Here is a 72,089-nt window from a genome sequence, read left to right as displayed (position 1 = left end):
ACAGTTAAAGTCCAAAATGCATCATCTAAAAATACTAGCAGATGCAACCCTATTTTGCAGTCCTACACGCCAAACTACAAATATCGTATTGAGATTTTCAAGTATGTAATGACGCAAAATTAAGTGAGACGGAAATGACGAGGGATCTGGTAAAAGTAAAAGTAATAAAAGCATACACAACAAGAAAAGGATACATCAAATAGAAGCCATGAGCAAAGGCCCCAACCAACACAGTAGTAAACAAGCAATCTCTCAAGATGGGTTTATGCCGTAGCGATAGACGAACTGAAAAAAATAAAATTCAAATAACCCAACAATAATAAAAGAAGAAGAATAAATGGAGTATTTGAAAGACTCATACTTAGAGGGAGAACAGGGGCATGAGGAAGGAGGAACTTAATAGGGGATCCGTTGTTTCTCTTTCGTACTACAACTTCTTTGTGGCAATAGAATTAAGGAGAAGGGGACGAAGTTGAGAATAATAATTAATAGGTAAAGAAAGGGGAAGGGAGGAACTTACTGCTTGGAAGGATCACATGCATACCTAAATTGGGGCTCAGCCTCAGCTAAGGAACCCAGTAGGTGACCTTCAATCGCACTCAAACCAAGATGATAGCGGACCGGCACGGGAGACGGCGGAGTGGCCTGGGGTTCACAGAGGGCATGATGCGATGATGTCACGGGAGCGACAGCTAGCTAGGGCGAAGAATTTGTGTTGTCGGGTTAGCAGTGAAGGAATCACGCGATACTGAAATGAGTAAGCAAACAAAGACGGTTTTTCGGATAAAACTGTCTTTGTACCGTAGTACAAAATTACAACTTTGCCATCCCACACATGCTTATCTACTCATCAAAGGCGATTCTAGGAAAACGTCGTCGTTGTGTTTGACTTTATTACAAAAATGTCACCGCTAATCATTTTAAGACGATTAGAATCGTCTTAGAATCATGACATGAATAATGACTTTTTTAGTTGTGAATGTATGTAATATAAGTAATATGACATGATATGAAGACAGAAATAAAAAAAATGGATTCATGTTTGTTAGGTGTTTACGAAATATTGATCTTCATATATCATTCCTCACTTTAAAGTATATAGTTTTGTTCCTGAGTGGGAGTATTAATTAAGTCTTGGAAAAATCAAAACGATTTTGAAGAGTTCTTCACTTCTTCTGAGGTTTTTGGTCATTTTCACGTGGTTTGGCTTGACAGGTTTTGATTAGAGATTAATATTAACACTTAACAGTGATAGCGAGACGTACTTGAAAGCTTTTTGAATTTGATTTTTGTTTTAATTTGAATTTTTGTGTGAAGAGGATGAGACATAACGAAACGCGTAGGGTCGAGCATTCGCAGATGTGGTGGGCTAGTGGCATCTACAATAACGTGTACTGAATTAAATGCGCTAGGTATTTTGATTATTCAAATCTTGGAGGTGTTTTCTCATATGGACCAATAGCGTTTTTCTTTTTTCTGAATTGGACCACTAGCTCGTCTCTCTGGTCTAAATTAATGATGTTTATTTTTGTTATAGATTATCTACATATATTATTTCATGTATAAACTTATAAGTCATGCATGCACGCTCATTTCCTAGAACAAACTTTAGTTATTGTCACAGGTACGTATTATTCATTAGTCTTTGGTTGGACTTTTCTTTAGTATTAAGTGTAAAAGTTTAAGGCCAACGTAGATAGAAGCAATTCCACACGCTATACACCCAAAACTACAGCTCAACTTTGGACTCGTGGCCTAGGAAAAGTCAGTGCCGTGTGAAGCTTAACGCAGGTTTAAATTTCAAGGAATATGATAATGTTGTCTTTTTCTTTTTTTGAGTTGATAATAAGTTGTCTTGTAAACAAAAAAAAAGGTTGTCTTGTAAACAAAAAAAAAAGTTGTCTTGTATATATAAGTCCGAGTGTCACTCTCATTGTCATTATTGTGTGGGGGAGACAATGCTTGGAAACTTTATATGTGTACACCTTGACCTTTCACAGAGTTAAATAAAATTGCACAAATCATAGCTAATTCTAGTTATTATAAATTGAAATTGATAAATTATTTCGAGCTTATAATTTCAAATTTTCGGATTATAAATTTATAATTGCAGTAGAAGTTTATTTAAAATTCTGAAACTTTATTTTCATTTTTACTTAGATAGGGAGGGGAATAGATAAAAAAAACGAGTATAAGCCATAAGATTATTGCATCATTTTTATCACTTCTATAAATCCTTAAAAGACTTAAATATGCGAAAAGATCAAAAGTACACCTGATATCTGCACCAGATGCATGTCACGAACTTCTTTAGTTCAGCAATATTCTTTACATTTGAATTGCATGCTATAATTTAACGTTTTTTTAGATTTATAATTTAACATATTTACACACAATAAAATGAAGAACACTTCTCACAATTAGTTAATCATGTTAAGAAGTTGTTAACATGTTTAATAGTAGTTAACCACTTGCAAAAAAATATTTATATACACGATTAATCACGTGTTGAACTGATGCTAATCATGAAATTACGTATTGGGTGAGACGAATATTTTATAAATTAGGTTAAATTTTTTTTAATTCAATTTAGTCTAATAACTCTTTTTAGGTTCAATTTAATTTTCTAATTTCTTAAATAGATTTAATTTGATTCATCAAATTAAATTATAAGAAATCACTTCATGATAATTTAAAATCATCACTAAATGATCTTAAACTGTTACAAAATATATAAGTCAGTTTTAAAAATTAGAGGACCAAATTAAAAAAAAACTAAAAGATCAAATTAAATCTAAATAAAAAAATTAAAAATTAATTTAATCTATAAATTATCGCACAATTTTTCAAAGGAAAGAATGTGGTCACCAAGTGCCTGTTTGGTATGGTACGTCAGTCAATTTTACCTTGTGTCTAATAACCACGTCAAAGGTAAAGTTAAAAGGAATAGCTCTAACTTTCCATGTTATTTACATGCCTTCAGCCTTTTAGAACACAAAACCAAATTTTTTAGTCCAAATGTCCGTATTTCAAATTTCAACTTTGTTTTGTTTGTACTCCAAGTTCAATGTTCATTCACTTTGCATCCAGCCTCGGTCTTTGTGTTATAAAGTTCAAAAAAAAAAAAATCGATCAAAGTCTGCATGTTAAAATACACTTTTAATTCTTTGTTTTAGATTATGTTTAGTTGATTACTTATATTTTAAAAAGTTTAATTTAGCCTTTTATATTTTTTAAGTGAGTAAAAATATTCTTTTGAAAGAATGATAAATTTTTTTATATTTTGAGACATAATTTTGAACCATTTTTTTTAATAATTTGAGTTGAAAAATATGTTTTATTATATTCATTTAAAACTATGAAAACTAATATGTGTTCAAATTGAAAAGGAGCAAATATAAAAAGTTGCTTAAAAAAGAGTGCCACGAGCAACTATAAAAAAAAATTTGATTTTACAATTGGTTGTTGGTGGGTTATAGTTTTCTATGTTTATTGTTTTTTTTTTATTCAAACACCAATTGGATTCTACAATTTTTATATACATGAATTTAATTAAATAAGTTTCATTTTTCAAATCAAATCATGGTAGACTTTAAAATTGTATCCCAAAATCAAAAAAATATTGTTCTGAAAAAATTATTATGACACACCGTATTTAGAATTAAATTGAACCTTTTAAAACATAATAGACCAAACTAAACATAATCTAAAAGTCAAAGGACCAAAAATGTAATTTAATTCATTAGGAAAAAAGTATTTTTTACGATGATTTTGAGGGAGTTTTATGACGATTTTCAACCGTCGTTGTAGTCATTGTTGTGGAAGGTCTTGACTTTCCACAACGGTTTTCAAATTATTTTAGAAGTATATAATTTCTAATATGATTTTGTCCTGAAACTGTCTTAGAATATTTTTTTAAAAAAATTAAAAATTCTAAGACGGTTTTTCCAAAAATCATCATAGAAAGTAGATTTTTTAAGACAATTTTTTAAATAACTGTCTTAGAATGTTTTTAAAAAAAAAACAATAAAGGAAAATGCTCTAAAAAATAACTAGCATTACAAAATGAAAGTGAAAACAATAATTTACAAAATGACTAGCATCCCTTGATATGACATTTTCTTAGTGAAATTACATTTTGCACAAAATGCTCTTAAAAATTAAGGATTACAAAATGAAAGGAAAAACAATAATTTACTCCATATTTAAGCAATTACTGATATCAATTATTGAATAGTTCTTGCAAGATTCACTCAGGAACATACAGAAAACCTCAAAATAGTTGTTATTAACTCATTGTATCTAAACATTGTTTCTTTCTCACAAACCAACATTAAGATTTCCAGTTAACCGAACCTTTTTAGTTGAATTTGTCATCACCTATAGACATGAAAACTATGAAACATGAATAATGGTAAAAATTAGGAGATACTAATTCCAAGGCTTAGTTAAGTCATTGCTAACTATTGAAATTGTAACTCAAAGTTGGATAGTATACTAATAGAAGGAGCACATAAGTGGTCCTTCTTAATGTTGATAATTTTCCAAGTTTTGGTTGTTGCAACTAGAAGATTTGTCTGCCATTAGAAGTAAAATGAATGAAATAATTGAAGTTGGCACATCTATTAAAATTTTAACCAGCCAATTATAATGGATATTGAAATTGGGTGCAATAGATATTTACTTGGCGACACAATAATGCTGGAATCTAAACGATATCCACAACTCTGTCAATTGCTTCACACTGGCAAAAAATATAAACGTACCAAAGGTAGACCATGAGTTAGAATCTGAAATACCAATACCACACTCCAATGACAAGTATACACTGGAAGAACCAATTTAATTATTCAATATAGTATATTGCAAAATTATTGATAATAAAGGTGCTAACCATTCTGATTTTCAAAATTAGATGGGTGGGTACAACCAAGTGTTGAGGAAAATAGCAGTGATAATAAGAGAGCCAAGCTTGGACTTACAAGATATAATTTCTTACCAATGCATGATCCAAGCAAAATGTTTTTCAAGTTACCGTTTCAACATAAAATGATTGCATGAGGGGAAAGAACATATAAGAATTTAATCCAGGTATCAACTATTTCATGATGTTAACAACTTAACATTCCATTTATCAAAGCATCACTTAAAGAAAAGTCAGTGCTATTTTTTTCTTTCAACACTAACAAACAAGTAATGATTATCCCTTCAAAACAACATATAATTAAGACCAAACTAGTTTGATTGATATGCCAAATAATGTTAGTACTGTATGTGATCTTTGACCCATACAAGAAGGCCATGAAATATGAATTCCATACAACATATTCGAAAGGCACAATCACTTCCCACGGTTTGCTAGGCTATCCATAAAGGCAAAGATTTTGCATCTTTGTATCACAAAGCTTGATACAAACAGAAAGTATAATATGGAATGTTATAAAATAATAATAATAAAAATTAGGTACAAAATGTTTGAAGTTTGTTATCCATCACCATAGGTAATGTCAAAGACAAATACTTGGATCAGGCTGATGATAGAACTTTTGGACATCTGCATAAGGAAGGGGAACAAAAAAAAAAGCGTTACATTGAGTGAATAAAAGTGATAATTGAAAATGAGAATGAAATGATAGATATTAGATACCGATGGTGAGGGCCTTAATGATGCCATCTCTGTGGCCCTTGAAATCTCTGAAGACCAAGAGATTGAGCTCCTCCTCCTCCTGCCTCCATCTTCATTTTTCTGTGTGTGTTGAGTTAAAATGAAATTGAATGGAGGTAAGGAAACTATTTTATTTGACTCCTTTCTCTCTCATTCAAAACCCTAATCTTACATTCGGTGTCCACCCTGTTCTTCTCCATGACCTTCTCCACTTAGTCGCCAACTTCAGTGCCAACGATCTCGGTGGCAACATTGAGAACCTGATCGAAGACCTTGAGTAGCGCACCATACGCCATGGAGACCTCGGCGCTGACGAGGATGACGCGGTCAGGGGAGTCTGACGTAGTGTCCTAGATTCAGATCTTGGAATCGGTGGCCTCTTAAAGCGTCTTTATGAGCACGCCGAACTTGTCGATGATAGAGGAGACAAAAGGTCACGTGAGTCGTGTAGGGTCTAGAATAGTTCATGTCACCATTAGAATGGTTAGGGTTGGAGTTTGGTTTGGCCATCGAAGTGGAACACTCTCCTTTTTGCTTTCTGGTTTATACTTCAAAGGAAGTTGTTGTTTCTTCTTCCCATAACATTGTTGCTTCAGAGGATATATATTTAGGGTTTCACTCAAAATACAGAAAGCGAGAATAAGAGAGAGAAAAAGCCTATCCCATTCAAATATGGTTTTGTAAAACTGTCTTTGTACACGATTCAATTACAATGGTTTTTCGAATAATCGTCCTTAAATTCACAATTCTAAGACAGTTATTAAAAAATCGTCTTCATTATTAATTACAACAATGTCACTGCATTGTCTTCTAGGACGGTTTTTGCCAATCGTCTTTGTTGGCACATTATGATAAACAATTTTTGTAGTGATGAATTAGTTATTGTTAACCCGTTATAAACCAATTTTTTACTAGTTTATACTACTTTTCATAGTTTTTGACCAGTATGTTAACAAAAATGATGGATAGTACCAATTTTAAGAACTAAATTGATATTTTACTTTAATAAATACGATTCTTATGGCATCTCAGGTTAACATTGTAATAAAAACCGTTTCTTTGTCACACTATTTATTCACTCGAGTAAACTTTTCTTGCATATAGCGTTTATGGTGTCTGGATAGGTGAGTTTCCTCTACTTCTATATGCTATGAATAATATTAACATGCGGATTTTTTTTAATAGAATATTTTTTAATATATTGTCATTATTATTGACTTTTGATTATATGATGATGTCTATCACTTCCCTAATCTTATAACAACCTTCCAATATTAACAACTTTCTCCTATAGGTTGTTGCACATGCATTTTTTTAAGATTAGATATTTTTTTATTCTAAATATTTTGCAAATTTCATTTTTATTTCAAAACAATTTTTTTTAGTATTTTTGTCTCTAATATTTTTTTCTTTGTTAACAATTTTAGTTCCTACTATCACATAATAACCTTTTTTATGACATAACAATTACCTGTATTGTATTTTTAATTCCCATATATATATATATATATATATATATATATATATATATATATATATATATATATATATATATATATATATATATATATATATATATATATAAATTGATGGTGACAAACTAGTTGATGATGAATTAAAAATACAATTCAAAAAAGAAAAACATATTTAATTGGTCATCAAACTCCAATCTGTAATGATTTGACAAGTACTAGATTGCTAATATAATTGTTATGTCTTCAAAAAAAAGAAAAAAACTCTCCAATGTGATAACTAAGGATGAACCTACTGCAATAGTTGGGGCTCGGGGCTTGGTCCCCTGATTTTTTTCAATTTAAGTTTTTTAACATTAGATAATTATAATAGAAAAAAATAGTATTAGGTAATTATTTTGCTTAAAAATTTCAAGTATGTAAATAATATTCTTTAAGACTACAGTGTCTATGAGAGTAAAATTCTTATCTTTGGTGACAATAGAGCTGCTATAAGTCTTTCAAAAAATCCAGCATTACATTTTAGAGCAAAGCTTATAGAAATTAAACATCATTTTATAAGAGATCATGTTCAAAATGGGACAGTGGATTTATAGTTTGTGCCCACTGATGATCAACTAGCTGATATTTTTACAAAATCATTAACTGAAGAAAGGTTGATCATGCTAAAAGGTCAACTTCAAATGATCTCTATTAATGATTGACTTAATCTTTATATGTCAAAATGTTGCATCCAATGATATATTGTCCACTCGACCTTAAACACACACTCATAATGTTCAATATATGGACAACATATCATGCATTTTATTCTTATATATGAAATGCAACATTTTCTTAGCGAAACGATGTAACGCTTCATGCTGAGTTGGTTTTGGGAAGTGAACCTAATAATTGTTTTTGAAAAAACCAAAAAGCCCATAATAAAACCTTATTACATTGAAACTCTTGGCATTACACACTCTCTACAGACATTTTAACTTCCTATCTAAGTATTAAAACCACTCTAAAAACTTATTACGTTGAAACTCTTGGCATTACACACTCTCTACAAACACTTCAACTTCCTCTCTAAGTATTCAAATCTTAGCTCTCATATCTCTACAATATCCTCTGTAAACACCCCCGTTACTGAGACAATCCCTACCATGGAAATCACCACCATTCAAAGAAACAATTATTCATCCATCCATGTAGAACACTTTTTCAACATTCAAGAACTCAAAAAAACAGGTCTAAAGCTTAATGAAACCTTACTATTTTGTGGTGTCAGACAGTTCTTCAATGAGCCACCAACCATCTATCCTGAACTAATAAGAACTTTCTGGAGACATGCTAAGTTCATAAACAAGAAGACTATTGCCTCCATGGTTTTAGGAGTGAAGGCAGTATTGTCCTACAACACTATTACTTAGACAACAGGATGTTTGCATGAGAGCAGTACCAACCAGGAAGGCTGAGAGCAGAAGTATGACTCTCAAGTCACTAGAGCACTCTACAAAGACAATGTTGACAAGGATGGTGACTAGAAGACAATTGCATACAATATGATTTGTGAAAAGGCAAAAATATGGGCCAACATTCTGAACAAGAGTGTGCTCCATAAAGCAAGTTCCAAAACAACCCTTTCTGATCTTCAAAAGTTTGTGTTGTTTCACTTGATGGAGAACCTCCCGTTTGACCTTCCACACACAATACATAAACATGCTGAGGAACCTCAAGGGCTTAGGTGGTCTGGATGACATTTAATATACAACCCTCATCAACAAGCTCATGTGGGACCAAGGAGTATACCATATGTTCAAAAAGATAGACAAGGATTCTAAGCACACACTAATAGCCAAGGGTTTAGTGGTTGCTAAACAAAAAAGTTTACCAAGACTAACCTGATAGCTATGAAGGTGGCTATAGAACAAAGCTTAAAAGAGACTCTTGAAGTGGACATGGATGCCATCAACAAAAGAAAATAGAAAAGGTTGGCCAAGGCCATCATTGATGAAGACCTAGGTTCAAACAACTTTGGCATTTCAAGAAAAATTCAGAAGATCATGGTTGAGCAACATCAGCAAAAGAAGACCAGAAAACTTTCACAAAGAGATGAAGAAGAAGAAGAGCTTTTGGCCAATGAGCATAGAACTAAAAGAAGGCATAAGTCTACTACGCCTGCTTCTGCACGTCCACCAATAGTGACCTCAATCCCACATAGGTTGAAAGATCTAACTTAGACTGATGAAGATGAAGGCTTGATTCGAGTGGCCTTGCAAAAGAATAAAATTACTGCTCTAGATGCCCAGCTCCTAAAAAGGCAAAGCAAGCCCAACCAATCTCTGAACCCTAGGCATCTGTCATCCCCTCTGCCATTACACGACTAATCGAGGCCGTACCCGAATCAAATAAACATGAAAATGCAGTAACTAGGAAGTGATCCTAGGTCGTTTCCCAACGAGCAGTGACAAGCCAAATGTTCATAATATACTTGCAGTAACAGTAACGATGGGGGGGGGGTTTGGTTGTTTGGTAATTAAAGAGCAGAACAAATAAAATGGAATACGAAACTACTAATATTAAAAACGGGTTGTTTCCTCTGATTCAGAAGCCACTCTCTTATCCTGGGTTATGGAGAATTCGTCCCTAATAGTCAACCACTTAATCCAACCCTATTTCAATTTACTAAGCGAAAATCAACTTAGGGTTTTCAATACGTGATTAGGCACCACATACACCAGTTAGCCCTTCGTCCATTAAGCATGAACGCAAGTTAGGCTCAGAGGCAATTAATCGAACACGAAGCGTGCACTGATTAATATTCACGAAATTGGGATAACTGGTGAAGGGAAAACTGCCAGGAAACCACATTACAAACGAAACCTCAAAGAGAGTTGGGCTTCGTCCTCAAAAGGAAACAACACCAGAAAATCTAGCCTTCCATGGATTCAAACAGAAAACGCAAATGAAACATGAAGCAGAAACGTAAATGAATAGAAACGTAAATGAAAGTAGAAGAAGAAGCCTTTTGCACTCCTGGGCAAAATGAAACAAAGAACAAAATCCAAGGATATCAAAGGGAGACAAACAAAAACATTCACATATTTCTCAATGAACATCAAGGAATGAAAGGAATGGGTAACATCTAACATAAGGAGATCCAAAAAGTCAAGACATTCATGAAAATCATCCAAGCAACCCAATCATGGCAAAATAGTTAATCAGCTCAAGAATGAAAAGTGATAAAGCCTCACAAGATATACACTCTATCTCTCAAATGTCTAGGCTACTATTTACCCTCAAAGCACCCATGAAAGCAAACACCACATAAACTTGGCAAGATTCTAAAATTGACAATCAACCCATAAACACAAGCACATGAGGATCAAAAGGTCTTTTAAGGTTGTAATGGGGCCAAGGACAAGGTATGGAGAAATATGGAATAAGTGGCTAAATCCCAAAGGAATAGAGGAGCAAAGGGGAATAAGTGCATATTAAGAAAAAAAAAATAAGAAAATAAAAAGAAGTAAAGATAAAAATTAAACATGAAGAGTAGAACCAAGAGTTTCATCATTCTTGCGCCATTCATTTCTTTGTTTTTTATCCTTCTACTTTTTCTTTTCTTCTTTTCTTTTTTTCGAATTTTTTTTTTTTTTTTACTCTTTAGCCTTTGAGAAACAACATTTCATTCAGCATGTCCAACATTTAACCAATATACAATGTACATCAAGTATGGCCCAAAATACATCATGAAGCATAGCCAACAAAACAAGTTGTCCAATGAAACAAAAACCCCCCACACTTATTCCCAAAACAATTCCAAAGCTCCAAAATTCCTTAAGGATATGGTAATATCATGGTTTTTCACTTAAGGCTTGTAGTGAGCTTCAAAACAAGGAAAGGGAAACAAGGCTCAAAAGGGCTATCAAAGGAATTAATTCAAGGTAAGTCCATTTGGCTAGAAGCTTATAAGAACAAAATTGCCTTAATCATTTCCAAATATGCATGTGAATTAGGACGCATCAACAAGAATCAAGCCAAGGCTATTGTGCAAGCAATCAATGGGGCAAAACACACCAAATGATTATAATGATGGATGGCTCAAATTCTCACAAAGGTAAAATCATCACTTTCAAATTGAGCTTTCAAAACTATCATGACATGTAGAGAAGAATCAAGGATTTCAAGTCACAAAATGTCAAGAACTTTTATTTTCAAAACAATTACCCATTTCTTGAACATATCCTATAATTCAAAGAAAAACATGCAAAGTCGTACGTGCACACGAAATTGACCCAAAATATTAAACTGAAAATCCGACGAAACTAACAACATTAACAAATTAACACAACTAACAAATTAACAAAACCAACAAAACTAGCAAAACCAAAGAACACTCCCCCCCATACTTAAACAACACATTGTCCTCAATGTAGCACAATTAAAAGATTAAAAACAATTAAATCATCAAAGAGAATCGGACAAGTGTAATAAAAGCAAAGAAGGAGATAGGAAAAGAAAAACTCCCTAAGTTATGGTGGAGGAAGAGTAGGGTGGAGTAAGGAAGTCTCTTCCACCACTACGCCCACTAAAGAAGGGTTCGTGAGGAATGGCTTAAGTCGATGTCCGTTGACCTTGAAGCTCTTGTTTGTGGAGTCGCTTTTGATCTCAACTGTACCAAAAGGAAAAACATTAGTAACAACAAAAGGACCAATCCACTTAGACCTCAACTTACCACTCATGAGTCCAAGCCTAGAATTATACAATAACACTTTTTGCCCAACCACGAAGTCTTTTTTAACTATCATGCTATCATGGAACTTCTTGGTCTTTTCTTTGTAGAACTTGGCATTCTCGTAGGCTTCTAGGCGGATTTCATCTAACTCACTCAGTTGCAACTTCCTTTCCTCGCCAGCTTGATCCATAGAGAAGTTGCAAGTCTTCACTGCCCAGTATGCTTTGTGCTCAATTTCCACTGGAAGATGACATGCCTTTCCAAAGACAACCCGATAAGGAGACATTCCTATGGGTGCTTTGTAGGCAGTCCGATGTGCCCAGAGAGCATCATCAAGCCTGGTACTCCAATCTTTCCTGCTTGGCTGCACAATCTTTTCTAGAAATTTCTGCCTGTCCATTAGTCTGAGGGTGGTATGGTGTGGATACCCTGTGTACCACCCCGTACTTTTTAAGCAGGGCATGCATTGTCCTGTTGCAAAAATGGGTTCCTTGATCACTAACAATTGCTTTAGGTACTCCAAACCTGCAAAACAGATTAGACCTGACAAAGTCTGCGACAACTTTAGCATCATTAGTTCTAGTGGGCTTGGCTTCCACCCATTTTGAAACATAATCAACTGCAAGGAGAATATAAACATAACCAAAAGAGACAGGAAAAGGACCCATGAAATCTATACCCCAGACATCAAACACCTCACAGAATAGCATAGGTTGCTGAGGCATTTGTTGTCGCCATGTAAGTGTATTTCCTGCTCTCTGACACTGCTCACAAGTGCTGCAGATCTTTCACGCATCTTTAAAGATGGTGGGCCAATAAAAACCACAATCAAGCACTTTGCGAGCTATCCTTTGAACACCCAGATGACCTCCCGGTGCGGAAGAATGACAGAACTGCAGGACTGAGTCAGTCTCATGATCTGGAATGCACCGTCTAATGACCTGATCACTGCACAATTTCCACAAGTAGGGGACATCCCAAATAAAATGCTTAGCATCACTTTTAATCTTATCTTTTTGGGCCTTAGATGCTAAGGGAGGAAAAACAGAGGCAACTAAATAATTGACAATGTTAGCAAACCAGGGAGTAGAAAGAGAGTCAGAAATACTATACAATATATACAAATGATCATCCGGGAAATCATCCCGAATAGGTGAATCTGCATCAGAGACACGTTCGATCCGACTCAAATGATCAGCAACTAGATTTTGTGCTCCGCTCCTATCACGGATCTCCAAGTCAAACTCTTGGAGCCAGAGCATCCATCGGATCAACCTAGGCTTAGAATTAGCCTTCTTCAACAAGTACTTTAGAGCTGCATGGTCAGTATAAACAATAATGCGAGTACCAAGCAAATAAGATCGAAATTTTTCAAGAGCAAAAACTATGGCTAGAAGCTCTTTCTCAATAGTAGTATAATTTTCTTGGGCAGCATCTAAAGTCCTAGAAGCATAATATATCACCCTGGGCAATTTATCAATTTTCTGAGCAAGGACAGCCCCCAATGCATAATTTGATGCATCACACATAAGCTCAAAAGGGGCAGTCCAATCGGGTGCCTGGATGATGGGGGTGGTAGTCAACGCTCTTTTGAGGCAATCAAAAGCCTCTTTGCATCTGTCATTAAAGTCAAACTCCACCTCCTTTTGCAACAAGTTGGACAGTGGAAGGGCTACTTTGCTAAAATCCCTTATAAAGCGCCTGTAGAATCCTGCATGACCAAGAAAAGATCGCACCTCTCGCACACAAGAGGGGTAAGGCAATTGTGAAATAACAGAAATTTTTGCAGGATCTACTTCAATACCCTTATTGGAAATAATGTGGCCTAAAACTATACCTTTCTCAACCATAAAATGACATTTTTCAAAATTTAGAACAAGGTTAGTTTCAATGCATCTATTCAAAACTTTTTCCAAACTATTCAAACAACCATCAAAAGAGGATCCATATACAGTGAAATCATCCATAAACACCTCTATGCAATTTTCTAAAAAATCACTGAAAATACTGATCATGCACCGCTGGAAGGTACCAGGGGCATTGCACAGGCCGAAAGGCATCCTCCTATAAGCAAAAGTGCCGAAGGGGCAGGTGAATGTGGTCTTTTCCTGATCCTCAGGAGCAATAGTAATTTGCATATAACCAGAAAAACCATCAAGGAAACAGTAGTGGGATTTACCTGCCAGGCGTTCAAGCATCTGGTCAATGAATGGCAGGGGAAAATGGTCCTTTTTGGTAACCTGGTTCAGCCTCCTATAGTCAATGCAGACTCTCCAACTGTTCTGCACCCGAGTAGGAATCAGCTCCTCCTTCTCATTTCTGATCACTGTGAGACCAGTCTTTTTCGGGACTACCTGGACGGGACTCACCCATTGGCTGTCGGAGATAGGATAAATGATTCCAGCTTGCAAAAGCTTGGTTATCTCCTTCTTCACTACATCAAGAATCACCGGGTTAAGTCTTCTCTGTGGCTGTCTTACTGGTTTAGCTCCATCCTCTAAATTTATTCGATGCATACATGTGGATGGGCTAATACCAGGAATGTCCACCACGGTCCAGCCTATAGCCTTCTTATGCTTCTTGAGAACTGACAACAACTTCTCCTCTTGCTCATCAGCAAGGGAGGCAGATATAATCACTGGAAAACTCTTGCTATCATCCAAGTAAGCGTATTTTAAATTTGATGGCAGAGGCTTCAATTCTGGTGTGGTCGGCTGGACAGTGGTAGAAGGAGATGGTTTCTCAGCCTTTACCTCATAAAGAAAGTCAGAGGTATGTGTACTTCCTGAAACATGGTTAGTCCTATCTGACTCTATAAAATCAATCTCAAGAGGTAAAACACCACCACCAGGCATGCAATCAATATCACTCTCAGATTCACTCTCAGCATCAAATTCAGACATATGATCAAGTACAATTTCAGACTCAATGCATGAAGAGTGAGAGGCATGCAGATTAGAATAAAGATCAGTCATGTATTCATCAACAACATGGTCAATTATTTCAGCACGAAATACAGAAAGATCTTCAGATGGGTATTTCATAGCATCCAGAATATTAAAATGAACAGTTATATCACCAAACTCCATGGACAGTGTGCCTGCATAAACATATATCTTAGTTCTAGCAGTTTTCATAAAGGGTCTGCCTAGAATGATGGGAACTGATCCTTGAGAAAATCCATCTTCCATATTCAAGATATAAAAATCAACAGGGAAAATCAGTTCACCAACTCTAACTAAGACATCTTCTATGAAACCAACAAGATAGGCAACACTTCTATTAGCTAAATGAATTACCACATCAGTTGACTGCAAGGGACCTAGAGATAGAGAATTAAAAATCGACAGAGGCATAACACTAACAGAGGCTCCTAAATCTAGCATGGCATTGTCAAACTTACTATTCCCTATGATACAAGGTATGCTGAATGTACCTGGATCTTTGCATTTTTCAGGAATTTGAGGAACAGATTTACCAATCAATGCGGAGACATTTCTGCCCATGCTAATTCGTTCACTTCCTTTAAGCTTCCGCTTATTAGTGCACAACTCCTTCAAGAATTTGGCATATCTTGGAATTTGCTTTATTTCATCCAACAGAGGTATGTTTACCTCTACTTTTCTAAACGTTTCCAAGATCTCTTTCTCTGCCTCTTCCATTTTTTGTTGGAAACTGCTCTTGGAGGGAATGGAAGAGGGGGAATGTGCTGCTTCTGCAAATCAGAATTACCTGTGGAAGAAGATTCACCTGCACAGAAATTGTTAGGTAGATTTTTGTCATCACCTTTTTCTGGAATAGAGTGAAGTTTGGCAGGTTCATTTGCAGATGAGGAAGGTGCTACGGGTTGAGGTCCTTGACACTGCTTTCCCGACCTCAATGAAATGGCACTAACATTTTTGGGATTTTGGACAGCTTGAGAAGGCAGCTTGTCAGAATTCTGGGACTGTTGTTGATTCAATTGGGTAGCTAATTGTCCCATCTGATTGGTTAAGCTCTGAATGGAGGCTCTGGTCTCTTGCTGAAACTGCATGTTCTGGATAGTCATTTGCCTCACAAGTTCTTCGAGGGAAGGTTGTGGAGGGGCCTCAACTGTTGGCTGTTTCTGGGGTTGTTGCTGTTGTTGGATTGGTGGAGGAATGTATGGTCTGCTTGGGCCAGCAGCATTTTGGAAGGAAGGAGCAGGCTGCTGTTGTTGTTGCTGAGGGCTGGACCATCTTAGGTTAGGGTGATTCCTCCATCCAGGGTTGTATCTGTTGCTGGAAAGGTCATAATTGCTCTGCTGTGGTTGATTTTGCTGCTGAGGTTGAGGAGGTCTATTGTAAATATTTGCAGCATAAGCTTCAGGTTGCTCAATTGCTCCAGGTTGCTGTATGGAAGGGCAAAGGTCTGTATGGTGGTCAGCAGAGGAGCACAAACCACAAACCCTTGCGATAGGTACAGATTTCTGATTCAAGGCCAGCTGGGTTACCAAGTTGACCAACACATCCAGTTTGCCTTCAAGCTTCTTAGTTTCAGATGATGCAGATGGGTTTGTAGCTACCTCATGCACTCCTCTAATGACTATGGCATCATTTCTGGCGCTAAACTACTGGGAGTTGGAGGTCATCTTCTCAATTAAATTTCTGGCTTCAGCAGGAGTCATGTCTCCAAGGGCTCCACCACTGGCAGCATCTATCATACTTCTCTCCATATTACTGAGTCCTTCATAAAAATATTGGAGAAGAAGCTGTTCTGAAATCTGATGGTGGGGGCAACTGGCACATAGTTTCTTAAATCTCTCCCAGTACTCATACAGGCTCTCTCCACTGAGTTGTCTAATACCTGAGATATCCTTCCTGATGGCTGTGGTCCTGGAAGCAGGAAAATTTTTTTCTAAGAATACTCTCTTAAGGTCATCCCAGCTCGTGATGGACCTTGGAGCAAGGTAATACAACCAGTCCTTTGCCACTCCCTCTAATGAATGAGGAAAAGCCTTCAGAAATATGTGATCCTCTTGGACATCTGGGGGTTTCATGGTGGAGCAGACAATGTGAAATTCTTTCAAATGTTTGTGCGGGTCTTCACCTGTAAGGCCATGAAACTTTGGAAGCAAATGAATCAGTCCAGTTTTAAGAACATATGGGACATCCTCATCAGGGTATTGGATGCACAAGCTTTCATAGGTGAAATCAGGTGCAGCCATTTCCCTTAGAGTCCTCTCACGAGGTGGAGGTTGTGCCATGTTCTCAGAATGTGCAAAATCAGAATGCTCAGAATCAGAATGCTCAAAATTATAATGCTCAAGATCAGGATGTTCAAAATCACCAATAACAGAATGCACAGATTCACCAGTTATGGAATGCTCAGAATGATCAAAAGGTATAAAATGATGCCTAACTAATCTCTGAAATGTCCTATCTATCTCAGGATCAAAGGGTTGTAAGTCAGATGGATTGCCTCTAGTCATACACTACATTCAGCATGCACACAACTAGTTGCCTTGTCATGTAAATAAAGGTGTAGGTTTGAACTACAACTACCCTCAAATGATATCCAAATGACTTGAAATTTTGTGAGCAACCTTATAAAATGATGAGAAGATAGCACAAAAAATTTCAGACAAAAATTCAAAGTCTAACTATGAAAGCTAAAATTGGTAGGTTAAGAAAAATAAGTGAATAAAACTTGAAAAATAAAAAACTTTTGACAGAATCGCTTTTTTTGGACGATGGAGACCTCAGCCGGCCTAAAGCGGGCTGCCATGGCGTAGGAAATTTTTTTCTACCCCAAATGCATATATAATAATTGCGATTCTGATAATCGGAGCAAAAGTTATGGCCGTTTGAAGTTTTGACAAACACAAAATTTGCTAGTTTTTTGGAACTTTCAAATCTGACCAAACTAAAGGCTCTAGCTATTTTTCCCACAAAATATGGATTAAAAGAAGTTACCACAAAAAAATTCAGCCAAAAATAACAACCCTAGCTACTAAAACAAAAAATCCCAAATAATTCAGCATGGGTGGTCGCTAAAATCCGTCTCTAATTGATTTCTACTACTACTCTGTTTTTCCGCAAGCTGATTTCTACTACTACTCTGTTTTCAAGCACAATCTTCACAGCAAAACACCCAAGACTGAAACAGGGGAAACGCTTAATGGGAAAACTGAAACAGAACACACATTAAACAAAATACCAGGACACTAAACAACACTAACACATATACTAACACAATACTAATAATTAAACATAAAACACGAAAGGATTAAACACACAACACTAGCTAGCTATTATGAACCTTTGGACACTGCTCCCCGGCAATGGCGCCAAATTTGATCGAGGCCGTACCCGAATCAAATAAACATGAAAATGCAGTAACTAGGAAGTGATCCTAGGTCGTTTCCCAACGAGCAGTGACAAGCCAAATGTTCATAATATACTTGCAGTAACAGTAACGATGGGGGGGGTTTGGTTGTTTGGTAATTAAAGAGCAGAACAAATAAAATGGAATACGAAACTACTAATATTAAAAACGGGTTGTTTCCTCTGATTCAGAAGCCACTCTCTTATCCTGGGTTATGGAGAATTCGTCCCTAACAGTCAACCACTTAATCCAACCCTATTTCAATTTACTAAGCGAAAATCAACTTAGGGTTTTCAATACGTGATTAGGCACCACATACACCAGTTAGCCCTTCGTCCATTAAGCATGAACGCAAGTTAGGCTCAGAGGCAATTAATCGAACACGAAGCGTGCACTGATTAATATTCACGAAATTGGGATAACTGGTGAAGGGAAAACTGCCAGGAAACCACATTACAAACGAAACCTCAAAGAGAGTTGGGCTTCGTCCTCAAAAGGAAACAACACCAGAAAATCTAGCCTTCCATGGATTCAAATAGAAAACGCAAATGAAACATGAAGCAGAAACGTAAATGAAAGTAGAAGAAGAAGCAAAAATGAACTCGTAATTAGAAGCAGACAACGGAAATTTGCATTAAGAACGAAAACTGTAACAAGGGAACAGAAAAACGTGAAAACCTAAAACCAAAGCTCTGAATAATGAAAATAGCATAGCAGAATAGAATGCCCTGCACGAATCCCAAGGCAGCTATTTAAAAAGAGTCACTCAAAGTCACTGGGCCCTATTACAATACTCTGGCCCAAAACGAAATAAACACTGAACAACATAAAATAAAATTGCGAAATTTCCTAATTAGAAATTAACTAAGGTAAGCGCTGCTTTATTTGCCCTCTTCAAGTCTACAACCAAAATCCGGATTAAGCCCAATGTTTCATTAATTCCTGAAATTAGATTAAAAACATCAAATCAGCTAAATGAGCCCAAATAATAAAACTGTCTAATTAATTGACAATTAAGACCAATCAATAATTAAAATGGTGCAAAAAAGGTTTAGAAAATAGAAGAAAATGATGGCACATCAACGACACATAAAAATAAGGGTGACCAAGGCCAACCCGAAGATTGATGATAAAGAATAGGCGGTTTCCTTAACTGGAAACAAGGAAGATCCAACCTTTTCCTCATTAGATAGTGAGTGTACCGATGCCACTCCTATTCCACCCCTTCGCAAGCATGCATCATCCACTCAATTGCCTCCACCTCTATCTCCTCTGCATATGGACAAATTCAGAAACGCAGCTCCAAGGGAACCATCAATTGATGCTCCTACTCCTGCAACCCCCTTTTCTAAACATTAATAGTAATCATACTCTTGCGACCCCCTTTTCTATAGTAATTTTTGTTAAACCTATTATTAGGGAAACAATATTTGTTTAAGCACGCATATGGATGCATTATGACTATGTGCACACTCCATCTGAGGCCTTTATGGCTTTATCATCAGATGCCATAGTTCATCTTTCGCCTCCACAATGAACTCGTGCAATGCAAGCAAATGTTGTTAAGATGCCTCCCCATTGGCTTATACTTGGAACTCAGCAACGAGTTCGACCTTCCACTAAAGTGATCCTTACTCATGCTTGGCGTAGTATGCAAAAGATAAAGGATGAGAAAAGCTCCTAAGGCTGGATTTCTCAGGAACTATTCGCAAAGCAAAGAAAGGACCATTCACAAGAAGTGACCCTTCGCAAGAAGTGGAACCTCTAAAGATATAGTTTTAGAAGAAGGTGCACTTGTGGATGCCTATTTCCAAACACCTGCCAGTGCATTCTGCTGATATACAACTCTCACAATAAGATCATTCATCCTTGGGCAAGTTACATGAACGAATGTACTTGCAAGATCAAGCCACAATGTACCCTCCTGGTCTACACATCTCAAAGGCAACTGATATTAAGATGGTTGTTAATAGATTTTGTCTGCATCTACAAGTGTGGAATTCTATCAAGAAAAAATGGATTTTAGTTATATTACAAAAAAGAGATGCCTAAAAGGAAAATGAAGGTGGAGATCATGAACTTCAATTGCAACTGGAGTTCTTTGTTTAATGAAAAGCATCTAATACACATTTTGGACACTCATGACGCTAGGACCTTCTAGAGCCAGATCATGTGGATGGACTCTCAAAAAGCATCCACTTCTGGCTATGATGGAAGCGACAATGTTGTGCACTGTGACGTTATTAAGGTGTTACGTCCTATTAGGAAGTATCACTTTGATGGAACTTATGTCTGCTTTACCAAAGATGTTGACAACTACTCCTTCGTACAACATCTTCTCAAGCTTCCAACCATTCAGTATAAGGCCACCTATAACTTGAAAAAGATGTCAGAAGAATAGATGGTAGCTCATATGACTCGGCTCCATGAAACTCAAGAGAAGAAGAAGGTTGACAAAGATGTTGTTGTTGCTACTATAACTGAGAAATAAATTGCTGCTAGCGTCCAAGCTGAAGCATCTGCTAAAGCTATGGATGACACCATTATGCGTGGGGTCATCATTGATCTTACAAACATTGGTGTTATGGACAAAACTGGTGAAGCGTCTAGTACAACTATGGCTAATGAAGTTGAACCCTATATTCAAGACCTTGCATCCAAATAGTCTACAACATCAAATGAGGTTACTTCTCGAGATAAGGGCAAGCATGATGTTGTTATTGTTTATTCAACCAGCTCTAGCCCCACTCCTCTGAACTATGCACAACCCACCAATGTCGCTTGTGATAAAGTCCAAGATATGATTGTCCAAGCCATGAAGATGAAGTTCTTTGTCGAACGTCAACTCCAAGAGAATGAGCAATTTCGCCTCTCTATGCAAAATGCCATTACAACTCAGTTCTCCAACCTCAGTGTCGTCCTATTGCAAAACATTCAATGGGCTCAAATGTTTATGCTTGAAGTTGTTGTTGCACTTTGACCTACATTTTTACCTCAACCACCACCTATACATGTATCTCTTAATCCTCCACCACCACCCTTGGCTTCGATAACACCACCACCTTCTCAAACTCCACCACCACCGTCATCTTAAGACTGACAATGATGTTCTTCAATCTTTTTATCTTCAAACTCATTTTTGCTTATGACAGACGGGGGAGAAATAGAAATTTTGATTGTAATTAAAAGTGAACTTTCTATAATAAAAGTAGTCTTGAAGTATTTCCACATATGCTCTCTCTTTAGTTATTATCTCATGATTGAACTCAAGGGGAATTTAACTGCATTACATTATTAAATCTATGTTTATCTTTATAAATTAAAATTTATATTGTTTATCATCATCAAAAAGGGAAAGATTGTTATATCTAGACAACTACGTGTCTCATCCACCGTAGATTTTGATGCACAACAATAAGTATAAATTATTGATATTCTAATGAGTTTTGACAGGTGGAAAGGATCATTGTGTTAAAGGAATTTACAACACTCAGTATCATCCACAACTATAGAAAGTATGCTCTATTTTAAGCTAGTGTCCAACATGTTACATCAAGTGAGTGTCCACTCTTATGTAAATCAATATAACACACTATCCTAAGGTAAATTCATGTGTCCAGTCTCAAAGACTAAGTCTAACAAAAAAGGGAACCACACATGTATTGTTTTATTCCAATTCTATTTGTCTATCTTATTTTTTAATAACTAACATTTGAATTTAAGAAAGGGACAATATAGAAGAGAATAGAAGGTTTCCACAAAATATTCCTTTAAAGGTCTCTTTCACTACAGACAAAAAGTACATAGCGCTATCAATACTATGGATAAAATCCTCACCATTCAGAGCTTGACGCGTCACCTTATTCTTCAGCGTGAGACAATGGACCTTTCAAGATATCGATGTTAATCCCACAACTGATCTTTCTTTGAAGTCTATAAAAGGTTGTCTCCTTCAATGAAGCAATTGACGAAAAATGAGAAAAAGATAAAACATGAGCGCAAGAAAATACAAGAAGCAAAACTCTGCTCAAATCACTAGACGATTATACACTATTTTCATTCGTTTATCCTTTATGAAACAAAGTTATTCTGTATTTGTGCTTAAGTGTATATTCACTATTTGAGGTTAAGAATACTTTTATTGATTCAAACATTTATTTGTGAAAGCCAGGAGCGGTTTAGTGTTAAACAATACTTGGATTCTAAGATCTAGGGGGAATCTGAGAAGGCACTAGAAGTGGTGTTAAGATTACTTGTTAAGATAGGAGTGACAGGTTAGAATACTTGTTTTGTAATCAAGTTTTAATTAGTGGAACCCTTTACTAGTGAGTAAAGAAGAACTGGGTGTAGCTTAGGTTGAGCGAACTAGTATAAATCAATTGTTTTTACTTCTATCCATAAAGGTTATTAAGCATTCTTATTACACTTTATATAACCTTTTAACACCGTTTTTATTTGAAAAACTATTTTAAGAACCTTTTGTTTGTCACTAGACGATCATACTATTCTTCATTATATATATGTTTTTACCTTCAATGAGCAACCAATGTTTAACACATTATTATCCATATTATCTTCTATATTGCAAAAAGCTTACATTTTTTATATACACATTATTCAACCCCCCCCCCCCCTCCCCTTTTAGTATGTTTCTTGCAGTTTCACTTGTTTCCACACAATGTAAATCCCTACAAGTTAAGTTGATCACTCCTAACATCCATCTAAGTATAGAATTGAAATAGGATCACATTAACTACGAGAATTGATTAGAAAATATAGGTTATATAAATTCTATTTCAATTGCACAACAATTGTGAAATTTAGCTCATTTGGAGCATGAAGGATCCAAATAGAACCTCAAGAGAGTAACAATGGATGAAAAGAGAGAGGGAATAGAGAAAAGAAAGAGAGAAGAGAGAGAAAAAAATTTATTTCTAAGAAGTCACAAATGAACCAAAAGTTTAAGTAAAGGATGTTACAAGCTCTTTAAATCAAAGATAAAATTTTTTTGTTGCCTCAAAGGATTTTCATTTTTGAACTAAGGATTCTGCACTTGATCTTCATGTCTCTAAACCTGGTTCATTGGGGGAAAATGGATGACTCATTGTGGCGAGTGTCTCTTAACTTCAAGATCTTTAGCTTTGTAGATTTGTTCTGACAAATTGCACGTTCGCTAAGGCGACTGCATGTTAGTTTCAGCTTATCAAGTTTGTTGGACCTTGTGGCCTCAATAATCTTAAGAGGGATAGGCTTAGAATGTAGAAGAAGCAACAACAATCAATTTAATAATGTTCTATAAACATGCAAGGAAAAATTGATTGCAATAACATAAATGAGAAAGGGAAGAGAGAATGCAAACGCTGTTTTACACTGGTTCGGCCACAACCCGTGCCTACATCCAGTACTCAAGCAACCCACTTGAGATTTCCACTATCTTTGTAAAATCCATTACAAAGTCTGAACCACACAGGGACAACCCATCCCTTGTGTTCAGGAATCCTTTACAACAAGAGACTCACAGTCTCTTAACCAATCTCATTGAATAAGAAGAATGGAAGAAGAATTCTCTCTTCAAGAGAAGAATATTACAATGAAGATCATGTAAGAATCCTTATAGATTTTGCAAGTGTTTGATCAAGGATTTCTTGAGAGAGCATTTGACAATGAAGTTCTTTTGGAATCTCTCTCATTGTCTTTTGAGAGGATAAGACATTTTTGCCAAGCAAAACTCTCTGCATAAAATTCGTGCCCAAGTCACCTATTTATAGGCCTTTGATGGTCATTCACAAATCTAATGAAAAGATGTGACTGTTGGCAATATTCCTTGAAAACTTTCCACTGGTAATCGATTACAATGTTTGTGTAATCGATTACACAGTTATAATTTGAAGGGTTATGACTTTTGAATTTGAATTTCCAAAGTTCCGTTGCTGGTAATCGATTACAAACATATGGTAATCGATTACATGTTGAAAATTCAAATTCAAAACCTTTTTCAACAGCTATTTCTCAACCCTGTCTTCTGGTAATCGATTACACTTCTTGGTAATCGATTACCAGAGCCTTGCATGTCTTGAAAACACTTTGTTTTAAGGCAAGGCTTGGTCTTTAGTGAATCTTGAAACAAGGTTTTGTTTGTTGAAGCAATCTTGAATTATTCTTGAAGCAAATGCTTATCATTTGAAGCAGCCTTGTTAGATTCTTCTTTGACATCATCAAAATCATGTATACATACATTCACAAAGTTTCTTGTTTTTTTGGGGCTAAAACGCATCTCAATGTAGCGAGATCATGTATGCAGCTCTTCATTCTTTGATGATCAAAATATGTTCTTGTAATATCCAAATTTACACAAAAGCGTCCAAAATTATTTTTTTAAGTTTCTAATTAAAACCATTTTATACAAATTGTTAGTAAAAACAACAATTATGTACAAAAATTCTAAAGAAAACTTAAGATAATTTTCTTACAAAGTAAGGTGTGAAAAATAATTATCACATTCTTTTTAACATTTAAGAATTCAAAATTAATGCCTTATCATCATTATTTAATTTACAGAGACTCCACCAATTTATTGTATGTAAGCACTTGGTTCAGGAGTGCATCCATCCATAGATACTAAATCAAATAGATTCTTTCAAATGAAATAAAATGTGTTGGCATTATCAACAACATCTGAAGCCTGTACATTTGTATTCAAGACTTTTTCATATGTGGTTGGTTTATTTGCATCTCCATCATAAATATTGTGTTTTTCATCCAAAGGGATGGATGAGCTTCCTTACCAATATCACTATGACTTTCAAGTAATATATATATTTTTTTTATGTTTGGTGCATCATCTCATGGATTAAATTTTTATGGTGATTGGGGATCACCAAAGGATTTCATCTATGGTGTTGTTGCTCTAACTTTATTTAGTGTGATGCAACAACTAGATTGTTGCATTTCAGCGTTTGGTCCAATCTCTCATGCTCTAGAATGACCACACGTATTCAACTTCACCGACACATATATAGATGAAAACACTACTAGAAAATATGTTTTTTACATCGGTTATTTAGGACTTTTAACACCAGTTATTAACCGATGTTGAAAGTATTAATGTTAACATCAGTTTTTGAAAACCGATGTTAACGTAAAAATGATAACATCGGTTATTTAAATAAGAATTACACAAAATGAATGTATCAATGTTCATACCAGTGTTGACAGTTAACATCAGTTTTTGTACAAAATCGATGTTAACTTCCAAAAGGTTAACATCGGTTTTTCCATAAATCGATGTTAACGTTGTTAGTTAATATTGGTTTTTGGAAAAATCCATGTTGTTTGTGTAGGTTAACATCGGTTTTTTTAAAAAACCAATGTTGTTATTAGAATTTTTTTTAATACACTATCTGTTTTTTCAATAAACCCAAAAAATTAACTTGAAAATTTGAAATCAGATTACACAGCACAACATATATCATTTGCATTCTATTTTGAAACAATTTTTAGTAGAAAGCTAGCTAGTAAACTATCAATTGTAAAAAATCAATTGATAACTATCAATAAAGAATTTATTAATAACTATGAATAAAGAATATTTAATGTTAAAAGGAAACATCAATTGTAAAAAACGTAAAGCAAGCTAGTAAACTAATTAAGTAAACTAAAATTACAAAGTTGCCTAACATCCTAAGTTTCATTTCTAACTTTGAGATAATAGTTTGCCCACTAGATGCGAAGCGCCTTCAATCTCTCTGATTCCAATGGTCTACCATCATTAAAATACTGCATGATAAAATAAAACATAAGTTAATAATATAATACCAATGATAACAAAATCAAATTTATTTGAAATAAACAATTACCGTTTCCCAATTATTCCTAAAACTTCCTAAGATTATAGTTGACATCCAGTGCATCACGTAATAGCCACACTCAGTGCTTCCTTTTTGTCTATTACACTAACTACATAATGAAATTTAGATATTCAACATTAACTAAAAATTAGTGTACACAAACAAAAAATATATATAAGTAAAAGCATTGTTTAAATTACTTACTTTAACAAAATCCACCTAGCACCAACCTTGGATTTAGGTTGTGGAGTATCGTCAAGTCCTTTAAAAGCACTGTTGAATACAAGAACATTAAAATATTGATATTGTTGACTAATGCTAATGCAAATGTATTGAAAAACAACACGGACCTGTTAATTATTCCTTTCAGGTAGTTGTCTGGCCTATTATGCAAGGAACAAAACCAAACAACAAGATTTTCCTTAGGCAAAATGATGACCATTTGCCAGTGTGCACTATAGAGGAGACCAATATAGGTTATTGTAGTATTATACATTATTTAAATTCATTTGTTCAGTTTTACTTATCCATTCAGGTAGGCTCCCAGGTAGACATCTCGTTTTGAATTCTGCATCCAATTCTTGATGTAACTTTCTAATTCAAACTACGATTGTCTAGATCTCTGTATGGACTGTGGCTCAAGGAATCCATACACATCGGAATTCTCCACTCGCATACTTGTCTCGGTCAGATGCCTGTTGTTGTAAACACAAAGTTTGTAACAACAGTTATCATATGTTCTAGCCATTCTTTAATGAACCAAAATTGGAAACACTCCCTCCATATTCCATAATATTTAAAAAGAGAGAGAATAGATAGAGACAAGGTCAACAAAACAGTGCATTTCATTGCAAAATGAGAGCAAGGACAACTTCCCCGAATCAGATGTAGCAACCAAAAGGTCTTTACCCCATAGCTACAACAAAAAAAGATCCATTCATGACAACAAATTTCATTCAAATCAAAAGAACAGAATCAGGATAAAAACCATTTAGAATTAGGATAGGACTTACTCTCTAGTGAGGCACAATGAACAACAACAGAATCAGGATAGGACTTACTCTCTAGTGAGGCACAATGAACAACAACAAAATCAAGATAGGACTTACTCTCTAGTGAGGCACCATGAACAAAAACAAAATTAGGATACGACTTACTCTCTACTGAGGCACCATGAACAACAATAGAATGAGGATAAAAACCATTTAAAATTGGAATTTGGAGAAAATGATGTAGTTATCAATTATGATTCGGAGCATGAACAACATAATTCCCTTTTGGAGCATCATAGTGATCCTTCCTTTGATGAGCATGCTAGTGGTCATCATCACAGTGACATTGCTTGTTCAAAAAGGAAAAAGTTGCTTGAAAGGCTAAAGAGATGGGTTGATGCAGGCAGTGAAAAACCTAGAGTTAGGCATTCTATTTCCAAAGGGGTAGAGGAACATTGCACCTAAATGGCTATGGAATGCACCAATTAATAACTGCCAAAGTTGACAAATACATGGCACCAGTGTCTAACAACTTTGTTTCCTTCCTAGTATTTCCTTTTTCAATGGATACATGACATCAGTGCATAGGAGGGAAAAACATAAAAAACAGGACCAGAATTGTTCAATCCAAATGAACAAAATGATTTAATTTAAAGAGAATGCGAGCAAAATAGGTTGCGATGGAGAAGAAGAAAAAGCTTAGACACATAACAAGAGAGGTTACACGGAGAAAAAGAGAATGCGAGCAAAATAGATTACGTCTGATATAATTTAAAATGTAAGTCCAACATCGGTTTTCAATAAAAAAAATCGATGATAACAAAATGATGTTAACATTAACATCGGTTTTCTTCAAGAAACCGATGTTAACTTATCATACGTTAACATCAGTGTTCAAAAAACCGATGTTAACGAACTTATGTTAACATCGGTTTTCTTCAAAACCGATGTTAATGAACTTATGTTAACATCGGTTCTTCCAAAACTGATGTTAACTAATTAATGTTAACATCAATTTTCTAAGAACCGATGTTAACGTCACTTCGTTAACATCGGATTTTCAGAAAACCGATGTTAAAAAAATACACATTATTTACAATTATACTATCGCGTTTATCTTAACATCGGTTTTATAAAAAATCGATGTTAATCTACCGATATTAAATATGCTTTTGTAGTAGTGAAAAGACAAATAGTTAAGAAAATTAAATCTTCCACGTACAACTGTACAAGGTTACTCAATCCCTATTTAAATAGGTACTGGTCGGAGAAATGCTCTTCTTTTTATTCTGTTAAATATGTTAAATTATATGAATTCAAACGTATAAAATTTATATAGTATAATTAAAGAAGTTTGTGGCAATCGGTACATATATCAGGCAGCATGCTTACTTTAATTTTGATCTTTCCAAAAACTTAAGTCTTTTAGCATTTTATAGCAGTGATAAAAATGAAACAATCTGATGCTTTACACATTTTCTTATGAATCTATTCGCTTCACTATATGCATACATGTAAAAATCAAAATAAAATTTCAGAATTTTAAATAAGTTTTTACTCCAATTATAATCCAACAAATTCAACATATCTATAAGCTCAAAATAATTAGAAATTTCAATTTTATAATAATTAGAATTAGTTATATATATGATTTTTTGAATCTCATTTGTCAAGGTCAAGGTGCACGCATATGAAGTCTTCCAACCACCGTCTCCCCCAAACAATAATGATAGTGAGAACGACACTCACACTTTATCAAATTCTTTGAAATTTAAACTTGCATTAAGCTTGACAGGATAGACTTTAGTGACTTTTTTCTAGGTCACGAGTCTAAAGGTGTGATGAATTTTAGGTATAATGTGTGGAATGCTTTCTATCTACATTGCACGTCCTTCACGTTTACTTATAATACTACATAAAAAGTTTAATCAAATTTTAATGAATAGTACATGTGACAATAACTATAGTTTGATCCAAAAAATACGTACATGACTTATTTTGGCTAATGAATACTACCTGGTGTGACAATAACTAAATTTCGTTCCAAGAAACACATCAGAATTTGTTCCTACATAAAGCTTGGTCAAGATGGATGTTAATGGAAGTTTTTTCTTTGCCATAAGTCTAGAAGCGTGGTGGACTTCTAGGTACTTGTATTCTATGGACCAACTTGCAATAATCTAGATTGTCATTACATTTGCGAAAAAAACAATAGATGAAGGTAAACTCACAAAAACAGATTTGTGATTGACTAAATCCCGGTACAAGAATGCTTTAAAAAAATATTAGTAACTAAACTAAAATTCCAAATATACATACTCAAAACTAGTAACCGCGGTAACCTCAAAAATTTGACTCAGGGTCTTATATATAGTTCAATCAATAAATTTAAATCATTCTTTAAAGAATGTTATAAGTTTTGATGATCAAAATTAAATATGATTATGGAGACTGATTCTGGATATTAGAGTTGTCAATGGGAAAGAAAACTTTGCTTTTCTTTCTCTTTTAGAGAAAATCCTTTTCCCTTCTCATTCTGGATCCCTTTGCTTTTATGCTCTATGTATTCTCAATAATCACAAACATAACGTATAATTACATGCAAGAATGTTTTCTCAGCCATGGCGACACATAACCTAACCACCTCAAATTAAATTAAGTTTATAGATGTTTATATCAAGCAGAGAATTTATCATCCTTAATTTAAGTTCCCACGAATATTGAATGATGACATAACCAAATTATTAACATCTCCCAAATTCATAATTATTATTTCCGGCTCAATGGTGGTTATCATTTTGTCTTTACTTGATCATTTAATTTTCTCTTTATATTAATTTTTCCTCTTTCCCCAATTCATCAAATTTATGTTATATATTTCTTCTGTAGTTAAAGTCAGAAGAGAGGAAGTGAATAAATAAATAGACAACACAACATGTTAGGAAAAAAAATGAAAATTGAGTTGAAATTCAAAATAACAAGCAGTACTTGTAACAAAATATAATTTACAAAATTATAGATATATATATAAAATGATATGCAGAAAATTTTTAAAAAATGAATGTTTATTTATAGAAATATACTTTTATCAAATTTATATCTTTAACTTGTTCATTTAGAGTTACTAAAATGCTTGTGTAAATATTTAATATTAAAATAATTATTTTATATATTTTTTCCTTTATTGAAATTAATATTTTTGTAATGAGAAACCTAAACAACACTAAATATAAATAAGGAATAAATACATTTATATTTTTTAAACAAAGTTGAATTTAATAAAAATTTATATCATAAATTTGAAAGTTCATTTAAAACCGAAAATATTTCTTATTTTTTTATGAAAAATAATTTCAACATTATATAGTACTTTTGAAAAATTATCTAATTAATAATATTTTAAATTTTAATTTTATTTAATATGTTTTTCAAAATTTATCTTTAATTTCGTACTTTTAAACTGTTTATATAGTTAGAATATAGATATGTTTTTTTATCAAATATTTAAAAAAAAAGAAATTCTTTTAAATAATTCAAATGATATATATTATTTTAAAAATATATTTTCACCAAACATGTCCAAATATAAAACTGATTTATTTTTAAATAACTCAAATGAAAATGATTATTTTAAAACCACATTTATATTTGTCAAATGAATTTAGGAAATCAAATTCACACAAAGTTGTTGATTAGGCATAATCAAATTTAGCATAACTAATTATATTGAAAAAAGAAGTTAATTACACGCATTGATGATTCAATATACAATTTTAAAAAAATATTTCTAATAAAATTTTGAATATATATATATATATATATATATATATATATATATAATATTTTATGGAAACATTAATTCTTAAAGATATTTAAAACACCAACATGGTTAAAAAATTCATGAATCTTTTCTTCTCTCTGAAAGGGGGAGAGATAGATAAAAGATAAGATAGTGAATTATCTAATTCTTTTGAGATAATTTTTTTATATATGAAATCATTGCAAAATCAAGGGAGAGTAAACGATTCACATAGATATTTTTTTACTTTTAACCTACACATGATTGTCATCATAAAAAAGGGGAGAAAATGTGAATCATGCAGGTTTCAGGTTTTGATGATGCCGAAAAGAATCCACTTGATAATGATTGTCATTATCATAAAGAGGAAGAATGTAAATCATCCAGATTTTGATGATGCCGAAAAGAATTCACTTGATAATGATTGTCATCATAAAAAAGGGGGAGAATTTGAATGTATGAATAGAGAGTTTTGATGATGTCAAAGTAGAATCAAACAAGTTTGTTTCAACAAATATTCAAAGGTTAAGCATTGTTTCAAGATTAACTCAAGGTCAAGCAAACAAGATCAAGAAAAAGATAAGGTCTCAAACAATCTTATTGGTTGATTGGTTTTTACCTTAAAACAAATTTTTTTCAAGAGATCAAAGGCTTTGGTAATCAATTACCACGTAGTATAATCGATTACCAGAAGACAAGTTTGCAAATTAGCTTTTAAAAACAGTTTTGAAATTTGAATTTTGTAATCGATTACTAGAAATCTGTAATTAATTACCAATGAGAAATTTTTAGAAAAGCTTTTTGAAAAAACACATCTCTTCAAATCATTTTGAAAAGTCACAATGGGCCAATATATATGTGTGTCTGACTTCGAAAAGCAAGAGAGAGATGTTCTAAAAGAACTTAATTGTCAAATGCTCTCTCAACAATTATTGGACAAACACTTGCAAATCTATTGATAATTCATCTAGGAACTTCAATTTGTATTATTATCTCTAAAAGAGAGACATTCCTCTAGGATCTTCAATTTTTATCATCTACTATAAAAGAGAGAAATCTTTATATTCATATCATAAACTCAGTTATAATCAAGAGAATGATTGTCTCTTGGATTGTGAGAAATATAATCAAGAGACGGGTTGTCTCTTGGAGAATCATGAACACAAGGGTAAGGAATCTCAAGGTGTGTTCAAAGTCTGTAAAGGGTTTACAGAGATAGTGGAAAATCTCAAGTGAGTTGCTCGAGGATTGGACGTAGGCACGGGAAGTGGTCGAACCAGTATAAATTGGGTTTGCATTTCTCTCTTCCCTTCTCTCAATTATTTTATTGCGGTTTACTTTGTCTTACACATTTAAAAAAAAAAACATTGTTAAATTGATTATTTATTCTTCTTCTGCATTCTCAGTCCATCATATATCATTTAAAAGGAGGTTAAAATTTGTTAATGGAAGATTTTGTAAGACTTAATTCACCCCCTCTTAAATTATTGAGATCACTTGTCCAACAAAAATAATTTCAACATTATATAATACTTTTGAAAAATTATCTAATTAATAATCATTTTAAATTTAATTTTATTTAATATGTTTTTCAACAATTATCTTTAATTTCGTACTTTTAAACTGTTTATATAGTTACAATATAACTATGTTTTTTATCAAATATTTTTTAAAAAAGAAATTCTTTTAAATGATTCAAATGATATAAGGTTATTTTAAAAATATATTTTCACCAAACATGTCCAAATATAAAACTGATTTTTTTTTTAAAATAACTCAAATGAAAATGATTATTTTAAAACCACATTTATATTTGTCAAATGAATTTATTTTGATCAACTTCTATATTATAGATTTAAAAGTCATTTCTTAAAAGAGCTTTTCTTATTGTTCGTTTTTTTTAGTTTGTCTCCATGACAAATAATTTTGTCATTATTTAATACCTATTTTATATATTTGAAAAAGTGTGAAATTGTTAATTATTTTAAATTTTCCTTTTATTATTTATTTTTTAAAGTTTTAGATTTAATAATATATTACTACTAAATATTTAATAATATATATATATATATTGTAATATATTTATCAATTTTTTTTAAGATAATCGATCATTTTAAATAACTCAAATGAAAAAGATTATTTGAAAATCACATTTCACCAAACATATCCAAATATTAAAAAAATTTGTACCATCAATTAAAATAATAATTGTTGAATAGTTTAATTTATTTTCATATAGTTAATTCAAACACACCAAAACTTTCCTTCTTAGTAGAAAAAGTACCCTTAAACACTATGGTTGGATTTAATGATATTACATAAAATACATACATCTATTACTTTTCTACAAATTAAACTATTAATTTTCTCCCACTAGAAATCATTCTTGAATAACTTCTAACTCCAAAGGTCGTCTTGTAACTCTAGTGTGTCCACCTGTAATAGTTGAAGTGGTTGATTGGAATGGATTAGGAGGCACATTTAACTGGCTTTCCCCTCCAGTCTCTAGCATTTGTATGACAGATTTTATAGATGGACGATTCACTGGCTGCCACTGAATGCACCAAAGTCCAACAATTGCTAATTTCTTTGCAATTTTAATATCACATTCATCCTCAACATGGATATGTACATCTCCATCAATCAGGTTATGGATCCAATCTGGATACAAAACATGGAAATCTTGAGCAGAAGACATGGCTACATTCTTTCTTCCTCCAACCATTTCTAACAATAACATTCCATAACTGTAAATATCAGACTTATAAGACACATTCCCAAAGTTTTTGGAGAAAACTTCAGGTGCAATGTATCCCAAGGTTCCTCTTGCAGCTGTCATGGACACCAAACTAGGATTCTTGGAACACAATTTGGCTAAGCCAAAATCAGAAATTTTTGGAGTGAAGTTGTCATCAAGTAGAACATTGTGAGGATTGATGTCAAAATGAATAATGGGTTGATTACAACCTTCATGAAGATACTCAATTCCTTTAGCTATACCAAGAGCAATCTGTTGCAGCTTCTCCCAGCCAAGGAAATGGTCCTTGTCGTCCGGTGGAACTATAAATCGTTGTAAGGATCCGTTTGGAAACAAATTGTAGACAAGAGCACGATGAAATCCTTCTGCACAGAAGCCAAGCAAACGAACCACGTTGATGTGATGAATTTTTCCCATGATTCCCACTTCATTAATGAACTCCTTCCCTTCTCCCTCTGTATTATTGAGGATCTTCACAGCCACTAGAATCTCATTTGAAAGTTTTCCTCTGAATACAGCCCCGTGAGCTCCTTCCCCTAACTTTTCTTTAAAGCCACCGGTGATTCTTTTCAAATCAGCATAGGTAAATCTTGCAGGCTTTTCTGCCCTGTAATCCTCTAAAAACTTGGCCACTCTTGCTTGGTCTTCTTCTTTCTGTCTAAAATAGAGTGCTATCTTAAAGATAACAATGGCCACCAGCCCCAAAAGAATTGATCCTACAATAAAATATATAAATAAAGAACAACCTTTAGCTAATTCAAACTCTAAAATAGTTTCAGAACCTATAACATTCAATGAAGTAGTGTGAAAGAGTCTGGTCTAACCTGTAGTAGCGAAGATAAAAGATTGGGGAACATGGATTCTTTTCCGTTTGCAGTCAACACATTCAATGTCTGCTTCTGTGTTGCTGTTGTTCTTCCATTTACATCTCTTGCCTTTTGCTTCGCACTTTGTACAATTTGGTATGGACCATCTCATAATCAAAATATTCAACTGCAGGTCGTATGCCGTAACTGGCGAAGTGGTGTCGAACATCTTGGTACAGGATGTTAGATCCAAACCGAGGACGCTGTCGTAAGATTCAGAAACGAAAATCGGACAGGAGATCATATCTTGTTGATTAGAAAAGTCAGAACCATAAACCTGTTTTCTGAGGTGTCTAAGCCCAACTGAAGAACAGTTAAAGAAGCTCAAGTTGTTTGTTCTTTCATCTCCAAATAATCCTAATTCAAGTTGGTTATGCTGTAGAAAAAAATTGTCGATTTGTAGAAACTTGTTCGGAAGGCAATTTTCCGGGTCCGTCAACATAAAGAAGTTAGATTCGTAGTGTATGGTGTAGACACGGAATTCTATTGTAGAGAGCACAACCATGGTTTCCTTTTTATCAGTACAATATAAACAAAACCCGGGATTAGCACATTCATCTTTGATCCCCTTCACCAGTTGGAAGGGAAATCTAATAAGGGGTTGGCCAGGCCCACAAGACAATTTCTTGCACTCGTTCTGACCGTTGCCATTTCTGATAAGAAGTAGCATTTGTAACAGTGTGATCAATATGGAATTCTCTTGGAGCATTATTTTCTTTTGTTGGGGAAAGAAATGTGATTTTAACAAACTACACGTCGGTGTATCTTTTAGCTTATGCTTAAAGTTTTAATTTATATTTTTTGATTTTGCAATCAGGTGCGGAAACCAGATAGAAAGGGAGAAAAACTCGATTTCTCAGTCAAAGTCCATGTTTTTTCACACAATTTTTTAAAAGGAAAAATGAGGTCCCTTAGTTCAAGTCCCCACTCCCTATCTTAAATATTAATTATTATAAGTATTCATTTATCTACCTGTTCAGTATGCCTTTTTATAGATTATATGCATATTTTATCAAAAGGTAATCATGATAAAAAATAATAAGATCATTATGGTTGAGACATGAATTTTTTACGAAATATATAGACTCTCATTAAGCTAAAACAGCTAAGCCCATATTCTGTATGTAAAAGTCAAAATAAAGTTTCAGAAATTTATAAATATGATATTATTGTAATCCAACAATTCCAACCTATAAGCTCTGAATAATTATCAATTTTAGTTTTATAATAATAAAAGGGTTAAATAAGTTGTTAATCAACATCGAATTTCAGATTTTGCGTTTTAGTCATTTATTTTTTATTTTAAACTCTTATTTATTTTTATTAATAATCTTAATTAATCTATTCAAAATTAAATTTCTGTCTTTTTTATGTCATTTTCACTCTCTGAGCGACTAATTATTTGGAAAAAAATATATAAAAAGGTCTAAAAATGAATAAATAATTCAAAGGAGACTAAGACTCAAAATCTAAAATTTAACAAAAGATTAAAAATTTATTTGACCTAATTAAAATAACCTATATGGTTTCGTCAATTTCATTTAACTCTCAAGGTCAATTAAGCGCATTTAAGTCCTAAGCATTGTCTCCTCACACTAATAACAAAAGATATATATAACAAAAAACAAAGATTCTTCGAAACTTAAACCTGCAATCACGGCACCAACCTTAGTGACATCTAGGCCACAAGTCCAAATTAAGGTGTGTTGGACTATTCAGTATAGTGTGTGGAACTGCTTCTGTTAACGTTATGCGCTTTACCTTTTGCATATATATAATACAACCTTGTCAAATTCTTCGAAACTTAAAAACCTGCATTAAGCTTCACGGCACAAATTTTAGCTTCACTGCCTCTATATAGATTATATTTTTTTTATTGGAAGTAATCATGATAAAAAAATAATAAAATTATTATAGACGAAACTTATGAATTTTTTACGAAACTTATGGAGTCTGATTAAGCTAAAACAACTTTATCTATATTCTGTGTGTAAAAATCAAAATAAAGTTTCAGAAATTTATAAATAAGTTATTATTGTAATCCAACATTTCCAACCTAATAAGCTCTGAATAATTATCAATTTTAGTTTTAATAATAAAAGTGCTAAATAAGTTGTTAATCTACATCGAATTTCAGATTTTGAATTTTAGTAATTTATTCTTCATTTTAAACTCTTATTTATTTTTAAAAATCATAATTAATTTATTCAAAATTAAATTTTTGTCTTTTATGTCATTTTCACTCTCTTAGTGACTAATTATTAGAAAAAAATATAAAAAGGTCTAAAAATGAATAAATAATTCAAAGGAGACTGAGACTCAAAATCTAAAATTTAACAAAAGACTAAAAACGTATTTGACCGAATTAAAATAACCTATAGTTTCTTCAATTTCATTTAACTCTATCAGGGTCAACTAAACGTGTTTAAGTCCTCTCCTCAAAACAATAATAACAATTAATGATACAAAAGACAGTCTTGTCAGATTCTTCGAAACTTAAACCTGCATTATGCTTCAGGGCACCAACCTTGGTGACATTTAGACCACAATTCCAAATTAAGGTGTGTTGGACTATTCAATATAGTGTTTCTATTAACATTATGCTTTATATAATACAAGACAACCTTATCAAACCATTCGACTTAGACATATATAATACAAGACAACCTTGTCAAATTCTTCGAAACTTAAAACTTCATTAAGTTTCACGGTACAAACTTTAGTGACTTTTTCTAGGCTACAAGTCCAAATTAAGGTTTCTTGTGTAACACCCATCATTAAAATAATAATTCATATTAAAAGAATATAAAATTTTAAAATTATGATAATCTAAAAATATTTTATATATAACAAATAAAGTCAAATAATTAAGTTTTTATATAAATAAAAACATTATTTTTAAATATGAACATCTAGAAATAATCGATGTAAAAATATTTAAAGATAACTAAGTCCTCAAAAGTCTCTTCAGTTCCAACAACTTCATGATGTAAAAATAATACTTTTATTGAAATGATAATTCTAATGAATAAAATAATCCTAAAGTATTTGTAAATAGTATTGTTCTTAGCAGACATGATAATCCAAAAAATTAGTTATATATGCAATAAATTTAAAATAAAATTATATATGTATGTATATATATACATATACATACATATATATGTATATAAATATATGTATCTATATATTCCAATAAAAATCAGATTAAAACAATCATAATTTATGATATTCACAATAAATAAAATATTTAAATAAACAATAACACATCAACACATTCAAATAAATATAACAGAGACACAACTTAGTAATTTCTAGAATCATTAAACTCAATTCTTTGATTCCTAGAACCAGTCTGAATCTCAAAGGGTTCGTGAATTCATATTTCATGCAATATGCAACGGTGTTTTGCTATCTTTTTCATCATAGATGAAGATATCTAGAATCTTTCTCTCCTATCCCAGATGAAAGTATCTATAATAATTACATGTCATCTTAGATAGAGGTATCTATCATATAATTCAAAATTATCAATTTATCGAATAAACAATGCAACATTTCAATTATACTTAAATAAACACACAAATATACATATACTAATATAATCATTCACATACAAAGCTACAAAAACACGCTCACAAGCTAATTCACATATTTGTACATACAATTAATATATATATTTCTTCTCTCAATTACCTAGACTACCTTTCAAATATCAACTTCCTAAAGGTGCACAATTAAAGGAATGTTAATAACTTAATATTCAAATGTAAGTCACATGAAAGAAATGTCCCAAGCTAACTACAATTTGACTTAATGTTCATGTGTATAACTACTCTTACTCTAATTTTTCCTCTAACTATTATCATGTACTTTAACTTATAAGTATACTATGACATTAAACCAAATGCAACCAGATTTATATTCTTATATGAGCAGCACATGATTTTAAGGAAAAAGTTACAATACACATAAGTTTTCAATTGAGGTCCCTTTAACAATTTAAAATAATTATACTATAGAAGTTTAGAAGAATATTATTTTACTCTCTATAATTTAAATTTTTCGTTATCTTTAATTCTTATTCTCTATCAATTGCCTTAACAAATTTTTCCCACTTTATTCCTTCTTTTTCATCCTTGAGTAACTCAATGATATTAAGAGGGTGTTTATGCGTGTGATCCAAAGTAAATGAATTGTATAGTGTTGCACAATAATTTAAAATTTGTTTAACCAATATTTATTTATCTCTTATTTTTATTATCTTTACTGTTTCATTATCGTTATTATTTAAAATGCAACCAATTAAGAACGGGATGTAGTCTCCGTGATTGAAAAAAAAATCTATGTGTCTTATATATTTTTGTTTTTCTTATGCTTTAAATTGAGAGTTTTAATTTATTTATTTTTAAATTGTGTTTTTACAAAATTTGTATCTATTGTTTAAATTTATTTGTAAAAATATGTATTAATTTTTACTAAAACTATCATCAAACAATAATATTATTTTTAAAAAATAATTAAAAATCCCAATTCAACGCTCTTTATTAAATTTAAGAATTTCTTAAATTGTAACCATGTAGTGATTGACAATGAAAAGTATGTGGAAACTGATCCTTGCATCAAGTGGCACTCCAAAGGGTACATATACACTATTGCTGGTGACTTAATAGCAGAGGACTTTGAAGTTGGTTGTCATGTAAGGCTGGTTGCTCCCACATCATAGTGGGGTTTGGATACAAATAAATCTTCCTATTCTCTTATGCACATGGCCTTAGTCTATGAATTTGAGGTGTGATGGATGAATCTAGCTTGCAGGGCCGAGTCTAAATTATTTGAGGCCCAAGGCAAATTTCATGTCAAACACATTATTAATCAATTATAAACAAAATAAATTATATTGGCACATATATTAACTACATATGGTGTTCCATAATTTCGTGACACCATTAATCGTATATTAATAATTTTATATAATTATATTCATTTATTTATAATCACTTGTAAAACAAAATTAATGACAGAGAGGGTGAAATATACCTATACAAACTCGACCTTATGAAAGTCTGTCAAGGTCAAGGTGCCGTACGTGCACGCACGCATATGAAGTTCCAAGCATTGTCTCCCCCACACAATTATGACAGAGAAAGTAAACTCAGACATATACCGATACAAACTTGACCTTATCAAATTCTTTAAAATTTAAACCTGCATTAAGCTGTCGGCACTGACTTTAATGAATTTTTCTATTCCACGGGTCCAAAAAGGTGTGCTGGACTTTTTGGATATAGTGTGTGGAATTCTCCTAAATCTACATTGTCCTTTACCTTCTACACATAATACTACAGAAAAGTGTAGCCAAAGACAAATGAATGATACATGTGACAATAACTAAAGTTTGTTCAAGGAAATGTGTGCATGACTTATAAGTTTATGCATGAAATATATGTAGATAATTTATAACAAAATAAATGTCTTTTTTGACCCAGAGAGAAGAGCTATTCGTCCAATTCAGAAAAAAAAAAAAGAAAGAACATTGTTGGTCCATATATATATATATATATATATATATATATATATATATATATATATATATATATATATGAGCTAGAACACACCTCCAAGACTTGAAAAATCAAAACATGCCTAGCGCATTTGATTCGGTGCTACTAGCTGCATATAGGATAATTGATTTGGTGCTTCTTTACAAAAATAAAAACAAAAACTGATTCGGTGCTTATGCAAATTCTTGACGCTTACGTGTTTCATTAACTTTCACATCTTCCATCCTTCAAATCTCATCCTCTTCACAAAAATTCAAAAAGCCTAACGTCTCGCTATCACTGTTAATGTTCACCTCTAATATTAATCAAAACCTTCCAAGACTTAATACTCCCTCAGAAGAACTCTTCAAAATTAACAGAAATGTCAGAAGAATTATTAGCTATAAAATATCTAGACACGTGTACATCTATAATGTCTAAAATGTAGGACATGAACACGGCTATATACAAAAAGTAATTTCTAATAAATGTTGTTGTCTTTTTGGCCATGTTGTAACTTAATTTTATTCAAAATAGGATATGATTAGAGGTAGGCAGTAATTTAAATTCTAAACCAAAAAACTATGCAAGAGCTACTAGCTTATCAACCAAATGCCACCAACTTAAGGAATGTTTGGTATTAATTAGAAGAGAAATCATCTAGTTTTTTACTAATACAAATAAAAAGCTTTAAAAAAATGAATAAAAAAACCTTTTAAAAATTAAATACTTAAAAGAGTAGTAAAAGTGTAAAACATTAGTGACCTTTCAAAAAGGCAATAACAAGGCAACGAGAAAAACCAAAAAATAAGGCCTGCCATACCTGCTTTCGATAAATAAGGTCTGTCATACCTATACTGTTGTATCCATAGTAACAACAATAACACGGCAGCGAGAAAAACCAAAAAACAATAGCACGGCAGCAAGAATAATGCTTGTTCATTATGAAGAAACTTGAAACGACAGCGAGAAAAACCAAAAAAAGAAACAAGGAGCATATGAGAAAAGAAATAGGGAGCAGATGAGAAAAGAAACAAGGGCCTACCTGCGCGGGAAAACGGAGGCAACGACATGCAGCAATGGAGGCGTTTGGTTCGCTTGCGGGAAACGGCAAGGAGAAGACGAAGAAGAATCGTTTTTGTATTTGGTAAGCATTTTTTAAATAAATAATAAAAATAGTTGAGGCTTGTTGGGCCGCGTCCAATCACATGTGTCCTTTTGTCCAACCGTGTCCGGTGACTGCGGAAACAACGGACACCGCGTCGCACCGGAGTCGTACTCGCATGTGTGTTCGGTGTGAGTCCGACGCGAGACACGCCGCTGAAGTGTCACGTTTGTGCTTCTTAGACTATTAGAGATAAAAATGAGTTTAATTAGTTTCAAGTTAGTTAAAGATTAGTTTAATTAGTTATAAGTTAATTATTAGTTTAGTTTGTTACAATTTAATTTGGTTAGTATATATTGGGCCCGTTTGGATGTGACCCAAAAGATCTTTTATGATCTTATCTACTGAAAAAATATCTTTTTTATTTTTTAAGAGTGTTTGGTTATTATTTTTATTTAACTTTTACAAAAGCAAAAGCTGTCAGCAGATCTTCCTCTCAAGCTTAGATTCCCAGCTTCTCAAATCTTCTTTTCGGGAATCTGATCCCAAAATAAGACTTGGACAATAATGTCCTCAAGAAAATTTCAAAATGACAAGCATACCCTCCTCATTTTTCTGAACCCTAAAATTTCCTCTCGTTCCTGAGAACTTGCCGTGCTGTGCCTTCCTCGGAATTTTTCTCCCATGCTTCCGATCTCCTTTGTCATCTCTTCCGATCATCCTTCGTCATTTTTTCTTCTTCCTTTGTTAGCATCACAGGTTCTTCATTAATTTCTTTTTCTTCTCAATATTGTTATGGATTAGGGTTATGCTTTTGTTTGTTTCATTAAGCTTGTGAAATGTCTCTCAATCAAGTTCTTGTGAAAAGAAAAAAAGCAGAATGGTTATGCATTTTTGTTTTTATTTTGCTTCATCTCTGTATATCATCACAACTTCAGAGGCTTGGTTCTAGGATTCAACTTCCAAAGGCTTACTTACTCTAATATATCTCTGATTCAAGTTGTTCTGTGAGTTTTCCTGTTTTATTATTTATCATTCTAACATTTCTCAGCAATAGAATGGAATCTATATTACATTCTATCATAGAACATCCAAACAATGGTATGGTACTTTTATTTCATTCCATGTCATATCACTCCATGCCACTACATTCCACACCACCCCAAGCAAACAAACAGCATATTATAATATTCCACAAGAAGGAAGGAGAATCATGCATATTATATTCTGATATTTTCCAGAGAAGCCATGATAAATGTTCATTTCCAAACACAGTGATTGAATACCACTACAAGAAAACCTTGGATGCAAAAATCCTAAGACTTATATATATATATATATATATATATATATATATATATATATATATATATATATGTTGACACTACCCTGCTTTTACTTTGCTGCTTTTTTGGTCCAAAATTCAAACCTTGCAAGTTATGTTTGTTATATATATATGCTACACTTTTTTAATCAAAATTTCTAGAAAATATATAACAATATTTTAAATATAATGATAAAGTTAAAATATTTTTATAAATGAAATAGAAGAAGAAAATAATTTTTATTATTTTTAATAATATTTAATTATTTAAGGCATTTAATAATTATATGATAATGTTTAAGTATTTAATTATTAGTTTTAATAATGTCAAAGCATATAATATCCTTTTTGGTAATTTTAATTATGCAAAAGATCTTCTACAATTTCATCCAAACACCATATTAATTTAAATAAGCACTTAAGAGTTTATCATCCAAACATCAAATTAACTTATGTAAAAGTAATTTTTCATATAAGAGCTTCTTGGATAAGGTCTTTCTCTATAAGATCTTTTACAATAGTGCATCCAAACAGACCCTATGAGTTTCTTGTGATCATTTGAAAAATTTGAAATATTTGTTTAAACCTTAAACATAACAATGTTTATTTTATTCCTTGCTTTGACAATTGCCATTTTACTCACTCATTTGGAACATCCAACCAATATATTAAATGTGAATTCTCGTACACTTTAAAAAAAAAAAATCTTTGTGCACTCGGTCAATATCCAATTATATTTCTTCAATTAACATTGTAAATAATTATATATTTACAAATCATCAATAGAACCATCCTTAATCTGTTAAACCATATATATTTTTGCATTTGGTAAAACAAGGTTTCAAAAGTCTGTATTTAAATTTTAATTTATATTTTTTATTCATCCTATTAATGAGATCAGTTTTTAAACAAAAAATTGATTTATTAGTTTTATTTTTTTTACCTGTGTCTATATGAACCCAAGGATTAAATAATTTTTTTTTTGAATAAAAGTTTTTAAACTGATAATGGGTATAAACTTTGACATATATGCTAATAGTCTTCTCTGTCTCGTTGTGATGAAATCCGAAATTGATTTTTTTTTTTTGTCAATAGGGATATGGTCCAAGCTGCTATCATATGCAGAAGGTAAGGATTTTATAACCTTAAATTTTTGTTTTATAAGGACTCAAAATATATTGAAGTTTTTATAATAATTATATCAAAAGTTATATCAAGAATACTTTTTTATTGGTTGATTTGATTGATTGTATAAAATTACTTTGGGTTGTTAATAAGTATCTTAAGAAATTAAAACAAAAAAATATTTATTATAAAAATTATATATAAATGTAAAAAAAAATTAAATAATATAATTTTATGCCATTCAAAAAAAATTTCTTCCTTTTAGTTGTTAATCATCATTTGTCAATTATTTTATTTGCATTCTCATTGCATGCATTACTGTTAAACCTTACTACTAATCCATCAATCATCCTTCTTAAATGTACGTATATGTACGTGCAAGTTATTTAATACATACAGACGAATAGAACCATTGGCTTTGCATTTGAAACAATGACTTATATGATTTCTTAGTATAATATAACATAATTCAACAATATAAGTTAAACATCAAATTGATCCCTAGCTAGATTTGGCAGTAACTATTTATTTTTCTCCTTTCTATAAGAAAAGAAATTGATAACCACTAATCAATTTGGTCCTTGATGCAACTTAATATTAGTAACGAAACTGACCGATATATGCAAAATCCTCAACAACTAAATTGGTTGATATTTGCAAATTTGATGGATAATATCAATTTTAAGAACTAATTAAATTGATATCCTACTTTAACAAATACCTTACTTATTGCATCTCACATTAACATTGTAATCAAATGATTCTTTATCACACTATTCACTCGAGTAACTTTTTTTTTCAGAAGCTTTTAATGCTGTCATAATAGGTGAGTTCCTCTGTTTTTATATGCTACACATTAACCATGCAAAACATTTCACTAGAGTTAGTATGTGATAATAGCTTGACATTATTATTACTATTGATTATATGATGGTACTTACCACTTTGTTACTTTGACTCCTCCAATAATAAAGAATCTTCTAATATATTAACATATTGTGCATATAGGTTGTATGATAGTCTTTTTTTTTTCATTTATCATCCGTTATAACATAATAGTCACATTTGTGATATTAATTTACTGGATTGTCTGAAATTATAAGAGGACCAAACCCAGAACTTGAACATAAATATGATACGTATGATTCAATATTTATTACCTTTGGACACTACATTCAACCATTCTTGGCAGGCAAGTTTTTGTTTGGGATGACATTGTCTATTGTGATTTTGATATACAAATGGAGAAAAAGGCATTTGTCAATATATGAAAATATTGAAAATTATCTGGAACAAAATAACTTGATGCCTATTGGATACTCATACAAAGAAATTAAGAAGATGGCTAGAGGTTTCAAAGACAAATTGGGGGAAGGAGGCTATGGCTTTGTATTCAAGGGAAAGTTGCGTAGTGGACCTTTTGTGGCAATTAAAATGCTACATAAAGCAAAAGGTAACGGCCAAGACTTTATTAGTGAAATTGCAACAATTGGAAGAATACATCATCAAAATGTAGTACAACCAATTGGATATTGTGCTGAAGGCTCAAAACGTGCCCTTGTTTATGAATTCATGCCCAATGGATCTCTTGACAAATTTATTTTTACCAAAGATGGAAGTACACATTTAACATATGACGAAATATTTAATATAGCAATTGGAGTAGCTCGTGGGATTGCTTATCTCCATCATGGGTGCGAGATGCAAATTTTGCATTTTGATATCAAACCCCATAACATCCTTCTTGATGAAACATTCACCCCAAAGGTCTCTGACTTTGGATTGGCAAAACTATATCCAATAGATAATAGCATTGTGACTATGACAGCGGCAAGAGGGACAATTGGGTATATGGCTCCAGAATTATTTTATAAAAATATTGGAGGAATATCCCACAAGGTTGATGTTTATAGCTTTGGGATGCTTTTGATAGAGATGACAAGTAAGAGGAAGAACCTAAATTCCCATGCAGATCATTCAAGTCAACTTTACTTTCTCTTTTGGATTTATAATCAACTTGGAAAAGAGACAGATATAGAAATGGAAGGTGTCACAGAGGAGGAAAATAAAATAGCAAAAAAGATGATCATTGTTTCACTTTGGTGTATATAATTGAAACCAAGCGATCACCCCTCAATGAACAAAGTAGTGGAAATGCTTGAAGGAGACATTGAAAGTCTGAAAATACCTCCAAAGCCTTCTCTATATCCACATGAGACAATGGAAAATGATCAAAGCATCTACTCTAGTCAAACAATGTCAACAGACTTCATTATTTCTTCTAGTTATTCCAAGGAAATTGTGACTAATCCTTTGGTAGAGGATGCTATTTGATAATGCACAGTAGTTATGTATTTGTATCCACCTTATTGTCTTGAACATTTGTTCATCTGTAATATTTATTTTATCTAAAAGATTTCCTATTGTTTTATCTTTCAAAGTAAAAAAAAATGGGTTACCAAAATTTAAGACTTTGTTCAAAGTTCCCTGATATGTAATCATGATATAAACTGATTATACTTGAATGTGTATGTGTTGTAAGTTTTTAGCATATAATTCTACCAAAGCTAGGATTGTGTTATAAGCTACTAATGTAGGCTTACACGGTAAAAATGGGCAAACAATCAAAAAATTTATGAAATTAATGATAATTAGTAATTATGAGATATAGAAAATACAAAGACGATGCAGACACAACAGAGAATAAAATTAGTAAAAAAAAAATACAAGATAAAATTATCATATATATAAGTAATATTTCACAAGTCACAAAGATGATGCAAACACAACAACGCTAACGGTATGAAAATTTTATTATATTAATTCATGACTTTTTTATATTTTCTAAACACATATTTACATGTTTCATTGTGTAGGTTTGATGTTGAAGATGTTTCAGTGCACTTGGATGGAAGTATGAAGACTTGATTCAGTATGATGATGTTAATTTATTGTATGAAGACTTATAATGTTATGCTAGTTTTATTATTTTTATTGTGTAATATTTTAACATTAATGTGTACTTGGATATTTCTTAGATGCTTTTATACTTTCTTGATTTTATTACTATTATTATTGATTTATTTTGATATTTTTAGTCATGTTTTAAACTTAGAATTAAACCTTAAATTTATTATTGTTGAAAAATTGAGATAAAACAAAAAAAAATTATATTTTTTTGTAATTCTTGACATTTTTAATGTAAAACGGGGTCCCCGTGGGGAGCCGTGGAACGGAGACGGGGACGTGACAAAAAATACCCTCAGCACGGGAAGTGGGGACGGGGACGGGGAGTAGGGTAAGGCTCGGGGACAGGAAGCGGGGAAGTACACCCCGCCCCCGCACGGGTGCCATGCCTATTTCTTAGGCCCCAGTCCAGACAAAATATTAAAAATTGAAACTAAATAGTACTCAGTATGACAAATGTAGCCCTAAGAATTAGAATTTTGAAAATTTTCATCCGATTTTCCTGAATAATTATAAAATTAGTTCAATTAACTAAAAGTAGGGCTCTCATATGTACATCAATGGGTTCTATAATAGTGTTAAGAAATTTAATATTTGGGAATTACTTTGGTGTAGATTATAAATAACCCACACCTATCGATAATTCATGTATTTATTTATTGACATCTAACTACTTTTGCCATGTCATATAATGAACTTTAAGTCGAATCAAATATTATTTAACTAATTTTGATTTAATTCAAACAAATCTAACAAGATATTGTTTATCAATTTTAAATTAATTTAATAATATATAAAGCTAATTGTGTTTAATGAAGTAAAAAATGAATTGTTAAATTGGTTACATTAATATATTAATTTTGTAATTTCAAAAATTAAAATTAAGTTTATAATATATATTACGAAATCAGATTCATACAAAGTTGTTAATTAGACATAATCAAATTTAACATACTTGATTATATTGAAAAAAGAATTTAATTACACGCATTAATGATATTGAATATACAATTTTTTAAAAATATTTCTAATAAAATTTTGAATATATATATATATATAATATTCTATGGAAATATTAATTCATAAAGATATTTAAAACCTCAACATGATTAAAAAAATCATGAATGTTATTAAATAAAAGTAACTATTCATAAATTTAATAAATTTATTTTTTTAAAAAAATTAATAAATTTAGCTAACTATATTAAATAAATTCCTTTTAATTTTTTTAATTAACATTGGATACAAAGCATATTATAAAAACCGAATTAATGAATAAAAAAAAGACTCCTATGTACTATATTAATCTTTACTATCTATCTATATTTATTAGTTAAAATAAATTATTATAGTAACTTTAGGTTTTTTGTAATGTCTAGTTAAGTGGTTTTAATTAGATTACAAGAATAATTTAATTTAATTTAAATATATGTAATTAATTAATTATAACGTGATGGTCTGTGATGTTTGTATATATATGATTATAATTACATAGGTGAAAACCTTGTTTTAGGAGTGAATAGTAAGTTTTTGAATGGTTTGACCTGGATGAATGAAGCTTGAGAGATAGGAATTAAGTGGGTGGATTTAGGAAGCACGTAAAAAAATGTATTTGTTGACGGTTTTTTCTAGGAATTAGAAGAAACCACCATAAATGTATTTATGATGGCTTATTATGACTGCCACAAATTATTCATCTTTATTTAAAGCTCTGGTATGTATAAGTTTTACAATCTCACTTTAGGATCATGTTTGATACAAGAATGCAAGACTCCTTGAGGAAATTGAATTTGGAGGAAAAGGAAACATAATGAGTGTTGTCTTTAACGAATAATTTATTATTGACAATAGATAAGTCTTTGTACTTACAATTGTTCAAAAAACAGATATGATAATTCACTACTGCAAAAACGCGATTCTAAGACGGTGGAAAGCAGGATACAATGACAGTGGACGACCGTCGTTGTATCCAACGTCGTGGAAAATAAAATCCTTCAACGACGGGTCAAAATTCTACGTTGTCGAAAGGGATCCACTTTCAAAGACGGTGCTTACGTAAGCAACGTCTTTGAAAGTTCACAAACAAAGACGGTGCTTATGCCAGCAACGTCTTTGAAAGTTCGCAAACGAAGACGGTGCTTACATAAGCAACGTCTTTGTTTGTGAACTTTCAAAGACGTTGCTTACGTAAACACCATCTTTGTTTGTGAACTTTCAAAGACGTTGCTTACGAAAGCAACGTCTTTGTTTGCGAACTTTCAAAGACGTTGCTGGCGTAAGCACCGTCTTTGTTTGTGAACTTTTAAAGACGTTGCTTACGTAAACACCGTCTTTGTTTGCATTTTATTTTTAATTATTTTTATTTTTCCTGAATGATAAGTCATCAGAAAAAATAAAAATAATTAAAAATAATATATGTTAGCATTGTAATTAATATTAATAATAAAATTTATTTATAAAATTAATATTTAAAGGATAGATTAATAAGAGGTTCACAAATTATTTATATTTAATCTATCATTTAAATATTAATTTTATAAATCAATATATATATATATATATATATATATATATATATATTAATTACAAGACTATAACAAAAAAAAATTGTTAAGACAATTTCATACAAAAAACAAGTTATTATAATTTTAGGATATAAAGTTATTATAATTCGTAATAGAAAATCTTAAATTAAATAATTATTTTTCAGAAAAATTAAGAGAACGATGTACCTCGGCTTTGACAGGATGGATGATTTTATCTCTTACATCATACTGAAAGAAAAGCTGAAAAAACAAAAAAACACAACAAGAAACATATTTAAAAATTCTCAAATTTGTATTTATAGATTTTAAACTGAAATTTAAAATCACAAAAAAATTTGAAACTTATGAGACAAGATAACAACAATTCATATTAAGAATACGCTAAATAGATAGGAACTAAATTAAGAATGTACTATCTGTAAAAGGATCAAATTAAGAATGTACTATATGTATAGTGATCAAGGTAGACTTTGGATCTTTGTTACTTGCTTCAATTACTTTGATAAAGTCTAGCTAACATTGATTCTTCAGCAATTAAAGATACATACAAGTATAGTAATATACATGTTCAAAAGCAACTTAGTAAATGATTAAGACATCCAATGATTATAATAAACTTTATGCCAAGGTAATTTCCAAATACCCTTTGCTCATTTCCACAACCATATAATCAGAGTGGCTAAAACGTCTATACGAAGGTATGAATTTACCAGACAAGAAGTTAAGTCAATAGTGAAAGTTTGTAAAGGAGAAAAAGGGGACAGCCAAGTAGAAGAAACTTGGAGGTTTTAACATGACTAACCACATAGAAGGAGATTCTGTGGAGGAGGCTTCTCCTTGGCAGGGTTGGGATCAACATCATAAACCCTCACATAGAGCTCTTCACCTAAAATTCGATAAAGCATTCACTGCGAGTTGTATACATTTTCCTGATTGGATCTGTGAGTGTCTGTCAGAAAATTAAAATAGAAAGAATGTAGTAATCAAAAGTAACAGCAAAGCACCAACTGCAAAACACCAAAGCAGAAGAATCTGCATCTATTGTGAATTAAATAAATCTTTTACAGATAAAATTAAAAGCTGACCTGGTATTGATCATTTGAGTTATTTATTGCCACATCAACATTAAGAATAACACATGGGTATGAGATTGTAAACTGCTTCTTTGGGTCTCTGAAATCCATTAAATATGATAATCATTTATAATTTCTAGCAATAACAATTTTGAAGAAACAGGGTAAAAAGTAGGTAGGATCCAACCCAATATATTGCCTACAGTCAACAACTGAAGTTACACTAAATGTAGGAGGAATGATGCAAGAATATCCAATCCAATTATCCTAATAAACAATTAGGCAACCACATTAATGTCCCATTTGAAAGTCATCAATTTCCATAATTTCTTCATAATATGAACAAATTAAAAAATGATCATATTAGAATACCCAGAGTTCAAGCTGTTGTCACTAAAATAAAAACAATCAATTAAAATTTCAATACATGTAGTGTCATCATATATGAACAGAGCATACCTTGTTTTAAAAGTGAAATTTTCTGGAAAAGATCCAGGTAGTGCACACCAGATACCATCAGTGTCTAGTTCAAGTGGTTTTCCTATTTTCTCTACTAGCAAGCGAGCATTCTGAATGATTTTTGCACCAGTATATGTCACTACTCCAGCCATTTCCATGGAGTACCATCTTGCACCCCTGTAAGTTAAAAATGAATGCACGGGATGACTCAAGAAAAATAGCATATGTAACTAAATAAAGTCCAATGAGGAAACATCAAGAAACTATAGAGATCAATATACTCACTTGCGCATGACATATCCATAAAAGGAATTAAGTATACACTTGTGAGCAAGTTGCAATGAATCATAAAGCACAACCATATCCTAATCATGAAATAATAATTAAAATGAAATCCTGTCACAATAAATTGTGGAAGAACCATAACAAATATCATCCATACCTGTGCTTCCTGGATCTTTATAGAATTTCCACTAGCCTTGGCCTATGACAGTTTTCCCTTCCAAACCTTATTGAGACCTTTATATTCATATCTTCTATCCCGGAAACTTCAACCAAATAGCACAAAACAGAGGCTTAGTACAACACAAGCAATGAAAAAATGTGGAGTAGAAACTTAAAGAGTATGTCTAAAGGTTAACCTCACATTATACCCAACAACAAAGAAGCTATATACATCCAAATGCCAAGTATCAATGATGTCTAAATTGTTTTCTAGCACTATCTCAGTCCAACCTTTATGTAATGCACTAGCTACGAAAACTCCACGCACGGCGTTAGCATTTGAAGTGTTCTTAGAAAAAGCATCAAGTTCATATACACCAGTTCTATTGGAAAAGAAATCAGCTAGTTTCAGTGGTGTATCTAGGATCAAGAAAGACACATTGTTGACAGAGTAGCGAGATAACCCATCAATAGTTGTTGTTGATGCATTTAGAATGAAAGTTTCAATTATTGTCACATTTGTTACATGGAACATTCCCTGGGGATTAGGCCTTGCAGCTCCAGTGGTGAGGTTCCACCTTCAATTCAAATAAACCCACAATGTGAATGCTTTGCGTATGTTCTAAATGTGAACTCAAAGTCAGATTTAATTTTCATAGCTGCTCAAAACTGTTTAGAGGCATTATTAATATTGCTCACTTTATAGTATGTTGACATTAAGCAAGCAAAGAAAGAAAATTGGAAAAACTCTTCTTTGGCATACAGAGCACCATTTTGTGAAATGCAATTACCTAATGGATTTTGCTTGGTTGATGGAGAATTGCAGATCAAATGGATCTGGACCACTTGGAAGAGACCCATTAGCCGGTGTGGTAGAGTTGTCATAATGAAGCACAGCAACACCAACAAGAGTGTTATTATTTGTGGCATTACTCAGTTTAGGAGAGGCTACTATGTAGTAATCAGCAGCATTTTGGTTTGCTGTGACAAGAACTGAGTAGGATTGGCCTACATGAACATCAAGAGACTCCAACTCTATTTGATTGACATAAGAACCTTTAGTTTCAACCAAAACCAATTGATGATTTTGAATCCTGAAATTGAAGCTCCATGCTGTCCCTACGTTTGATATCCTAAGCAAATATGTCTTGCCTGTGAGACATTACCATAAAGGAATTAAATTAATTGACACCATGTCTATAGAGTGTAAGTTTAGTGCTACTCCTAAAACTGAATCAATACAAAATAATGAAAATATTTTTTTTTTCAAAGGCAAAGGAAGTATATTATAAGTATAGAGAAAGCAGATAAGTACAAGAAATACATTTGCAATATACATCAAAAAATACCTATCTCATATCAAATGAGATGTGAGATAATGTATACCAAAAAGCACCCTTGGCAGCTGCTATAAATTCAGGCATAGCAAAGGGTTGTTACATCAAGTGGAATAGAAAATAACAGACTTGTTCCTCCTTTTGTATAGAAACCATTAGGTGTGGCTTTCTAATGCCTCACCAAATAGTAAAACTATTGAGTATTTGTCCAAGGCCATTAATATTATTATAAGTGGGAAAGAAAGAGAGGAGCACGTATTAAATAATAAATACCATGTAAACAGCAAGGGATCATCTAAATCATTGAAAACATTGACATGAATATTATCATTTGTTGTTGCATTTATAAGGGGTCCGGGGAACATGCCATTGATTGTAATTACCTGCCAATCATATAAGCAATGAAATTAGTCAACAATGCATGACTCAAACAAATAAAAAGATGAATATATCAAAGGCATTTATAATCCCCACCGGTTGATCAGTGGACACAGGCTTTAAATTGAAGTCAGCGGAAATGTGACAATCAAGGAATATATCAGCACTAGCATGCTTTCATTTTCTCCTATCAAATTTATCCTGCGAAAACAAACAAAAGTGAGTCACTTACAGGGAACAAATTCTTCCAGAACTGAAGATCAGTCTTAGGAGGCTCATCAACTATCTTGGTGGCCCAACAGAACAACATTATGAGAGGCTTATTCCTGTACTAAGTCTACAAATTACCAAATAAATTATTCACCTTTTCAATGGATGATTTTCTATCAGACCAAAAGAGCCAAACCAGTAACAACTTTGGCAACTCCTTCATCAATAATTCCTTCAAAATCATCAATAGGTACCTACTACAAAGAAAGAGTAGATCAAGTGTATCTTGGAAAGAAGACTGCTGAGGTGAAAAAACTAAACCATGATGAGAAATGCCAAGGACAACAAACCTGTTTGTAACTTCTATTTCTTTTACACTGTGCATGGGAAAAACAAAAATGAAAAACATGGTGACAGACCTATATAACATTAAGATTCGCAGGACTTTGAAGACTATTTATATTTTCATTGCCAAATACTAATCATTACAGCACAAAAACTGTTTATAAAACTTAAAACAAATACATCAAAAACACAAACTGCATGTCCGCATGTCATCTAATTACTGATTTTTACAATTGATGGTTCTAAGTTTAAAAAAATATTCAGCCCATTTTTGACGTAATCTTGTGATTGTCTCCGTGTTTAGTGGCGTGCCATCACCGAACCACTACACATTGTGAGAAACAAACAAATAATCATTTCCACATAAAAAGAAGAAAATATGAGCATTTGTCGTCAATGTTTTGGGAATAGACAATTTACCTGACTCCAATCAGTCTTCAACTCCCCAATAATTATGTTCCACATCCAATGCATCACATAATACCCACACTCATAGCCTCCTCGTTGAACGTGACTCTACATGAAATGAGAAAAATAATTGAATGTTTGTATGAACAAGTTTAAGAACATTTTCATTTGCAAACATGGTTTGAATTGGGACTAACCTTAACTTCAATCCACTAGGGTGTAGTTTGAGGAACTTTGCTGTCATCAATCGTCTGTAATGCCTTAAATGCACTGAATTGGAAGATTAATATCATTTGCATATATATAACATCACAATGTATGTTTCGATGTAAAATAAATGTTGAACGAATTTAAATATATTACTTAACTTGTTAATGGCAGTTTGGATATGAACATCAGGCCTTTTCCGCATTGAACAAAACCATACCACCTGATTGTTTGTAGGACACAAAACAATCAGTAATATATGATAAATATTCTCAAGCAAATCACATAACACATATACATTAGAATTATAGGGAACTAATAGTAATATATTAGAGAAATTTGTTTTTGTCACACTCAAATGAAATGACTAGAAAAGAACCAAATGTTTAGCCCTGATATATTGTAAAACAAAATTCAAAAAGTAATTTACCAACAGAAATAGAGCATCTGCCCAAAATATAAAGCGAAAATGCTATTCAAGCAAAAAGCAGTACTTCACAGTCAAGTAACCCTTCTCTTCTGATCCATCAAAGTGTAACACACACAGTGTTGGTCAATTTAGCACCGGATTGGTAGCATCAATGATGGGGACATTTAGCCATGAGGAAAAAAGGAACAGGGCATAGACTACCAACCTGCTGCCACATGATGTTAGATAAAACAACAACACATATACACTCGGATTTCTTGGAAGTTAATGCAAATATGTGAATCTGCCTATGTGGACATCGCTTTGCATTTTATACATTTTTATATTATAGTAGTATCTTAAAATTATTTACAGTATCCAATAATGTTTAGATTTTGTCATAGAATATTTTAGGGAATGTTAGAGATTATCTCGTAGAACTAGTTTTCCTATTTTCTTAGTTTCAATATTTCCTAATATCTTATGATCTTAATAGTTATTAGTATAAATAATTAAGCTAGTGAATGATGGAATCTTATGATCTTAATAGTTATTAATATTTCCTATTTTCTTAGTTTCAATATTTCCTAATATCTTATGATCTTAATAGTTTTCCTATTTTCTTAGTTTCAATACTTTGCTTGTAAATGATTTACCATCACTTCATTGTTAAGCTAGTGACTGCGATATTTATCATTCCTAATAATATATAAATGATTTACTTTTCTCTATAGTAGAATATTTGGCTACCAGCTTAGAGAATGAAGAGTTGGTGTCCATTAGTCTTGAAGGCTCATCATATTCCACCAATTTCCCTGTATTAGATTCATCTTTATATCATGGACTGAGACTAGGCTAAAGTTAAAAAAGACATGATTGAAGGAATAGTAGTAAAAAGGAGATTCATGTTTATGTCATGGAATGAGACTAGGCAAAAAGTGAAAAAGACCTGATTGAAGGAATAGTAGAAGCAAAATTTTAGTGGATCTGTGTAGTGGGATCAAATATCTTATAAATTGGTCTGAAACAGATATCTTATAAATTTATATAAGATATCTGATTGAAGGAGATTTCTAAAAATGATACATAGAAGAAACAGGATATTTTATATTGAACCATGTTTGATCTGAGATGTTGATTGTCAGATAGGAATGCATGCATTGTGCCTAGTAGATTGTAGCATATACGTATTGACAAAATAAACAAATAAATATAGCAATTTCAGCTTTGAAGACTGATTATATATTAGAATCATTCTCTTTTCAAATGCTTAAGCAGATTGCGAAGTTTTAACAAAACAAAACAAAACAATTTAAGTTAGTAGTGTCCCTATCTGTGTCATGATAAGAGAATTTTTTATCAAATGTATGCAGCGGATAACTGTATACTCTGCATTTAATTATAAGCCCAAAATTTCAACACCAGAAAACAACACTTAATTACTTTTCGGCCCATTTGGTACTCTAATTTACTCAACTGAACCGCAAAAAAAAAAAAAAAAAACTAGTCTTCGGCTAATTAGGGAAATATCCCATATATACCATGCACTACTACTGTGTTGCTTTTAAACTGTCTATGAAGTGATATTCAGCATATGCATCAATAGACACGAAGTTATTATTGTATATTTGATTGCTTTAGACTGCATACACAGTAATGATAAATGTGTGGATCAAGATTATTTTAGTTTAGTTAATAATTATAAGTTGTAAGCATAGAGTTACTTCAAGTACTTGAGAAAATTTTGTTACTTGTCATGGTTTTATATAACTCAAACTTCTTTGCTTTGTATGTAAGTTACATATGATCTCCTATAGGAAAAGAAAACTGTGCAGTCAGTAGATTTATTAATCATCCTTTTGGTAAATTCCTGTTATCTAAAACTAGAAATTAACATGAAAATCAAAACATCTGACAATTTGATTCTGGAAAGCTTTCCAATTTTATCTCTATCAAACAAGTAATTTGCACAAAGAAGAATATACAATAGTACAAAAGTGTGAGGCATCCTACAAAAACAAGCACTATTATATGATAGAAATAAATAAAATAACTAATCTAATTCAATCAAACCACATGGCATTGGCCAATCATGTATTTCATTTTATCTACTCTTACCTCAATCTCAATTGCTTAATCAAAAGTCCAATGCTAAATTAGAAAAGTACGACCCTGAATTGATTTCAGCCCAATAACACCAAGAATAGCAAACTTATTCAGACAAATTCCTCAATAAGCAACCTGAATTTTGCAGTGACACAATTCTCAACCATATAAAACCAACTCCAACGGAAAAAAATAAAAAGATAAAGTGAAATCAAAATCAAAATTCATAGTTCATAGTATATTTTTTTCACAGAAGAGCTTGCAGTGTATCAGGTGAGTAACCAAAAGATAAGAATAGATTTTGATTTTTGAAAGTGTAGCAATCAAATCATGATCATACATTTCGAATTATGAGACTAAACAGGACACTCTAGTTTCCAATAATTACGGGAATGTGCCACACCATGCTATTAGAAATTTAGAATTTTCTTTTCTTCCCTAATAAATACACTACTCTTTTAGCCTTAACCTCTCTTCTTTTATTCCATTCCTCTGTTCTGTTCTGTTCTACGTGCTTAGCTTCCACTTTCCCCAGCAAAAAATTCCAATTCCGCCACACAATAAAATAAAGAATAAAATCACTTATGTAGAAGGCAATGAATATTATACAACTAGTTGAACCCCCAACCCATAAATATTCACCTATAACCATTGTTCTTCCAATTAGCCTACATGTTTTCTTTCTTAATTATTATTCACATTCCCCCTTCCATAAAGCAATTAAATGTTTTGAAATTTAAGTTATTCCCTACTCTAAACTCTAAGCCAGAGCTTGTTGGCAGAATACTAGAAGCAAATGAGAAATAGGGTTTATTTTAGGTTGTGAACCATGGAATTTCAAGTCCCGTCAATCTCACCTTTGTGAACCATGGAATTTCAAATTCATTAGAGTTAAAAATCACCACTCAAAAGGTAATATGTACTTCCAAACATAAATGAAAATAAAAAGAAGACAAATCAACGAAATCAAAATATGAACAGGAATTCAAGCAACAAACCCTATATCTTGTTAAACAAAAAACGTTAGGCATCAAAGAACACGAACCTGGAAAGTGATAGATCTCCTTGTCACCGCAATGACCTTTGGGTTCTCAAAAGCTAAAACACTCATTCACGAGCAACGTAGCGCGGGAAGGTTTGATGTGAAGGAGTCAAGGTGTTGCGAAAGTTTCACTTAGAAACTCATCCACTAGAAGCTAGCGCGGGAGGGGTTTCGTTCAGACGTACTCACGAAGAAGAACGTGCGGGGCAACTTTTATAATATATGATTCACGACGTTGTTTAGATACACCGTGTAGGTAGGGATTTCAACAACGTTGTTTAGATACACCGTCTTAGTAAATTTTTTTATAATTACAAAAATGTCCCTGTCTCCCTTTCAAAGACGTTGCCAAACGAAAACGTCCTTAAATATGTAAAATATTTACCAAAATGTCACCGCTCCTAATACAAAGACCGTCGTGTTGCGACCGACTTTGAAAGTACGTCGTAAAAAACATTTATTTTAGTAGTGATTAAATAATGATGTTACTCCTAACATTATTAAAAGACAAGACAACTCTAAGATTCCCTCTCAAACACCACCTAAAGTTCAAACTCAATAACCTCAAGAAATGTCATTAAGAAGATCCACAAGAGAAAGGAAAAATGTAATTTGATATGATTATGTCATATTTCTTTAAGAACATGAATATAACATTAGGTTAATTGAGAAGGTTTAATTAACCTTAGTCAAGTCATGTTGTGCTCTAACTCAAGTGAATTGATGCCATAAATGATATAATAAAATCGATGGTTGCTCATGACATTTGGGATATCATCAAATTGTCTGAAAGTGTAGAACCCATAAGTTGTAGATAAATATCTATAGTTGTAAGGGATTCAATAGGTAATATTGAAATATATAAAGTTTGTCTTGTCATCAAAAGTTTTACAAGAAAGAAGACATTGATCACAAAGAGACTTTCTCTCTAATTTTTTAGAAAGACTTTATTAGGACTATAATGACATTGCAAATCATTTTGATAATTGTTTTGCATAGATGAATGCAAAGATTACATTTCTAAATGGAAACATTGATGAAACAATTTATGCAGTGCAACTAGAAAACTTTGTTTAAGATAATCTAAAGTCTATGGTATGTAAACTAAAGAAATCCATTTATGCTTTAAACAAGTCTCTCGTCAATGATATTACAAAATTCATCAAGATTATCTCTTATGATGTTGAGGTAAATTTGGTTGATGATTGTGTATGCTAAAAGTTTAGTTGGAGTAAATTTATTATTTTGGTATTATATGTTGATGACATCCTAGTATCATCATATGGCTTATCGTTGCAAAACAATTATATTACAATTTATCATGAATGCTTACTTTTTTTTGTATTGTCCTGAAATAATTTTTTGTGGGAGTCCTAAGGTAATATATAAGTAGTTTTGGTATGCAACACTAAAAAGTAGTAAAGGGCATTATGCATTAATTAAAGAGAATAAGAAACTACATGTTTTCATATCGAAAGTTTAGAAGTTTAGAGATCATTGGATATTTTGACTTAGATTTTTTCGAAATGTCTTAATAGCAATCATTTCACATAAGGATCTACATTTTACCATGTTTGTGGAGTTAATATTTTGCTATGAGACATCATACTAGAACTTATGATTGTTAAATTATTGTAACTGACTTTCCTATTGTCGTCGCTAACATTAGGTAGTCATCAGGTGTTTATTGGGGCAATATCTTAGTGGTATTATTAAGGATTCAACCAAGTAAAAATTTGTTGATGTGACACCCTCTACCCCACACATATATGTACTAATAATAAAATAAATAATTAAAAAATAATTAAACTTAATTCAAGTTTTTAAAACATATTTAAGCCTTTCAAGAGGGTAGCATGCTCACATTCACCTTTCAAACATCATCATAAAACTTTTCTAAATAAATAATAAATTCACTTCGGCTTATACAAGGCCGTCTATAAAACTCTATACCCCAATGCCACATCCTATCAGAGTGTTGTGTCCCGACGTCCTTCAGCACATGGTTCCTTAAAGCAATTCACCTAGTCATCTGCTCTCCCGAACACAAAGTTCAAGATCATCACAGGATCCAAACACAAACAACACACGGGGAGTAAGTTATCACATTCCTAACTAATAGAGAAACAAGACAACTAGATATACATATCATATAAACCAAATAAAACTTAGTTACACGTAATTCTACCACTTTGTCGTTCACAGTTCACTTTTCATCCATCAATCACACTTTTCAATCATCAATCACATTACACAAGAATCACACGCTTTGATCAAGACATAATAACACATCAATTTCATAATAAACAATTAGCAAGCGCATGAGACAATTATGCTAAGACTCAAGACTATATGCAATGTGGTACCATGTCAGTGAAAAACCACCCTGGGGCACTTAGGAGTACATAACAAGACACACCACACAATGGGTTTGTCAGGTCATTCTCACTAAGTAAGATCATAGGGAGACCAGTCAGGGTCACGATGTTTTGCGAGAATGCTCCAACCATATGGGATCAACATAGGCTTAAAGGAGCACTCAAACTCGGTGACCCCCAAGGCCTACACTCCGAAGAGTCCGACAGGGCCTCTCCCTCCTAATTCAGGTCCAACCCCTAAAATTATTTTAGCACACAGACACTGCTCGTGAATTATAGAATACCCATGACCTCACACTCGTGTGTTAAACACGTACAACATATTGCACTACAATTTAACACTGGTCCCTAAATAGGAAACCTACACTTTCTCTTTAACACTGCGCATTTACACTTTTCTCAAGATAACACTGGTCGGGTTATTGTACAACTCATAGCTTACAACACAAGTAATTTCACATCAAGAGTTAATCACACACTTATTTACAACCAAAACTCATTCACAATTTCACATCTCATAAATGTCACAATCCACCATCACATGTTTTCACGTATCTCACAATTCAACACATGTTCAACTTTACACTTTTACTCAATCTCAATAACAATATTATAATCTCAAGGCAACATATTATTCCATAATTCATCATATATTTCATTTATAAACACTGCTCATGAATTCTACAATACCACGACCTCACACTCATGTTTCAAACATGTTTAACACAATTGCGCTACAATTTAACACTGGTTCCTAATTAGGAACCTACACCTTCTCTTTAACACTGCACATAAACACTGGTCGGGTTATTGTATAATTCATAGCTCACAATATAATTAATGTAACATCAAGTGTTAAACACATCCACTTATTCACAATCGAATATCATGTCCACACTATAACATCTCATAACATCACATCAACCATCTCATAACATTCCTGATGATATTCATAAGGTACAACACACACATGTTCATCAAATTTAACCATAATATTCACAAACTCCAACACTTAATAATTTTTGGAATCATACTATAACACTCTACAATATTATTTACGTAAATTATTAATATAAATAACTAGCTTTCTATATATAAGCTAGCATACATCATATTGAATCACAAATATCAAAGCAAGCTTTCAATGCACAAATTCTAAATAATTATATGAACACTTTAGTCAATTTCAATTATGACATTAATTTTTTAAATTATATATAAAAACCTAAAGAAAACAAGAAAAAGAGAAAATACAAAATCAATATCTCTCTCTAAATTTTTCCTTACTTTATTTAATCAATTCATATTAATTAGAAAAATGCTCGATTTATAGGGTTCACGCTCAACACAATCGCATATCAATTTCACAACAATTGGTATGCCAAACATATATAATTCACTGTAATAATTATAAGGATAAAATGAAAATTGCAAAAACACCCCAAAATTCATTCCAATTGATATCTCTAAGGATCCCTACCTATGTTCTCACTAATCCCCAATTGTGAATAACTCATCTCTTACCCCTGAGCGGACTCACGTGTCTTCAGCCAGCGATAATAGCATCTCTAGCGTTTTCCTGAGATTCCTTCAGTTATTCCTCCGACTGCTCTGATAGAATTCTCAAACGTCAAATTGACGGAGAATAGATTAAAACCTCCACTTGTACTATTGTACTGTCTTCATGCGATTCCTTTTTCTCCCTCCATGAATATTATCTTGCAAATCCCAATGGTGAAAGTTTGCGCAATTAAATTTCTAACAACATATCCAAATTTCATGAAAATCCAACGGTTAACGAAACCGGGATCATAGTTTTACCGAGGCAGTTTTAGGTTTCTGCGGGAAATTAAAAGACTACAAGCGAAGGGTTTTAATTTAAGCTCAGACATGATTTTCAAATTCCCAACGGTGACAATACTCAGAATTGGGTTGTAAACCTGGTATTTAAATTTCACAACGATCCAACGGTGAATGAGTCCGAGATCATCGTTTTTCTGGGACAGGTTTAGTGAGCTGCGGGAAAAAGAAAGGGTTTTGAGAGAAGAGGGGGAAAAACGAAAATGAGAGGCAGAGGAGGCTGAGGAGTCAGTCTGAAAAACCTAGCATGTTGCTATTTATAGCTAGGGGCATTTACGACCTATCATTTACTCTATTTATTTATTTTTATTTATTTTTATTATTTTTACTAAAAAACTTTTTAAATTTATTTATGAAAAAAAATGGGATGTTATAGTTGACATAAAGTATTTGGTTGTTAAATAAAGAATTTAGAAAATATATATTTGTATAGAACATATAGGAACCCATTGCATGCTAGCTGATCCACTTACTAAAGGTATGACACTTAAAGTTTTTCATGAGCACACTGTTCATATGGGTCTAATTCCTGATAATACTTTAGTTTAGTGGGATTCTTACTTATGTTTTATTCTTATGGTTTACAAACATTTTGTTGTTTGGATTTTCCGCAGAAATAAAGTTAAAGTTTATCATTTCATTATCACCTTGTTTTATTTGCAATATTTATGTTGTGTTTGGATAGATCTATATAAAGAATAAAGTTTGGACTAGTTGGAAATAGGCATGACTAAGATCATATTGCATGTAATTTTGATGTTGCTTATCCATATTGACCTATGTCATTGAGTGTACTGATGTGATGATCATTGAGATCTAGTTATATTTTCTATAGTGACGAAAGCCGCAATGAGTCTATTATTGATACATGAGATGAACTAGGTTGTTAAGGTGGAAGTTTAAAGGTAAATAGCAAACAAATGTGCGCTTAAGGATTTTTTATATAATTGTTACAATATGTAGTCCAAGTAGAAGATTGTTGGAATTTTTTATTCCAATAATTAATATAGACTAATATTATAAAACAATTATATTAGTTATTTATTATTAATGATTTTTATTTTATGTGATCAAATTAAGTGAGCTTATTAGACAACTAAGTCAGATGATATGGACTTAAATGAGCATATGTCATTGTTGATCTATTAGGGGATAATGAGAACCCTATTAGGTTATGATCCTCAATATACCGAACCGTCAAATATAGTTTCTCTTCTCCACATCTGAAGAGTTACGAAGGTCCTATTAAGGAATAAAGAAGTTCTAGTTGAGTAAGAACCATGAAGTCACTAGTTACGCTATTAGCCGATTATATGTCCTGTAATAGATCCTAAGAAGAGTACATAGATCAGAAATCACCTACGGATTCAAATTCTGCTACGTTTGTTTGATCAGACATTATGGATCCAGACTTTCCTAAAACTCTTCTTGATAATTTAACGTAATGTGTTCCTGATGGTTATATTGATATTTTATAAGGATCCTCTAAAATTCTAATATTGTCTCCCCCATAGAATTATGATAGAGAAAGTGAAACTCAAACATATACCACCACAAACTTGACCTTACCAAATTCTTTGAAATTAAATTTAAACCTGCATTAAGTTGCACAACACTGACTTTAATGGATTTTTCTAGTCCACAAGTCCAAAAAGGTGTGCTGGACTTTTGGATATAGTGTGTGGAATTAGGGGTGGGTAAGCGGGTCAGCCCACACTGCATAAGGCCCGCCCGCACTGGCATCAAATTGGGTCAGCCTACCTCGCATTCTTACATGGACCTAATAAATGGATCCATTTTCGCTCCTGTGGACCCCACGGGTCAAACGGGCCGGTCTGTGGGCCTAATTTTAAATGAATTCCAATTTCAACAAAAATGTAACACAACCAAATTAAGTTCAACACAAATGTAAATAAAATCTCAACAATTAGTCAATTACATCAATAAAATAAATAATATCTTAACAAAAGAAAATCCAAGCAATAAATCTAAAATATGAAACTTAAACATCTCCAACAACAAATGATTCCATATTTGAAGTAGAGCCTTCTCCATCTCCACATCTTCATCTTTTTTTTTCTAAAACTCAAAACAATAATGAATATTAGAATCAACTCAAGTTAAGTGATTAAAATTAAGACAACAATTATTACACATTATTTACCTTGCTTATCAAATCCTAGTAACCAATTTTTAGTACATATCAAGGCTTGCACGTTGTCAGCAAGAAGCCTAGTTCGATATTTGTTAAGCACCCGTGAACCAATACTAAATGTCGATTTGGAAGCCACAATTGTAATTTGGATGCATAAAATATCACAAGCCAACAATGAAAGATCTGAATTAAGCGGGATTCTCAAGGTGCTGTGTAGTTGGTGGGATTCTTAAACCATGGATTAAACAAACTTACGGACAACCCGCAGACCTTGCACAGTCCACTAGTTAAGTGGGACGGACCCAAAAAATTTTGCATAATCATGAACTATTTAAAAAAATTAGTCCATTACTCGCGTAGACACGAACCCCACGAGTTAGTCCATGGGCACAAACCCGTTTACCCACCCGTATGTGGAATTGCTCTAAATCTACGTTGTCCTATACCTTCTACACATAATACCACAGAAAAGTCTAGCCAAAGACAAATGAATGATACATGTGACAATAACTAAAGTTTGTTCAAGGAAATGTGTGAATGACTTATAAGTTTATGCATGAACTATTTGTAGATAATTTATAACAAAATAAATGTCATTTTTGACCCAGAGAGAAGAGCTATTCGTCCAATTCAGAAAAAAAAAAAAAGAAAGAACATTGTTGGTCCATATATATATATATATATATATATATATATATATATATGAGCTAGAAAACACCTCCAAGACATGAAAAATCAAAACAGGCCTAGCGCATTTGATTCGGTGCCACTAGCTGCATACAGGATAATTGATTTGGTGCTTCTTTACAAAAATAAAAATAAAAACTGATTCGGTGCTTATGCAAATTCTTGACGCTTACGTGTTTCATTAGCTTTCACATCTTCCATCCTTCAAATCTCATCCTCTTCACAAAAATTCAAAAAGCCTAACGTCTCACTATCACTGTTAATGTTTACCTCCAATATTAATTAAAACCTTCCAAGCCCAACCACGTGAAAATTGACCGAAACCTTAGAAGAACTCTTCAAACCCGTGTTGATTTTTCCAAGACTTAATACCCCCTCAGGGACGTAAGCCCACAAGACAAGTTAAAGTCTACGTAATCACACATTCTTTTAATATTGGAAAAATGAGGTCCCGTAAGTCCATGTCTTAAATGTCAATAATTACTATCGCGTATGTATGTAAAATTCAAATATAAAGTTCCAGAATTTTAATAAGCTCTTACTGTACTCCAATAATTTCAACCTATAAGCTCGGGAAAACTATCACTTTCCGCGTTATATATAATAACTAAAATTAGCTGCATTATTGGTTCAATTTCATTTAGAGTACGGTTGCATAGAAAATTTTAGTTGAGAAAAGTAATTTATCAGAAAATTTTAGTTGAGAAAAGTAATTTATCATAAAATTTGAATTTTTGTAATTTAGAATTTATTGTTTGGATGTTTTTTTATGAAAAATTTAAAATTTTGGAATTTTAAAATAGAATTTTAAATAACTAAAAATTTGGGATTTCAATTTCCTTCTAAAAGGTAAGAAATTGAAATTTTCTTCTTATATTCTTCTTCAAGAAACAAGAAACATCGTCTGAGCTCCTAAGATATCGATCGGGTGTGAACATAGGAGAACACGTATAACTAGCACACCAATTATATTTTCTTTTTTTTTTTCATTCATTTTTTTCATCCTCATAATTTTAATTTTTTTTATCCAAACATAAAATTTTGAAAATAAAAGAATTTCAATTGAAGTATTTGAAATTCTTAGAATTTAAAATTTCTCATAATTTTAAATTTCTGCATTCAAATACACTCTTAATTCCACAAAGTAAAGGTGTATGCAAATGAAGTCCCAAACATTATCTCTATCAATTCTTGTTAGTCGAACCCTTTAATAAAAGAAGATCACTTATCTAATAATTACTTCAAGTCAAATATGTTTAACCATAAAATTCTTAAAGAATGAACGATAGAAAAGTATATACATTTTGTTGATATAGGTAATACCAATTAATTCTTTTAAAACATCATCAATCGTACAATCTAATACTTGTAGTCTCTAAATCTTTCTCATTCCAATGTGATTCAATTGGAATTTTAGATAATGCAATAATGGTGAAATTAATTTAAGATGAGTAGAAAGTAAAAAAGAAAGATATTAGGACAGAAATTTTTTCTTTAAATATCGACTTTGTATGCACTATGCACTTAAAGGTGAGCGAGAAACAGTTTGAGCGTCATGTGGAGACAGAGCGCTTTATTGGTGTTCGTGTTATTACTAGTCCAGCAAATTTGTGCTACCAGTGAGCAAGAGCATGCTTGCCCCCCTTCTTCCTGTGGCAAAATCACCCACATAACTTATCCATTTCGATTAACAGGCGACCCAAAAGGTTGCGGTGACAAATGGTATGAGCTAGCTTGTGAAAATAATGTTACGGTGTTATATTTGTACTCTGGAAAATATCATGTGCAGGCTATCAACTACAACAATTTCACAATCCGTGTGGTGGATCCGGGTGTTCAACAGCCATATTGCTCCTCCATTCCTCGCTACTTCTTGTCTCAATCAAATTTCAGTGCAATTGATGAAGGGGATCCATACCTAGCCTTTCAAAATCGAGATTATTCTTGGGAGTACGTTTTCCAGCATATAGTTTTCTTAAATTGTAGGCATGCAGTGATTGACAATGAGAAGTATGTGGAAACTGATCCTTGCATCAAGTGGCACTCCAAAGGGTACATATACGCTATTGCTGGTGACTTAATAGCAAAGGACTTTGAAGTTGGTTGTGAGGTAAAGCTGGTTGCTCCCACATCATTGTGGGGTTTGGATACATACACTCAGATGCACAGAGCGCTTATCTATGGATTTGAGCTTTCATGGATGAATCTCGCCTGTGAGGATTATTGTGGAAATCCCTCCTGCACATTTAACTCTTCCAGTCAGATGCTTGAATGCTCCTCCCTCCGCGTCTGCCGCAATTTCGTGGTGGGATGGCAGTACCTTACTCAATGTGGTAAAGGATGTAAAAATTATTAATTAATCATTTTCGTTAGTATATACTATGAGTTTCTCGTGATCATTTGCAAAATTTGAAATATTTGTTTAAACCTTAAACATAACAATGTTTATTTTATTCCTTGCTTTGATCATTGCCATTTTACTCACTCATTTTGAACATCCAACCAATATATTAAATGTGAATTCTCGTACACTTTAAAAAAAAATCTTTGTGCACTCTATCAATATCCAATTATATTTCTTCAATTAACATTGTAAATAATATATATTTACAAATCATCAATAGAACAATCTTTAATCTGTTAAATAAAATCAGTTTTTAAACAAAAAAATGATTTATTAGTTTTATTTTTTTACCTGTGTCTATATGAACCCAAGGATTAAACAATTTTATTTTGTTTTGAATAAAAGATTTTAAACTGATAATGGGTATAAACTTTGACATATATGTTAATAGTCTTCTCTGTCTCGTTGTGATGAAATTGATTTTTTTTTTCAATAGGGATATGGTCCAAGCTGCAATCATATGCAGTAGGTAAGGATTTTGTAACCTTAATTTTTTGTTTTATAAGGACTCAAAATATATTGAAGTTTTTATAATAATTATTTCAAAAGTTATATCAAGAATAATTTTTTATTGGTTGATTTTATAAAATTATTTTGGGTTGTTAATAAGTATCTTAAGAAATTAAAACAAAAAATATTTATTATAAAAATTGTATATAAATGTAAAAAACATTCATAAATCATATAATTTTATGCCATTCAAATTTTTTTCTTCCTTTTACTTGCTTAATCATCATTTGTCAATTATTTTATTTGCATTGTCATTGCATGCATTACTATTAAACCTTACTACTAATCCATTAATCATCCTTCTTAAATGTATGTATATGTACGTGCAAGCTAGTTATTTAATACATACAGACGAATAGAGCCATTGGCTTGCATTTGAAACAATGACTTATGATTTCTTAGCATAATATAACATAATTCAACAATAAAGGTTAAACATCAAATTGTCCCTAGCTAGATTTGGAAGTAACTATTTATTTTTCTCCTTTCTATAAGAAAAGAAATTGATAACTACTAATCAATTTGGTCCTTGATGCAACATAATATTAGTAATGAAACTGACCCATATGCAAAATCCTCAACAACTAAATTGGTTGATATTTGTCAAATTTGATGGATAATAGAAATTTTAAGAACAAAATGGATATTCTACTTTAACAAATACCTTACTTATTGCATCTCACATTAACATTGTAATCAAACGATTCTTTATCACACTATTCACTCAAGTAAACCTTTTCTTTCTTTTTTTGCAGAAGCCGGTACTAATGTCTTAAGAGGTGAGTTCCTCTATTTTTATATGCTACACATAATATTAACCATGCAAAACATTTCACTAGAGTTAGTATGTGTTACAATAGTTTGACATTATTATTACTATTGATTATATGATGGTATGAACCACTTTGTGTCTTTGACTCTTCCAATAATTAAGAATATTCTAATATTAACATATTGTGCATATAGGTTTTATGATAGTCATCTTTTTTCCTTTATCATCCGTTATAATATAATAGTCACATTTTTTATATTAATTCACAGGATTGTTTGAAATTATAAGAGGACCAAACCCAGAACTTGAACATAAATTAGATGCGTATGTCTCACTATTTGTTATCTTTGGACACTACATTCTACCATTCTTGGCAAGCAAGTTTTTGTTTGGGATGACATTGTTTATTGTGCTTTTGATATACAAATGGAGAAAAAGGCATTTGTCAATATATGAAAATATTGAAAATTATCTGGAACAAAATAACCTGATGCCTATTGGATACTCATACAAAGAAATTAAGAAGATGGCTAGAGGTTTCAAGGAGAAATTGGGTGGAGGAGGCTATGGCTTTGTATTCAAGGGAAAGTTGCGTAGTGGGCCTTCTGTGGCAATTAAAATGCTACATAAAGCAAAAGGTAATGGCCAAGACTTTATTAGTGAAATTGCAACAATTGGAAGAATACATCATCAAAATGTAGTACAACTAATTGGATATTGTGTTGAAGGCTCAAAACGTGCCCTTGTTTATGAATTCATGCCCAATGGATCTCTTGACAAATTTATTTTTCCCAAAGATGGAAATATACATTTAACATATGACGAAATATATAATATAGCAATTGGAGTAGCTCGTGGGATTGCTTATCTCCATCATGGGTGCGAGATGAAAATATTGCATTTTGATATCAAACCCCATAACATCCTTCTTGATGAAACATTCACCCCAAAGGTCTCTGACTTTGGATTGGCAAAACTATATCCAATAGATAATAGCATTGTGACTAGGACAGAGGCAAGAGGGACAATTGGATATATGGCTCCAGAATTATTTTATGGAAATATTGGAGGAATATCCCACAAGGCTGATGTTTATAGCTTTGGGATGCTTTTGATAGATATGACAAATAAGAGGAAGAACCCAAATCCCCATGCAGATGATCATTCAAGTCAACTTTACTTTCCTACTTGGATTTATAATCAACTTGAAAAAGAGACAGATATAGAAATGGAAGGTGTCACAGAGGAGGAAAAGAAGATGATCATTGTTTCACTTTGGTGTATACAGTTGAAACCAAGCGATCGCCCCTCAATGAACAAAGTAGTGGAAATGCTTGAAGGAGATATTGAAAGCCTAGAAATACCTCCAAAGCCTTCTCTATATCCACATGATACAATGGAAAATGATCAAAGCATCTACTCTAGTCAAACAATGTCAACGGACTTCATTAGTTCTTCTAGTTATTCCAAGGAAATTGTGACTAATCCTTTGGTAGAGGATGTTATTTGATAATGCACAATAGTTATGTATTTGTATTCACCTTATTGTCTTGAACACCTGTTCATCTAAAATATTTATTTTATCTAAAAGATTTCCTATTGTTTTATCTTTCAAAGTTTTAAAAAATGGGTTACCAAAATTTAAGATTTTGTTCAAATTAAAGTTCCCTGATATGTAATCATGATTCATGATATAAATTGATTCTACTTGAATGTGTATGTGTTACTTGTAAGTTTTAGCATATAATTCTACCAAAGCTATGATTGTGTTATAAGCTAGCAATGTAGGCTTACACCGTAAAAATGGGTAGACAATAAAAAAATTTATGAAATTAATGATAACTAGTAATTATGAGATATAAGGTTGATTCAACCATATAGAAGGAAGATGAAAAAGATTATGAGTAAAAAATTTCAACTCTTATTTCTAATAAAATTAACTTACAAACTAATATTTATCAATAAAAAATTATAATTAGTAATTACTAATTAGAATTAAAACCCTATAAAAAAATTAATTAATTCAAACATTTTTTGCAAAAAGTGTCTCAATTAGTTCTTAGAAAAAATTTAAAATTATTATTTTAAGCACATTTATATGACTTGAAAAAAAAATTTAAACCTCTCTTACTATTTTTACTATCTCATCCTGTTATGCGATTTTCTAGGAACAAATAATTTATTTTATCATTTCTTAGGCCCCGTTCCAAACAAAGTATTAAAACTCGAAACTAGAATTTTGAAAATTTTCATCTGATTTTCCTGAATAATTAAAAAATTAGTTCAATTAACTAAAAGTAGGGCTCTCATATGGACATCAATAGGTTCTATAATAGTGTTAAGAAATTTAATATTTGGGAATTACTTCGGTGTAGATTATAAATAACCCACACTGATTGATAATTCAATTTATGCATTTATTTAATGACATGTAGCTACTTTTGCTATGTCATATAATGAACTTTAAGTCTAATCAAATATTATTTAATTAATTTTGAATTAATTCAAACAAATCTAACAAGATATTGTTATATCAAATTTAAATTAATTTAATAATATATAAAGCTAATTGTATTTAATGAAGTAAAAATGAATTGTTAAATTGCTTGCATTAATATATTAATTTTATAATTTCAAAAATTAAAATTAAGTTTATAATATGTATTACGAAATTAGATTCATACAAAGTTGTTAATTAGACATAATCAAATTTAAAATACCTGATTATATTAAAAAAATAATTTAATTACATGCATTAATGATATTCAATATACAATTTTAAAAAATATTTCTAATAAAAATTTGAATATATATATATATATATATAATATTTTGTGGAAATATTAATTCATAAAGATATTTAAAAACTCAACATGATTAAAAAAATCGTGAATGTCATTAAATAAAAGTAACTATTCATAAATTTAATAATATTTAATATACAATTTTAAAAAATATTTCTAATAAAATTTTGAATATATATATATATATATATATATATATATATATATATATATATAATATTTTATGGAAATATTAATTCATAAAGATATTTAAAAACTCAACATGATTAAAAAAATCATGAATGTTATTAAATAAAAGTAACTATTCATAAATTTAATAAATTTAGTTTTTTAAAATAAAATTAATAAATTTAGCTAACTAAATTAAATAAATTCCTTTTAATTTTTTAATTATTATTGGATACAAAGCATATTATAAAAACGGAATTAATGAATATAAAAAAAGGCTCCTGTGTACTATATTAATCTTTACTATCTAGCCATAATTATTAGTTAAAATAAATTATTATAGTAACATTATATTTTTCGTAATGTCTAGTTAAGTGATTTTAATTAGACTACAAGAATAATTTAATTTAATTTAAATATATGAAACTAATTAATTATAAGGTGATGGTTTGTGATGCTTTTTATTTATATATATATATATATATATATATATATATATATATATATATATATATATTATAATTACATAGGTGAAAATCTTGTTTTAGGGGTGAATAATAAGTTTTTGAATGGTTTGACCCAGATGAATGAAGCTTGAGTGATAGGAATTAAGTGGGTGGGTTTAGGAAGCACGGAAAAAAAAATGTCTTTGTTTACGGTTTGTTCTGGGAATTGGAAGAATTCACCAGAAATGTATTTCATTTCTGGTGACTTATTATGACTGTCACAAATGGTTCCTCTTTATTTGAAGTTTTTGCATGCTTAAGTTTTACATCTTATTTTAGGATATATCATGTTTGAGACGAGAATGTAAGACTCCTTGAGGAAATTGAATTTGGAGGAAAAGGAAACACAATGA

The 72,089-nt window shown here is 32.0% G+C and overlaps 3 protein-coding genes, 1 long non-coding RNA gene, 1 other non-coding gene and 1 pseudogene across 6 annotated transcripts in view; 3 read left to right on the top strand and 3 right to left on the bottom strand.

The window, feature by feature from the left end:
- LOC114381818 overlaps positions 1 to 1,046 on the bottom strand; it is a 3,477-nt gene extending 2,431 nt beyond the window's left edge. The window contains exons 1-2 of the long non-coding RNA XR_003660082.1: positions 362 to 1,046; positions 195 to 285 (exon numbers count right to left, since the gene is read on the bottom strand). This is a non-coding gene — a long non-coding RNA (uncharacterized LOC114381818). The remainder of the gene's footprint in view (positions 1 to 194; positions 286 to 361) is intronic.
- Positions 1,047 to 16,596: 15,550 nt separating this feature from the next.
- On the top strand, positions 16,597 to 16,703 carry LOC114382889. The gene has a single exon (XR_003660346.1). It is a non-coding gene; the product is annotated as a small nucleolar RNA R71 (small nucleolar RNA).
- Positions 16,704 to 33,079: 16,376 nt separating this feature from the next.
- Positions 33,080 to 35,236, bottom strand: LOC114382545 (rust resistance kinase Lr10-like). Its single transcript, XM_028342046.1, has 2 exons — positions 34,423 to 35,236; positions 33,080 to 34,314 (listed from the first exon to the last, which is right to left on the bottom strand). The coding sequence occupies exons 1-2, from the start codon at positions 35,171 to 35,173 to the stop codon at positions 33,221 to 33,223; spliced, it is 1,845 nt and encodes a 614-aa protein (XP_028197847.1). The 5' UTR covers positions 35,174 to 35,236; the 3' UTR covers positions 33,080 to 33,220.
- Positions 35,237 to 44,755: 9,519 nt separating this feature from the next.
- On the top strand, positions 44,756 to 45,975 carry LOC114381127 (annotated as a pseudogene).
- A 4,635-nt stretch (positions 45,976 to 50,610) lies between these two features.
- LOC114381569 (monocopper oxidase-like protein SKU5) lies at positions 50,611 to 53,075 on the bottom strand. The gene is made up of 6 exons (XM_028340839.1): positions 52,998 to 53,075; positions 52,755 to 52,770; positions 51,842 to 52,202; positions 51,049 to 51,628; positions 50,892 to 50,971; positions 50,611 to 50,783 (listed from the first exon to the last, which is right to left on the bottom strand). The coding sequence occupies exons 1-4, from the start codon at positions 53,073 to 53,075 to the stop codon at positions 51,223 to 51,225; spliced, it is 861 nt and encodes a 286-aa protein (XP_028196640.1). The 3' UTR covers positions 50,611 to 50,783; positions 50,892 to 50,971; positions 51,049 to 51,222.
- Positions 53,076 to 66,086: 13,011 nt separating this feature from the next.
- LOC114381122 (LEAF RUST 10 DISEASE-RESISTANCE LOCUS RECEPTOR-LIKE PROTEIN KINASE-like 2.2) lies at positions 66,087 to 69,867 on the top strand. Of its 2 annotated transcripts, XM_028340302.1 has the most exons (4): positions 66,087 to 66,905; positions 67,413 to 67,445; positions 68,242 to 68,265; positions 68,528 to 69,867. In XM_028340302.1, exons 1-4 carry the CDS (start codon positions 66,128 to 66,130, stop codon positions 69,766 to 69,768), a joined length of 2,076 nt encoding a protein of 691 aa, XP_028196103.1. In that variant the 5' UTR covers positions 66,087 to 66,127; the 3' UTR covers positions 69,769 to 69,867. The 2 variants fall into 2 exon arrangements, with proteins under 2 accessions (XP_028196103.1, XP_028196104.1); XM_028340303.1 differs by lacking the exon at positions 67,413 to 67,445.
- Positions 69,868 to 72,089: the final 2,222 nt, after the last annotated feature.

The sequence above is a fragment of the Glycine soja genome, chromosome 13 (assembly GCF_004193775.1).
Source record: "Glycine soja cultivar W05 chromosome 13, ASM419377v2, whole genome shotgun sequence".
NCBI lineage: Eukaryota > Viridiplantae > Streptophyta > Magnoliopsida > Fabales > Fabaceae > Glycine > Glycine soja.
The sequence above is the reverse complement of the archived record's forward strand: the minus strand, read 5'-3'. Positions and strand labels throughout refer to the sequence as shown.

Coding starts and splice junctions, on each gene's coding strand:
- LOC114382545 (XM_028342046.1), bottom strand. CDS start 35,173: ATGCTCCAAGAGAATTCCATATTGATCACACTGTTACAAATGCTACTT. Junction 34,315..34,422: donor TTTTATCTTCGCTACTACAG/GTTAGACCAGAC, acceptor ATTTTATTGTAG/GATCAATTCTTTTGGGGCTG.
- LOC114381569 (XM_028340839.1), bottom strand. CDS start 53,075: ATGTTGTTCTGTTGGGCCACCAAGATAGTTGATGAGCCTCCTAAGACT. Junction 51,629..51,841: donor AACCAAGCAAAATCCATTAG/GTAATTGCATTT, acceptor TTTGAATTGAAG/GTGGAACCTCACCACTGGAG.
- LOC114381122 (XM_028340302.1), top strand. CDS start 66,128: ATGTGGAGACAGAGCGCTTTATTGGTGTTCGTGTTATTACTAGTCCAG. Junction 67,446..68,241: donor GCTGCAATCATATGCAGTAG/GTAAGGATTTTG, acceptor CTTTTTTTGCAG/AAGCCGGTACTAATGTCTTA. Junction 68,266..68,527: donor CGGTACTAATGTCTTAAGAG/GTGAGTTCCTCT, acceptor ATTAATTCACAG/GATTGTTTGAAATTATAAGA.